The sequence below is a fragment of the Peromyscus leucopus genome, chromosome 12, assembly GCF_004664715.2.
Source record: "Peromyscus leucopus breed LL Stock chromosome 12, UCI_PerLeu_2.1, whole genome shotgun sequence".
Lineage (NCBI taxonomy): Eukaryota > Metazoa > Chordata > Mammalia > Rodentia > Cricetidae > Peromyscus > Peromyscus leucopus.
This window is the reverse complement of record NC_051073.1, coordinates 39,321,753-39,393,841: the sequence shown is the minus strand read 5'-3', so window position 1 is coordinate 39,393,841 and position 72,089 is coordinate 39,321,753.

The following is a 72,089-nucleotide window of genomic DNA, read 5'->3' as shown; positions in this document are numbered from 1 at the left end:
GGAGTTAGGGCTGAGAAAGGCTTACCACCATTGGGTAGTTTTGCCTCACGCCTCATGTAGACTTGTAGTGTGTCTTTTTGGGGTGAATACAGTGAGTGATAAAAGTGAGAAGTCCCATCAAACACTTTATAGTGCTCATCCAATGAATCAAAGAATTTTTTGAACATTCAAGTTTTTATTATTTTTTTGGATGGATAGACAGAGCTGGAAAATTTACCGCCCCCTCATGTTTGAAGAAAGTGGTCTGATGTAATAAATGTTCTGAATCTGTCTCGGAGCTGGGCGTGATGGTTCACTCAGGAGGCTGAGGCAAGAGTACCATGAGTTCAAGGTCAGTCTGGGTTACATAGCTAGATCCTATCTCTAAGATAAAATGAGCGCGTCCCCGAGTCTGAACTTGCTCTCCTGATGTGTTTCAATGTGCCATCTAACATGCAGCGAGAAGGGAGAGGGACCAGTGAAGGACAGCTGCTTTCCTTTAGCGATAATGACTTAGACAGACGACCTTGATAATTTACATCAGCTTGAGTCAAAGTAAATTCTGCAGTGTCTTTTTAAGAGCCTGGCAATTCTACCACCAAATGCAATATTTTTCTTTTCTCCACATTACTACACTACTGACAAGTCTTCACTTCAGAACTCATCATTCAGAAATGTGTGGTTGCTTCCAGAGTGTGTCTAATACTGTTGGAACACACATTTCAGAAAGAAACGAGAGGCCCCATCTCAGCAGCTCCACGGAGGGTACTGTGCGCCTCCGGTGAAGGGTTTGGCCTACAAGAGGCAATGTTCCTGTCCTTTGCCAAGTTGGCTTCCTTTATTCCCATGTGGCTATCCAGTATCCGAGCAGAGTCTAGTCTCCTGTCAGCTGGAGGCTTGGGTAGTGGTGTCCCTTTTGCCGCACAGCTACCAAAACTGGTCTGTCCCTCCACTCTCTTTAATGGTGTTTTGAGACTTAATTTTTTTTTTTCAGTTTTCAAGAACATTAATCATACTGACTCTTTTCTATTTTTTAAACATATTTTTCACAGTCTTTTGCCTGGAATGGAAATATCACCACTGGGCATCAGCAATCACAAGCTTGGCAATTTTAGCAAAGTTGGGAGAAAACAGTACTGGTGGCCAACTAAGTTGTCCCGGTCATTAAGAGTTGGAGTGAGTCCTGATCCAGTCAGGGTTCAGCTCCTGCTACTTACCACTGTTCCTGGCAATGGTGATTGTTGTGGCTGTACTGGGGGCCTCTGGGACTCTGGAATATGAATCTGTGATGGGAGAGGGAAAGTCCATGTCCTCCCAGAAGGGAGATGCCACAGCATAACCTCAGAATGCCTCATGTGGCCTGCATGTACCTGCATCCTAGGCCAGTCTGTCCTGGGCTATGGTGCCTTTAAATCTCGCAATGCCTATATGGAGTTCCTTGGCCTTGACTGGAAGGCTCCCTCTGGAAACTGGGGCTATTTATCATGTTTTCAGAGCAGACTCATCTGCCTGTTCTTCCCTTTGCTCATGAAACTCCCACAGAAGCACTCCGTTTCTGGGGAGGACACAGCAAAAGAGTGACAATTCAAAACCAGGTAAAAATGCCCCTAAAAATGCCCCTGGAAGAGAAACACAAAAGTCCATAGATTTTTAGAGATAGAACCCCCATGATTACAAAATTTCCTCATCATCTAGTGTACAAATGAAGACACAAAGAGCCTCAAACAAGTTGAGTGACTTCCAAGGTCACAGACCTAGTAATGTCAAGGTCAAGATTTTTCCCACAGGTTGAGATTTCTGTTTTATTTTTTTTTCTCATTTTCTACTTATCTACACACACACACACACACACACACACACACACGCTCCTTCAGGTTTCAGTTAATAAAATTATATTTTAAATATCTCTACTATGTACTCATACTACTGAAATTATATAATACCAAGTGACCTTTTATTCCATGCTTATTTGTTAGGTCCAAGGATTGTTTCCTCTTGGCAACAGCAAATCCATCATGCTCTAGTTTCCCCGCCTTAAAAATTAAGGAATTTTCTTTGCCTTCCTCTGCTTGCCTGGCAGCATCCTCAGTCGAAAACAAACAAGCTGTTAACTGGTAAAAAAGAAGGAGGGAGACAAAGCTCCAGAAATTGTGTTTAGCCCCATCTGGCCTTAGAAAAACACGAGAACTGGTGATCAAGTGTGTTCAGCAGGATGGCTGCCTTTCAAGGGAAACAATATCTGGATATTTCTATGTCTAGACCACAGAGGAAAAATGCTTCCTTGGTAATTAACCCATTGAAAACAGAGCAAGTGCATGTGACTCTGAGAAACCAAGGTAGAGGAGAGCTAGAGAGATGCCTTCTCCTAAGGATCCAGCCTACAGGTGGCATTGTTAGTGATGCATCTACAAAGGGTCCTTCACCCGCCTGATTTTCAGCATTTTAGGTACAAACTGGAGAAGGGCAGAGAGTGATAAGTTGCTTGCTTCATTAACTGTGTGATGATTTTTTTTTATTGTACTGTTCCTCATTCCTTCCATTTGCCTGTCATTGCTAAGGACCTTGTGAGAAAACACCTTCCGGGGATGGAATTCGAGGCTCTGTAGTTAAGACCTAAAAAGTATTTTCAATGGGAATTAGGACACGAAAAGTTGGTCAACCAAGTAGCTTATCTGAATCCTAAAGAGTGCTCATGAGAACTCATAATCCTGGTTGGATTATGATTCATAGCTTGATTTATATCAGTTTTTCAGTCCCACTTTAGCATCCAAAAAAATGCTAGATATAAGTTGGCATGTCTCATCACCTAGCTGGGTAATATGTTTTTAAAAATGCCTTGTAGGCATAGGTGAGGAAACAACACAGATTGCTAAAACTTGTGGCTAGACAAGTCCTAGATCCTAGGAGAGAATCTATTATTATTGCTCTGTTAAATGGGCACAGTATTAAACTAACTTCTAATTGAAAGGTTTTTGCACCCCATAAGCCTCTCTGCCAATGCAGCAATCCAAATCAAACCAAATCAGACCAAATTAGAAAAAGGTCTGGTTTAATGGGTAAAACATTCCTGGGTGAATCTCCAGCCCCCCAGAGAGGAGCCAGGGGTGCAAGAGATTTGAAAACCACATGTCTGTTTTCTGGGATGCAGCTTAAATACCTTGTGGGAGTGGTCTTGAATCTCTCTGAGGAGGAGCTGTGTTTGGTGGGCTTTGAAGGGGCGTTGGGAAAAGAGATGGGAGAGGGGAGTTGAGGTGGACCTTCCACCAGAACATTCCAGACTCTGGGTATATGGATGCCAGGGTGCTAGGGGCTGAAGTGGAGCTTCCACCAGAACACTAATGACTTGTTATATACATAGATTAATGCATCTTTCAACCTTCATTAGAGAACTTCTATTTGCAATAGATGGTGATTAGCCCAGAGACATTCAACTGGCCAAGGTAAAAAGAATAAGAGAGCACAGGATGCTCAGTCCTTAAAGGACCACACACACACACACACACACACACACACACACACACACACACACACACACTAACCCCTACCCCCCAACACTGAAGACTCGAGGATTGTTGCAGAAAAGGAGGAAAAAGCATGTAAGAGTCTGACGTGGTGCATGACTACAAGAAAACGCCTTTTGGACACAGCAGGGCAGTGCACATACGAAGACACAGTGGTTGCAACAGCATGGACAAAAACTTGTGCAAGCCCAGGCCAGACCAAATCCCCACGTGAAAAATGAACTGTGATACCAGTGACTGGCAGATCCTGGAGATGAGACTTGTTCTGCTGCAGCAGGACTGTGAAGCTGAGTTTTTACTTCTAGGTGAAGCAGGATTCATTTGTGAGATGATGTACGCTCTGAGAGTTTCTATAACTATTGTGGGATACCCGAGAGCCAGCTGGCCCAAACCGGTAATGAGAACATGCACATAACATACTTCTGGAAAGCCAACCTGGGTCTGCTTGAGAGCCTTGACAACGGTATCTGGTGTGGCATGAGATAACCTGGACCAATGAGAGGGACTCACCATACATCAACAGATGCTTAGCAATAGACCCCACCCCGGGTAGAGTGGAGGGTGTATAAGGCTTGCCCCTTCCAGAATAAATTGAGCTTGCTGTTCGAGACATGACTCCCATGTCTTACCCCTTCCTCTGAGGGAGCTGTTAGGACCCTTAGACAAACTATAAAAGAATATTAAAGAAATTTAAGCCACCAAAAGGGGGGTCACTGCTGATCAATGAAAAGCTCTTTAGAATGTCTCATCATAGAAGATGAGAAAAATCACGGAGCAAAAATCAGTAGTTAGAAGAAAATGGAGACTTTTATTTATGAAAGAAAGATGCTTAACAGCTTTAGTGGGAGAATTTCTCAATGGTGGAAGAGTGGTGAGTGACAAAGAGACAGTCTGTGGTGAGAATGGAGTGTGTTCTAATCATTCTAGGCCCGAGAGACTTGTACAGGTGTTTAGATTCAATTCTAAATTCAACAGGAAGCTAGGGATTTGAGAAGAATTGATCTGTACTTCACAGAATTCATGTTGATATGTATGCAAAGGACAGACCAGGAGAAAGAGAAAAAGAAAATAGCAAAGAGAATAGCAGAGAGTGTTGGAATTTGACCCAGTGGAGAAGGCTATCACTTAGAGACAGAGGTGGTGGCAGTGGCTATGGAAATAACTATGTAGAATTTGAGCAACAGTTTGAAGCCACAAATGACTGCTAGTAATATTAATTTATATCATGCATGGCAAATGGGTTTATCAGGGAGAAAAGAGGGAGATGTAGTATTAATTTATATCATGCATGGCAAATGGGTTTATCAGGGAGAAAAGAGGGAGATGTTAGGAAGGGCTCCCAGGTTTCTAATTTTAAAACTAATAGAGATTTTTGAAGTGGGAAAGGTTGTTAGATTATATAGTTTGGAACATTTTAGTCAACACCGAGGTTCTTTACACAAATCTCTAACTCAGATGTTAGAAATGTCAGTGGATCTCATGTTCTGAGCCTTTCTTTCCAAAGTTAGGTGTCAGGTAATAAGAGCTTATTGATTCAGCTGCCAGAGAGACAGGCCTCAGATGTCACTCCCTTCAAATAACCATTGTATATAATGGATACAGGTGGGCACCTCTGTTGGCTAACCATAGCCTGGTCACTTTGTTCCAATAGAGATAATCCTAGATGTGCATCTATCTCCAGAGTTGCTATTGTTTAGACCATATTACTGTTCATGATGTTTATTCCTCTTCTCATTCATTCTTCTTACAGGATGGATCCTAAGAACACTTTTTAGTAAAGAACCTGAGTTTGGAAATATGTGTTCGAGAGAGCCAGTTCAGAAAGTTGATGGCAGAATTAGCTCAGAACACATGGGACAAAATGAAGTTTTGGGGCTAGGTCATTTGCCACCATCTGGCAATGAGAACTCCATCGCTCAGGGTGGTTGGCACACAGACAGTCCTGGCACAACTATCTGGTTTTCTGAAGCTGAATTAGTGGTTCATTGAGGTAACAGGAGTCAAGAGAATTTATCAATTTGTGTGGTGGTTTGAATGTACTTGGCCCCCATAATCTCATAGGGAGTGGCAATGTTAGGAGATGCAGCTTTGTTAGAGTGGGTATGGCCTTGTTGGAGGAAGTATGTCACTGTAGGGGTGAGCTTTGAGGTTTCCTGTGCCTAGGATATTGCCCAGTATTTCAGTCCATTTCCTGTTACCTGCAAAATGTAGGACTCTCAGCTATTACTCCATCACCACATGTATTTATTTGTTGCCATGCTCCCTATCATGATGATAATGGATTGAGCCTCTGAAACTGTAAGCAAGCCATGTCAATTAAATGTTTTCCTTATAAGAGTTGCATGGTCCAACTTTCATGAGTTCCCACTAGTTTGGTTTGGTCGTCTCTGCAGGTTTCTTCATCATGATCCTGATGCACTTGCTTATAGAATTCCTCTTCTCTCTCTTTGACTGGACTTTTGGAGTTCTGCCTGGTGTTTGGCTGTTGATCTCTGTATCTGTTTCCATCAGTCCTTGGAGAAAAGCTCTGTGATGACAGTTAGGGTATCACCAATCTGAACACTGGGGTAAGCCAGTTCAGTTCAGACACCCTTCTACTATTTCTAGTAGTCCATGCTGGGGTCATCCTTGGGGATTCCTGGCAACTTCTCTAGCACCGGGTTGCTCTCTATTCTCATGATATCTCCCTCTATCATGGAATCTATTTCATTGCTTTCCCATTCCGTCCCTGTTCCAGCTCAGCCATCCCATTCCCTTATGTTCTCATCCCCTAGCCCCTACCCTCCATTGCCCACCCCTCTGGACTAGACCCTCTACATGGCAAGACAATTGTGTAGCTTGATCTGTTGGGGGGCCCTCTGGCGGTAGGATCAGAATCTATCCCTGGTGCATGGGTGCGCTTTTTGGAGCCCACTACCTAGGATGGGACACCTCGTGTAGACTTGAGGAGGGGAAAGGGCTTGGACTTTGCCTCTACTGGATGTGCCTCCCCATGGAGGCCTTGCTTTCTTTTTCAGGGGTGTGTCGGGTGGGTTGGGAGGTAGAGGATGGGGGGGCAGGGGGAGGGCAGAGGGGGATCTTTGATTGGTGTGTAAAATTAATGAAAAAAATTCTTAATTAAAAAAAAGGGGTTGCATGGTCATGGTGTCTTTTTACAGCAATAGAAACTTTAACTAAGAGAATTGATGCCTTGTATCAGGCATTCAAAAATGGAAGAAACTAAAGTGAATTAAGTGAAAGAACTGAGTTGTGATCTACAATTGCTCAAGGCCCAGTTGCATGCATGATCTAAGACACAAGATCAACAAAAAGCCTTCAAGGACATTTAGAGTACTTCCTTGTGGAGACCAGGAGGAAATAAATGGAAAAAAACTGTTTTAGGCTTAATTGTGTGAACCACTGAAGAATTAAATTCCAATCAAGTCAAAGCTTCTCTGCTGATCACTACTCTTATAAGAAGAGAATAAGATGGATAAAAAGGAAACTGGAGAAAGTACATCATTGGAACCAGTACAAGGATTTCACAAAATGAAAAAAAAAGGAAGCAATAAAGTATGGTATATTGTGAAAAGGTAGGTGAGTAAAAAATACACCAAAGTTAAAAAACGCAACACATTCTCAATAGGCTAATTGCTATTTGATTCCATTGATATGACATTCTTGCTGAGATTTAGGGATAGGGAACTGATTAGTGTTTGCCAGAGGCTGAGCATAAGGGCAAATTCATTAAGTGGAATGTGAGATTTTTAAGGTAGTGGTAATAGAATTGATCAATTGCTCTATATCCCATTGCTTTGGGTGTACTCATGTCTCAGCAATTACTGAGCTCCAAGCTAAAACTATACATATTATGCTTTTATTTTCAGCTGTGTGATATTCTATTGTGTGGCTATATAATAGTTTACCCATTCCTAACCAGTGGATATTTGAGTTGTTTCATGTCATTAGAGATTATTAGTAGCGGGCGTGGTGTGCAGCTTTAATAGCATGGGAGGCAGAGTCAGGCGGATCTCTGTGAGTTGAGCAGCTGGCTACAAGTGAGCTCCAAGAAAGGCGCAAAGCTACACAGAGAAACCCTGTCTCGAAAAACAAAAGAAAAAAAGAGATTATTAGTAAAATTATTGAATAAATATGAGGTTGTTGTGTTATACATTTAACTTCATGATAACTACTAAAAACTGTTTTTCAAAGTGACTACGCTATTTCATACTTTATTTATAGTGTGCTTGCTAGCATTTAGGAGTTCCAAGTGTGAAAAAAATGGGTGTTAAGTGGTATCTCATTGTGGTCTTTATTTTTCAAATAACCGTGGGGGTAATTTCATGCACTTATTTTCCAAAATATACCTTCTTTGCATATGTTTGTTTTGTTCATTTTTGGAATTAAAAATATTGAGATTGTATACTTTGTGTAATATAGGCACAAATCCTTTGCTCATTTATATTTGTTTTGTTTGTTTATATATATATTTCGAGAAAGGGTTTCAGCGTAGTCTTGGCTGTCCTAGAACTCATTCTGTAGACCAGGCTGGCCTCGAACTCAGAGATCCACCTACTTCTGCCTCCTGAGTGCTGGGATTAAAGGCATGTGCCACTACTGCCGGGCCTTGGTAATTTTTATTGACTGATGGTCAAGATTACCAATTCTTTCTCCTGTGTATCAAGTTGATGGACGAAGCTTTTTTGGCGATATGTTTATGGCTATGATAGAGACTACATTGACAGTAAGACTGTCTTTACTGATACATTAAAGATGAGATTACTATAGAACTTTCTTCCTTGTGTTGTTTCACTGGGGCCTTGTTGTTAAGATTTTTCTAGCTTTGTGAAATAAACTGACAGTGTTTCCTTCTCATTTAATGAAGCAGTTTACAATTCTTTGGTTACTCCATCAAGTTTTTATAAACCTGGTAAAATTAGTGTCTGTGAGGAAGAGTTTTCTTTTACTTTTGAGGTTGAAAACAAAAGATAACATGCAATCAATTGTATTAAACTTAGTGAATTTAGTGGCACTTAAGATACAATTCAGGGTTATCTAGTGTATTCAAAATGCTGGGTAAATAGTAGTACCATTTGTTCCCCAAACACTTTCATTGCTTGATACAACTCTCCCTCTATGTCCTAAGTAGTCACTCCTCACGCGTTTTCCTTTCCCTGCATCCTATCGGAATCATCGAAGCCATTTGCTGGCTCTCATTGTGGATTTGCCCATTCTGAAGCTGTGTATGAAAAGAACCATATAATGTGTGCCCTGGTTTCTTTGCAAAATATTCTCTTTTAGACATTGTTGGACAGCAGTTTCTTCCGAACTGAAAATGTTCCACCAGTAGGGCAGGGTTACTTTCTTTTGAGACTTCAAAAGAAAGCAAAGTTCACTTGTCTGGGAGGAGGTAAAACTTGTAAGTTTCAAGAGCGCCCCCTACAGAGATATAGAAGCAGTATAACTTCCGGGAATAGGGAGACTGGATCGCTGACCAGAGAAGAGATTTCTGGGATTGGTTGAGCAGGCCTGCAAAGTCTATAACCGTTTCAGGTGTGCAGCTGTTGTGAACTGTCATCAATGCTGGCATGATGGGCTTCAGGTGATGCAGCTGTTTTTGAGTTATCCCTTCTCATTAAATAACCCTTCACACATATTCCTGTTCGTAACCCCGGTAACTCATTGGCTCATTGGTTGATCAAGTTGGGCTTTGGTGCAATCATTACTTTAGTCTGTCATAGGTTCCCTTTGGTGTGTGTGTGTGTGTGTGTGTGTGTGTGTGTGTGTGTGTGTGTGTGTGTGTGTGTGTTCCATCTCTATAGGGAAAATTTTCCATACAGGAGTTTATCCAAGTTGAGATATGTATCCATACCTCATTCCTTTTTTTTTTTGGTTGTTAATTTATTTTTGAGATTATAATATCAGAAAAATTTCTCCTTCCCTTTCTTACCTCCATGCCCTCTCATATACCTCTCCCCATTCTCCTTCAAACTTATGCACTCTTTTTTTCACTAGTTTTTGTTGAATGCATATATGTATATGCATATAGATATATTCCTAAATATAACCTGTTCAGTTTGTGTGATGTTACTCACATAAATGTTTTCAGGGCTGCCTGATTGGCACTATGCTACCGATTGGTGTGTTCCTCCCTGGTGAAAGCCACTTCTGCTTCTCCCAACTTTCCTCAATTGCCTATAGTTCTTTGTGTAGGATTGAGGCCTGGTGGGTTTTTCCAAGTCCAATTTGACATGTCCATTGGTATAACGCTTGTTCAACTCATCTTTAGTCAGTCATTCTGGTAAGACTTTATTGTTGTAGCTTCTAATATTACTAGGCCAACAAGAGCGAAACTATTTCTGGTACTGGAAACATAGCTAACTGCTATGTGATTGCTAGTGAAATCATGGTTATTGGATGAGAATCTAAAAATCTCTAATTTACTAAACCAGCATAATCCCTAACAACACTATAAATATTTGCATTAAACACATAGGTAAATTTAGTCTTTACTTCTCACGAAGAAAACTTCTCTTTGCAAATCATATAAAAATCACAACCATTCAAAAGGTAGGGTCATGAAGCCCCAGTCTCAATGGATACATCTGTAAAACACTCTAGCATCTAAGGCTCAGGGAACTTTTTGGAAGAGGGGGCAGAAAGATTGTAAGAGCCAGAGGATCAGTGTCTTCTTACTTCATTCCTTTAAATGGTTGGATCCTATCCCATTGTTTGTATGTACTATAATGCACAAACTATTTATATATGATAGAAATTTGTTTTTTAATCTCCTAGATGTTATATATAATGGCATTATAAGAATAATGTACACATTTTTTGTGTGAACATGTACTCTCATTTCTCTTGGGTGTACAGGTAAGGGTAGATTTGCTTGGAGGTTTTATGGTAATTTGGTTTATCTTTTTAAAGAACAAATTATTTTTCATAGCAACACCACCTTATACGTCCCCATAAAGATATTTGAAGGTTTCTGTTTCTCCATTTCCTTACTGTTACTTGTTTTCCATCCCCAAGCCATTTTGTTGGTTTGAAAGTGACATCATAGTCTTGGTTTTGGTTTCCATTTCTTTAATGATGGATAACATCATGCACTTTTTCAAATGTTTGTTGTTTATTTGTAATCTTCTTCAGAGGAATATTAGATGAAACTTCAGCCTATGTTAAAAATTAGTTGTTCATCTTTTTTTAAGTTGTATGAAAGATCTTTACATATTCTGGATATTAAAACATTATTTGAAATACTATTTTCAAATATTTCCTTTCATTCTGTAGGTTGTGTGGAAGACATTTGATTAGTAATTAAGCATTAATCTTGTTTAGTCTGTGTATTAGATACTTTTCTCATTGATGTGATAAAATACCTGTCAGAAGGAACTTATGGAAGGATGGCTTTATTTTGGCTTGTAGTTCAATGGGATACATACATATACTTCCCCTGGAGTTGAGGTGAAGATGTGGTGGCAATGGGTAGAGACATCGATCATATTGTAGCAGCAGCTGAGAAGCAGGACAAACCTGATGCTCATCCTGCTTCCTCCCTTTAGTCAGTCTGAGACCCAGTCCCTGGGATTGCGCTGTTCATAATTAGGGTGAGTCTTTCTACCTGAGTTAACCTAAACTAGACCCTCTCTCATGTCTCAAAGGTCCTAGAGCCTGTCAAATTGACCATCAATAATCAAATCATCACATTTAAGCCATAACCTTTAATCTCCCATCCCCATAAGCTAGTGGGCTTTTCATAATGTAGATGTATGCAAGCTAACTTTTAAAAATCTTTATACTTCAATAATTCCAACATCATTCAAAAGTCGAAGTGCATTTTCTCTTTTAAAGCCCAGGCAATCTTAACTGTGAACAACTATAACATCAAAAAGTATTATATAGTCTCAGGATATAATGGCATAGAATAAACATTCCAATTTTAAAAGGAAGGAATGGGGCATAGCAAGGAAAGATCAGGCAGAACAAAGACAAACCCAGCTGGACAAACATAAAATTCTGTAGTCCATGCCTGGCATCTGGAGTTCATGATAGAAGAAGCTGGCCTCAAAAGGTTTGGATATCCCCATACACCTCGGCATCCCTGTTAACTTCATCATATAGCTTCTTTCTTGGGAAGCTCCATTTCAAACCTGGGTTTTCCTTGGCAGATGTCTCAATGGTCCCAGCAACTCCAACATCCTAGGGTCTCCATTGAAACTTAAACTTCATCCTTACGACTTTACACAGTGGCCTTTTAAGGACTCCTTGTAAGAACTCTGATCTCACCTCACCACCCAGACATGGTAAGTCTCTGAAACTTTGGAGCAAGATTTCCATGACCTCTTCAATCTTACAAGTGCTATGCCTGTGAAAACATTACCACATCGATGATGCTCCCTCCCAAATTCTACTGTCAGCTTGAGATGGAGCTTTCCCTCACTGGAGTAAACCTGTAGTGTTGTCTGTGTTCCTTGGTTGCTGAATCTGTAAAAACATTTTTCAAGGTGGTTATTTTTGAGCAGAAAATCCCAACTGGAAGACTCTCAGTCTAGACTCTTTCCTTTCAAATAATTAAAAATAAATGAATTTGGATTTTTACAGCATAGATCTTTAGATAAATTGTGTCTTGCTCCCGGACATCTTTTCTATTTCCTAACGAAGAGCATAAGTTTGCCCTTTTATGGTGTTAATCTTTAACATCTATAGCTGTTATCTCGGCACCAACACTGTCTGCAACTTTGAATTCCTTCCTTTCCCAACCAAACAAAACATTTTCGTATTTTATTTTTGCTCCTCTTATTGTTCTCACCACTATAGACTTGGATAGGAGCCAGCAGCAGTAACGATAACACAACTTAAATGCTCTCCTGTCTTTAATGTTCCTCTGACTGTTAATAGTATACATTACTTGTGCATTCAGTCTCGTTCAAGTTCTCAGGATATGGATGAATATGCGCAGATTCTTTGCTGCATTGTAAATGAATGGCCTCTAGCCCACTTCCCAGAGTTGGGCCTCCACTGTCTGTGTTTCTTTCAACACTTTCTTGAAATTTTGGTTTTCCAAACTCCCATCAGGATGGCCCATTAAGCTCTGCTTATAGCACTTGAGGGCTTTTCTAGCCACAAATTACAAATTTCCACATTCCTTTTCCATGCAGGTTCTAAAGAGTGCAGAGCCACATGGCCAGGTTTATCACAGAAATAACCCCGCTTCCTTGTGCCAGTTTTCTGTTTAGGTTATTTTTCTCATTGTGCAATAGAATACCCGACTGAAGAATGAGGGTTTTGTATGGGTGCTTACAGTTTTAGAGGATATAGTCCACGATGGTAAAGAGGGCTTGGTTGCAGAGGTGCATCTGGTCACATTGCATCTCCAGACAGGAAGAACAGAGAGATGAATGCTGATGCTTAGTTTTCTTTCTCCATACTGGGCCAGCTCGTGGGATTGTGCTGCCTAGAGTTAGGGCAGGTCTTTCTACCTCTATTGACTTGACAGACATGCCCTGAGATTTTTTTCTCCAAAGTGATTTTTTTTCTCCTGTCAAGTTGACAAACCAAAACATCATTGTCTATGAAGATTTTTGAGTTTTATGTAAACTTCTTGAGTCATTTTTGTATTTATATTGTAGTATCAAATTGACTTAAAAATTCATTTTCATAAGGTTCATATCGGTTTCTGCTGATTGATTTGTTGTCTGCTAGGTGACTTGTTATCATCCTTAATATTCTTATGTTTATAGTTTTTCTTAGTAACACATCTCTTATGGAGATTTACTTTCTATTTCATAGAACGTAACCCATATTTTCAAACACTAATTACATAGTAAACATATTAAAGTTCATATGTGTTTATTATTTCAGCAATATCCCTGGATTTTATGTCATGATCTTATCACTAGTCTTTATATTTGTCTCTTCATTGTGATTGTCTCTTTTTTAATTCAATTTACATGTTTTCATTTATTTTACACACTGACTAGTTTCCCCTCCCTCCTCTCCTCCTGTTCTTTCCCCTTCTGATCCCCATCTATCCCCCTCCCTAGTCACACCTCCTTTCCATTCAGAAAGCCTCCCATGGGCTTGAACAAAGCATGACACATCAAGTTGAGGTAGGGCTGAGCCCCTCCCCCTGCATCAAGGCTTGGGGGAGGTAGTTCAGCCTGGGGAACAGGTTCCCAAAAGCCAGCTAAGCCCCAGGGATAGATCCTGATCTCAACTGCTAGGAGCCTTACAAACAGACCAAGCTACACAACTCTAACACTCATGCAGAGGGCCTAGGTCAGTTCCGTGCAGGATCCAGAGTCCATGTGCTCCCAGGAGCTCAGGTCAGCTGTCTCTGTGGGTTCCTCAGTCATGACCTTGACCCCCCGGCTTGTACAATCCTCATGAAATTTGCAGGCAAATGGATGGAACTAGAAAAAAATCATTCTGAGTAAGGTAACCCAGACCCAGAAAGACAAACATGGTATGTACTCATAAATGGATATTAGTTGTAAAGTATAGGATAAATAACCTACAATACACATTCCCAGAGAGGCTAGATAACAAAATGGCCCTAAGAGAGATGCATGGATTTCCCTGGGAAGGGAAAATAGGAGAGATCTCCTGGGTAAACTGGGGGGGGGGGGGGTGGAGGTGGGAGAGTGGGAGGATGGAAACTTGAGGGAGTAGATTGGGAGGGCTGGGAGGGCTGGGCAGGAGGTGGGTTGGGGTGTGGACATGGACCTGGACAGAAGGGGAGAGTAAGGAAAGAGACTCTTGATGGGGACTGGGCATAGTTCCGGGTTAGGGAGAAACCTGGTACCAGGGAAACTCCCAGGAATCCATAATGATGATATTAAAGACTTTTCTTTCTTCTGTTCTCTTTGCCATCAGAAAATACAAAAAAAAAAAAAAATACATTTTTGTATTTTTGAAATTAGCTTTACATTTTAAACATCCATATTTAATCAATAATATTTTTTTCATTGCCAGGGATTGAACTGCAGGCCTCACATACACCAGTCAGGTGCTCTACCACTGATCTCAACCACAATCTAGGAAGTTTTAAATTATGTGTAGTTATTTAACATTTATATCCAGACCATGACAACTTTTGTTATTTATCTATTATTGACTTCCCCTCCAGATCCTGCTGTGGATATTGTTCTATATAAATAAAACACTGATGGCCAGTGACCAGGCAGGAAGTAGGTTGCCAGGCAGGAAGTAGGTGGGACAAGGAGAGAGGAGAATTCTGGGAAGCGGAAGGCTGAGGGGAGAGACACTGCAGCCACTGCCAGGACAAGCAGCATGTAAAGATGCCAGTAAGCCACCAGCCACGTGGCAAGGTATAGCTTTATAAAAATGGGTTAATTTAAGATAAAAGAACAGTTAGCAAGAAGCCTGCCACGGCCATACAGTTTATAAGTGATATAAGCGTCTGAGTGATTATTTTATAAGTGGATTGTGAGACTGTGGGGCTTGGGGAACCTGGAGAGAAGCCCTCCAGCAACAAGAGCCTTTAATTTTTCTTTAGGTTTTTAACTTATTTCCAAACCAAATATCTTAATTTTAGTAATGATTAGTTTATTACATTTGTCCATCTATTTCACCAACGCTTATGCTCTCTAATAATTGTAACTTTTGCTTTCCAATGACTTTACCTTTCTTATTGCTTTGTTTTCATTGTGCAACCATACCGTAATATAATATCTTAATTCAGTTATGGTTAGGAATGAGATGGAAATAATTGTTCTTTCTTTTTAACTATCTGAGAATTTCATACACAAATACAATGTATTTTGTTCATATCCACCTCTCACTCCCTACTCTATGTCTTCCTTCCTATGTTCTCCCTTGAACTTTATGTCCTCTTCTATTTGTTTTATGAATAATTTACTAAGTCCAGTTAGTGTTTTCCATGTGCACGTAGGTATAGGGCTGACCACTGTAGCACAGGCCATCTGCTGAGGACCACATTCCTATAGAAAATTTGCTCTCTGTCCGACTGCAGTGGTCCACTGACTAGCTTTTTGAAACAAGTGGGGGCCTTGTGAGCTCTTCCTCCATGCTGGGATGCTGACTGGTTCAATCTTGTGCAGGTCTTATGTAGCCTGCCACAGGTGTTGAAAGTTCATGGTGGGACATCCTTGTCATGTTCAGAAGAATCCTTTTTTTTTTTTTCTGAAGTTGTCTTTATTTTGCCTTTGTTCTTGAAAGTTCACTTTGAGCCTATTGTCAATTGACAGCCATTTATCTGTAAAGTGAATTGGAAATTCATACATACTTTCCAATCTTTTTCTTTTATATTTAAATAACTCTGTCATATTTAAATAACTCTTTCATATTTCTTAAACCTTTTTATCTTTCTGTTGTGGATTTTGGAATAGTTTCTCCACATACATTACCACTTTACTAATCTCTCTTTGATTGTGTTCCATATAGAAACTGTTTAGCTTATTGAGATTAAGAAAAAAAAAACACCTTTTCTCATTTAAAGTTGTTTAAATTAACATTTTCCACAACCATCCATTTTAGTGAGATTGATTTATAACATTATTTTGCACTGAGTGAATTTATGTTGACTTTTTTGTCTTTCTTTAAATTGAAAAATCTTTAAAGTGTTTGGTAAATTTGTTTTCCAGGCTCTTTTTAAATGAGCCTTTCCTTTTCTCTTTTTCTAATAGGATGCAATTTTCTCTACCTGGCTTCTTGGACATTTTATTCAGAACTAGGTCTTGCCATGGCATTTTGGCATTTATTTTTGTGGTTAAGATAGCAATATAATTTGTAATTTTGTTGTTGTGTCTATGACTGTAGCATTCCACAGACGTGCAACTCCACTTAAGCTGTAGCCCTAGGCTGCCTTTGAACAATGTTATTTTCAGCCTCCTTTTACAAATAGAGCAGCCCTTCCCTAGCTCTTGGCCTCAAGTAGGAAACCTGGCTCAGGTCGTCTATAATTTTGTGGGGAACACATTTTGTTCCTGTACCTTGCCGGGCCAATTGCCTTGTTCTCAGTGCTTGCTTCCAATCACAGAATCCGGCCTGCCTTTGGCTGGAACCCTCTCTCTCAGTGCTTTGCAGGTAGATTCTGTTTGTGATCAGCAGATATGTTGTTTTTGTTTTGTGTGTATATGTATATACAGACATTTAAAAATATGCACATACACATTATAGTATATGCATATGTGGGTGCTCATACATGAGCATGTATTTAAATGAGTAAAGACATACTTGAAAAATTTTTTCTTTAGTGTATTTCTAATGAAAGGATTTTGCAGAGCATAAGCTTACATTATATATTGTTTGATTTATTATTCATTATTAAAAATAAAAAATTCATTATAAAAATTAATTTATCATGACTTAACCCTACATACTATCATACTTCTGTTACAATCTTTAAAAGTGAGAATTATGGCTAAAGGTACCATTTACTTATAGTATAACCTACAGGTTGGTTTATTTTTCCTCTTTCTAAAGACAACTTTTATCATGGAGTTATTATGTTTAGGTTCGGTACATTCATATATTTATTCATAGTGAAATGTATTATTATCATAGTGTGTATGTGTACAAATATGTGTAGAGGTGTGTGTGTGTGTGTGTGTGTGTGTGTGTGTGTGTGTGTGTGTATGTGTGTATGAAGGCCAGAGATGTACATCAAAGGTCTTTCTCAGTTGCTCCTGAACATTGAACTCACTGATTTGTCCAGATTGGCTGGCCAGCATGCCCGAGGGGTTCTCTTGGCTCCTCTTCCCCAGTGCTGGCGTTCAAGGTGCAAACTGTGATAACTGTTTTTTTTTTTTTTTTTTTTTTTGTTTCTTCAAGGCAACTGAGCTAAGTTCCTCAGGTTTGCATGAGGCACCTTACTAAATTCTATTCCTAGCCCATTTTTTTTAAAGTGTACTGAAATGACACTATATTAATCAACATGCTTTTGCATAGTAATTTTATGTCTTTGAGAATCATTTTTATAAAACTTCATCAGCATAATCACTTTTAAATTCTTTTAAAATTATTAAACTATTTAGATGTATCAATAAGCCATGCTGTTTAGTTTTAATTTATACTGTCTTGAATGTTTTGTATCATTAAAATATAGCTACAATTAATAGTTTTATGACTGTTTTTAGTGCAAGTATTTGTAGTTTCTTTCTTTCTTTTTTTTTTTTTTTTTTTTTTTTTTTGGTTTTTCGAGACAGGGTTTCTCTGTGTAGCTTTGCTCCTTTCCTGGAACTCACTTGGTGGCCAGGCTGGTCTCGAACTCACAGAGATCCTCCTGCCTCTGCCTCCCGAGTGCTGGGATTAAAGGCGTGCACCACCACCGCCTGGCCAATATTTGTAGTTTCTATGGGGTATACATCTAGAAGTAGAATATGTAGATTGTCAAATATTCACATATATTTTTCTGATGAACCATTTTCTATAAAATTGTAAAAGATTTTACCCTCCTATCAAAGTGTTATATTCATAACATTTTCCCAGAATATATTTTCAGACTTAAATTTTCCTTGATACTATTATGAAAAAACACATTCTTACTTAATTTTCATTTTCCTAATTACACTTGAAATTAGCATAATTCAAATGTTTATTATCTGTAGGAGAAAATGCAGGCATGACCTGGTGGCCAGCCTACATGACACATCGCACTTCTAAACAAGAAGCATGGCACACCATGCTCCTGAAGGCAGAACACTGAATTCTGAAGTAGCCTGAATAGCCATAGCTGGCCTGAAGACACACTCTGCACTCTCCAAGTCTCCTTTAATATGCTTCTTCTGCATAGAGACCCTGATGGTGTGAGTGCTCACTATCCAATCCGAGGTTGTGTGCTAACCAATCACGGTCATAGGTTTTCCACTATATAAGTGGCTGCTCACCTGCAGTAAAGCAGATGCTGTTCCCAGAAATTGCCACAGAGCAGTTTATCTCTGCTTCCTTTATCAACCCTTGGGTATTTCTGTCTGGCCAGGGTGATGCCCCAGTAATGATGGCAGTTATCTACTTGGATTTCCTCTTCTATGAAATATACAACACAAAGATACTTTTTTTGTCCAAATTCCTGCTCAATTACTTCTGTTTCTCTATCCACTTGTATGTTTTACACATCTACATATGTACACACATTTGTATATCTACAAATCTTTAAAACTAATACCATTATATTACTTTTTAAATTAATAAAGATGGATGTATGTTCTTGATAGTAAGAGGTGGATTCCAAGCTTGAATGAAAAGAAGGCAGACAAGAAAGAACCCAGAAATAGGTTGCCCATTAAGTAGGCATGGATCAATAAAGCTGTGGATGTGAGTAGTGTAATGGGTGGGAAGGGGTTAAATTTCAAAACATTGTTGAGAAGGAATTATCAACCCTTGAAAGATAATATTTTCAAAACTTTGTTTTTGACATAGTATCAGACTGCCTTCTTTGTATTTATATTCATGATAGACCGCTCTTACTCTCAGCCTCTCTCGAAGAAGCCTCTCTTTGCCGTGAATGGTAAGTCAGTGCAGACATGAAGCTGCACAAGGTTCTGTGCATAAGAGATGGGTGAGTGCTCGGCCTTGAACATGAATGACATCTGTATCATCCCCTCTAAGGCTAATGGAACATTGCAGAATAACAGGCAGGAAAAAAAAAGTGTAAGAGGTGGGGAGAATGTAAGATGATGGAACACAGGTGTGAAATGTCATCTTCTGGGTATGACAAAGCCATTGCAGTCACATACTTACAGCAGCTACAGGTGCCTGCATTAGATCTGCACAAGAATGGGTCCCTCAACAGTCAGCCATGGATGGAGGGGGGACTCAGAAAACCTTACCCCTCACCACTGAACTATTTATTGCTGATAGATTAATGAAGAAGAGGAGTCATTGTCTGTACATTGTATACCACTGGTGACCTCAGTGAGCTTCACTGGATAGTTCTAGTTGAATGGTCATATAGATGGCCCTGGTGAAACTAAACATGTAACAAAATAAAACTGATAGTAATGAATCTGGGAAAAGGACTTGCAGGGGGAGGGATGGAAGAGAAATAAAAAAGAGTTAGGGAGAGAGTCATCAAAATGAATAACGTATATATGAAATTGTGAAAGAACAAAATTAATTTGAACATTTACATTTTGAGGGTCTTGCACAGGTGGTTGGTGATAGAAGGAGGTGACTGGTGACAATTTATACATCTGTATTATGGAATATTTACATGAAAATTTCATGCCCAAACTGAAATTCAAAGCTTAAAGAAACATTAAAATCAAACTGGCAAATGCTAGCTGCTGGGTGAGAGAGGGACAGTTTCATGTAACAGTATAGCTTCTGGTAAGTTGGCCACTCTCCCACTGTGGAAGACCACACATCTAAGAATGTTTGAGCAGCACAAACTGGTCCCTTTTCTTTTCTTTTCTTTTCTTTTCTTTTCTTTTCTTTTCTTTTCTTTTCTTTTCTTTTCTTTTCTTTTCTTTCTTCTCTTCTCTTCTCTTCTCTTCTCTTCTCTTCTCTTCTCTTCTCTCTCCCTCCCTCCCTCTCTCTCTTTCTTTTTTCTGTCTCTGTCTCTCTGTCTCCCTTTGTCTTTCTTTCTTTGTTTTTTTTTTTTTTTTTCTGAGACAGGGTTTCTCTGTGTAGCTCTGGCTGTCCTGGAACTCATTCTGTAGACCAGGCTGGCCTTGAACTCAGAGATCTGCCTGCCTCTGCCTCCCTGAGTGCTGGGATTAAAGGCGTGCGCCGCCGCCGCCGCCGCCGCCGCCGCCGCCGCCGCCGCCGCCGCCATCGCCGCCACTACCACCCAGCACAAACTGATCTTGAAGGGTGGAAAATAATAGGCACAAAGTAGGGAATAGGGCTGTGCCTGGGAAGAGTTGGGGGACACATATTATCAAAACACATTGTATTAAACTCTCAAAGAACTAATTTTAAAAAATTCTTAAAAAGATTGTTGCACATGTGCACAGATTTAGTGAATGATGGAAAAAATGTGATACTAGTAAGAAAAAAAAGAAAGGAACTTCTAGCATTAGGAAAGAGATAGATATAGGACATCAGCTAAGACAATAGGGTATACGTAAGTTCCTTTGCTCATCTCTGTTTCTAGGTCTCAGTTTTCACTCTGTCATCGTGCTTAGCTTCTGCTATACTCTACTTACGAGACACTAGTGAAGATATAATTATTTTTTTGACCATAAAATAAACCTCCTAGCCCATGGTTCAATACTGTGCCTGGAACATATTGTTTAATTGACAGATGTTGGTCAAACAGAGGCAAAACTTAATGAAAGAGTAGATGAAAAAGAAACAGGCTGGCAGGGGTCAGTGGGTAAAGGTGCTTGCCATTAAGCCTGATGATCTGAGTTTGATTCCTGGAGCCCTCATGGTGGAAGAAGATAATCCACTCTAGCAAGTTGCTCACAGACAGACAGACAGACAAACAGGAGCACATGCGCGCCTGTGCACACGCGCGCGCGCACGCACGCGCGCACACACACACACACACACATATACACACACCACTAAATAAATAAATAGATATAGGACAAACAAGATTTTAAAAAGCCAACGTAATTAGTGACTAGAAAGCTTCCTGGAGACACTAACACACTGCTGTTTATTTTTCTCAGTTGCTTTTCTGTTTCTCTCTCCTGATACTTTCTTCCTCTTTAGCTCCTGTTTGCAGTGGCATTTCTTGAAGATACCTTTATTTTCAATGTCTCCGATGTCTCCCATTCTCCGCTTCCCATTCCCTCTCAAACTCATTTCCAAACCCACTGTCACTGTTCACAATTCTTCTATATCTCTCTTCTCAGGGCCCACATAATCTCCACCCTCCTAAGTGTAAGCCTCACCATATGTGACCTGTCATGGTTATTATGCCATCATTCTTGGTATGCTTCACTTAGCTTTCAGCTCCAAGTCATTTCAGGCTTTTCTGCCCAGGCTAGAACCCCTCATTAGTTTCCTCTCTTCTCTAATCTCTTTATGCTGGAGTATGTAAACAGAGGCTTTTCTGTCCCACCCCATCCTGCAGTTGCTTCCAAATAATCACTCAGAGGCTTATATTAATTATGATATTAATTATGAATGCTTGGATCAGGCTTATTACTAGCTAGCTCTTACATTTAAATTAATCCTTATCTATGCTTTGCCACATGGTTTGTGGCTTGTTACCTCATTTTCTACATAGCTGGCTGGCATCTGCCCCAACTCGCCCTTCCTCTTTCCAGAATTCGCCTAGTCTGGCTCTCCCACTCAATCTCTTCCTGCTCAGCTATCAGCCAATCAGCTTTATTATTAACAATGAGTGTAATTCGCACCAGGAGTATTTCACTCTTACTCTTGGTCTTCTCTTCTCCACTTACTTTAAGCCCTAAGTAATGTCATTGAGCCTCACAATATAGAATATCATCTACATGACAAAAATCTCCTGAATTTCTATTGATGGACCAGACTTAACTCTAGAGCCTTGGTTCCTATATACACCTGCTTATTTGCCAGGTATAGCTGGATATCTAATGGGCACCTTAAAGTTAAATATTAAAGCCAACATTTCTACTGCTGATTGTAGGAGTTTTCCTTCTCTGTTTTGTACTATTCGCAGCTTTCATTATGGTTGATAGCATCTTTCAAGTTGCTTAGATTATACCTTAGTTTCACTCTTAGCCTTCCCTCTCACATACTATAGCTATCTCTCATGAAATCCTACTGGTATAAGCTTGAAATCATGCATGGTATTGAGACTGGGTAGGCATGAATTAGGTGTGACAGAACTGAAGAAAACCTCAACGGTGTCTCAGTAGCTGTGTAACTGTGTCTCCTGGTAAGGCATAGAGTTGGAAGTGAGGGAGCTTAAGAACTGATAGCTGTATCTCTTGGTGTTTAGAACACTTCTTTGTGGTTAAACAAACTGATGCTACAGCTAGCTTCTTCCCACTACACCAGAAGCTGAGGAAGTAGGGCACTTTCCCACGCAGACATACTAACAGGTCCTACACCCTCAAGAGACTCCAGCTTCATTATATCATTTTCATTGTGGTTTTGATCCCATTCCCAAGCTTCTTAAGAGGATTCTGGGAAGAAATACTCTAAAAGGGAGATCCAGCCTGCTATGGTTTGGGAGAAAAAGATGGGTCACATTAGCTCCATGAATATGCCACTCACCTCATAAATATTCATAAGAGCTTCTTTAAAATGTACAAAACAGAACCCAATGGGATTGTTACCCCTTGTCCTTTGGATAGCTGCAATAGTTTCTCCTTGAGGTGTACTGCCACTTTGCTGTCCTTTACTTCTGCTTAAAGTGTTTGTCTCTTGGATGAATTCTTTCTTTCTGTCCTTCAAGAAAACAAGAACTGAGAGGAAAATTTCACCTTGTAATAACTATGTAACTAGACAGGCTCTCACTATGTAGATCAGGCTAGCCTCAAACTACAGAGAACCATCAGCCTTTACCTCCTGTGAGACACCATGTGTAATGACTTTTTTCTGTCCCATATTTTTATATTTTAATTATTTTTTGAGATTATAATGTAATTACACATTTCCCCCTTTCCCTTTCCTCCCTTCATACCTTCTCATGTATCTTCCCTTGCTGTCTTTCAAATGTATGCCCTGTTTTTCATTAACTGTTGTTACATGTGTGTGTGTGTGTGTGTGCGTGTGTGCACATGTATATTCCTAAATACATAAATACAAACTCCTCACTCTGTATAATGTTACTTGTATGCATATGTTTTCAGGGTTAACCATTTAGTATTAGGTAGCCAACTGGTGTGCATGTGCTTTTGCCTGGCAAAGTCATTTCTTCTCCTCTCAGCACTCTTCATTTGCTTGTGGTCCTTTGTGTAGGGCTGAGGCCAATGGCTATCCTCCATCTGCTTAGCATGTCTTACTGGCATTGCGCTTGTTCTAGCCATATTTAGGCAGAGAAAACCACAACCAATCAAAACTGCAGAGTTTTAGTACTCCTCATCTCCATGCTCCTGACACTGCCTAAATTAGTTGTCTTTTCTTTTCTGAGGAGTATTTATCAACCTGTAATATGTATCAATTGCTCACTGTCCTTTAACATGCTACCTCAATTACACATCATGGATTAGTTATGCTCTGTTTCCCTTTTCTCCCACTAGAAGATAATTGAGTGCCTGGTCACAATAAGCATCTGATAATACCTGCTGACTAAATGATGCACTAAGTAATGTATGTGATGATTTCTAAAGCCTAGATATTTGAGACAAAGGAGAACTTAATAACGACTTCAAGATATGGGAATTTGTCAAAATTATCTGACATTTATTAGTCACAATGTTTTACATCTTTTCACTTATAATACTAAGTTTTTCATTGTGTAAATACGATATACTGTACCCTCTCGGTATGTTAATTGTTCATATTATTGAATTATCCTTAGCATTATTTGGTAGATTGATTTTCATTACATATAGAGTATTCGGGGCCTAAAGATGAAAATGTTAACATTTAAGACATTTTTTTTTGTTGAACTTAAGCCTGTAACTCCAGCATCTAGAAGATAAAGGCAGGAGGAACAGGAGCCATAGGCCACTCTCAGCTACATGGTGAGCTCCAGGCCTCTGACTGGCCTGAGACCCAGTCTCAAAAATAAGAAAAAGCTTACAAAAAATAAAATTACTTTCTTCAAGTCCTTTCCACAAAGCACCTATTACTCTTTGAAAGGCAAATAATAAATAAATAAATAAAATTAACTTTAAATTTCCAATGCTGTATTTTATAAAATCTTAAAACTGGGTAATTTAAAGCTGGAGTCTCATAAACTTGAGAGTTCTCATTTGGGCACACACATGTACACTCATGTGTGTGATCACAAGCTGTGTCAGTGTGAAGAGTCAATGGCTCATACATTTTTGCACGAATGGCTTAGAGGAAAGATAAAACCCGAATCTGGAGGTGGAGAGGGAGAAGGGAGAGGGGGAGGAGCAGCAGGTTAAGACTGGAAGTTGGGATTGAATGAATGATGCAGTATTGAATCAGGGAGCCGCCGTAAGGACAAATTTGGACACTGGATCTCAACTGTACTTTTGAGGAAGAGAAGATGCAGAATGACGGGTGAGAGCTTCTCCCTAACATAGGTGGAGTGATGTGTGTACCACGTACATGATCCCAAAGAGAGAAAGGTGCAGCCACTCCGTAAAGGATTAACTACTAGACTCACTTAGCTTCTTTGTTTTTAAAACAAAATTTGACATCAACGCAGATGTCAGTCCACAGGGAACAATCCATGACAGAGTCAGGACTCAATAATTTCAAGCTGGTAGACAACCTCCTCATTTCCATCTATTATAGTTTTGTGGCTTTGTTCTGATGAAAAGCTTGGCTCCAATATATTTTAACACTTAAGTTGGACTTAGTGTGGCAGAAAAATCAAACTATGGCCAAACAAGTTAAACTATCCAAATACATTGGTTTATACATCTGACCTCAAAGAGCAAGCTAAAGACAGAAACTGTAGCCAGTCAGCACAGACAAGCTCTTGCAAAAGTACCTTCCTTTCTTATCACTCCAGAAGCAATTATTTCTAGTGGAAAACTTGCCACTTTCTTCCCTGGGGAGGGTTTCATAAAACTAGTGTATTACCTCACTTCACATTCCCTAGAAAACAAAGGGGCTTTTGTTCCCTGAAGAGGCTGCTTCTGTCATGAATCAAATGTCAGAAGAGCAAGGACTGAGACAATGGGCAGGGCAGATGCAGATGGCCTTGTTTTGAGGATCTCATATATTCAGCTTCAACAGAATATCTGTGCAAAAGTGTGGGGCTTGGGACAGGGTGGGGTTGGTGGATTGTTATTGTAAATGTTGATCCTTTTCTTCCTGTTATATGGCTTTTAGGAAAAGGTTTTGAAGATGAATGTATTAGTTACTGTGCTGTTGATGTGATAAAACACCATGACCAATAGCAACTTAAGGAAGAAAGAATAATTTTGGCCAATGGCTCTTTCCAGAGGAAGGGTCCTTGGTGTGTGTGTGGGGCGTGGCGGGGAGCATCACAGCAGGTAGCCAGAGAAGAAAGCTGAGAGATCACATCTGCACCCAAGGCAGGAAGCAGAAAGTGAACTGGAGGTGGGGTGAGGATATAAACCCCCAAAGCCCATCTCCAGTGACATACTCCTTACAGCAAGCCTGCATCTCCTAAACTTCCCCAAACAACTCCACCAACCCGGAACCAAGTGTTCAAATGCATTAACAAGTGGGGAAGGGGCTTCTCATTAGAATCACCACAAGATACCACTCCTAACACTCTCCAGACCCCTCCCTTCCTCCTGAAGGAGATTCAGACAAACTTAGCCTCATCTGAGCGGCAGTGACTGGTTGCTTTAAGTGAGGCTGCTTGCCTAGGATTGCTTCCTTCCTCTAGGACTTCACAACCAGTGTAAAGTCTCAATAGGCAGCTGGAAGGAAAGAGCATGCCAAGGGAGGATATTAGAGTTGGACCAATAAGAAGAAGTTGAGGAGCTCATCTCCCCAGTATCTTACAGTTTTCCTTCAAGGTTTAGTTGTTTGGTTTTTATTTTCTCCTTCTTTTCTGACATATTTCTTTGTTCCAAAGTTACATCTTCCCGAGTATCAAGATAAATGACTCATGTAAATAGTTTTCCTCTAAGTCTCTGTTCCCTCCGGGCCTTTCACTAGCCTGTTACCTTTGCTTTATCCCTCCTCTTCCGTCCTGGAGATTTTCCTTGAACGTGTGGTATATTTGTTACTTTTCTGTTGCTCTGACAAAATAGCCATGGCAAAAAGTGAGTTATAAAAGGCTCTGTTTGGACTCATGTTTCCAGAGGGAAGATCCATTAAACCAGGGAGGCATAACTGCAGGAGTAGGAAGCTGAGTGATTACGCCTTCATCCACACACAGGAAACAGAGAACTGGAACTAGAAGTAGTGTTACAGGGAGCCCACCAGAGATGACCACTGAAACACAGTTCATAGATAATTCAAAGTCTTTGTTGCAGCCTACTGAGACTGCACTCAGGTATTTGGGACCTAAGTGTAGCTAGCCCCAAGCACTTAGACCAAGGGACTTTTAAAGGCAAATACCACATCTTGCTATCTACTAAGCAGACTGGAATTCTCTGCCCATATCCTACAAGTGCTGATGTGTATGGGTTAATTCTGTGGCTCCTGTAGCTTTTGTTCTGGAGGCTGTTACAATCTCTCCTACGAGATTTCATTAGGACCTCTCTCCCAAATCCAGGTGGATCACAGTTTTGCATCACAGTAACAATCGTATATTCTCAAAAAAAAAAAAAAAAAAAAAAAAAAAGCATTCCAATTTCAGAGGGTGTAGACTGATTGGTTAATTTTAATTTTTCATTTAGAAAGAACATTCTGGTGTTGTCATTAGCTTCTATTATTCTTTCAAAAGAAAAATAAAGTAACCAGGTAAGCACTCACAAGAGAGGATCTTGGGTCAACAGACTTAGATTCAGTTAGACTGTATTTGGGGTCACCACCCAAAGACCAGGACTAATTTAAATAGTATGTAGGGCTGGAAATGTAAACATAAACTCTAAAGCACCACACCACTTCCACTTGTTTTAACATTTGTTCTTTCTAGAACAGGGTGGGCAGACAAACAGGGTAGCAGCTGGAAGTACAAAACTGTGGGCGCCACGAGCCCAGAGCACTCTAATTGGCAGAATTCTTCGACGTTTCTATTTTTGAAAGATCACAAGTGTTCAAGTGGTTCTCAGGACATGGTAAGATGGAAAGAAAATGGGGTGGAAGATAGTGACTGAGCAGACAATAACTCAGAAGACTAGCTGTAAAATATTTTTAAGGTGGAAAAACCTTGCTAGCATGTCCCAAACAGGCCAAATTCATGTTAGCTGATGCAGTTGTTTCCAACTGAGTCAATGCACTATAGAAGGCAAGACATCCAACACTTCTGTAATAGGTCAAGGGAAAGAATGTGTGACTGCAGGGGAGTGCAGTAGCTTGGTAGAGCATGGCAGGGTTTCTCTAAGCACCACTGTACATAGAGATCTAAAAGGTGCCTGCTTTTCCTTTTATCTCCAATGGAGGAAAAGTTAGCATTACTATGAACAATTTCAATGAACATAGGTGACGGTTCATTGAAGCAGGTATGCATTTGTCTTCTATCTGAATGTTCATGGATGTTTTAGTTGGGTATTTAGGATTGTAGATACAGTTTAAAAATCAGCAAAAATCCTTATTTTGATTTGTCTGAGGTTCCCTTGAAAGTTTCCATGGGAATGAAGATGTGGGAACCTAGGCAGAAAGTCTAGCTTGCTAATGCAGTGTGAGGAGAGACTGAAATCTATAATGGAAAATCTATAATTTCAATCTCTTTTATTTAGGAGTATCTTTGGGTCTTTTTTATGCAGCCTGTTTTAAACCATCATAGACAATTCAAGGGAGCCAGAGGAGCAATGGTCAATGCTCCAACTAGACTTACTTCTTTGGTTATTTGATTTGTGGAAGAAAAGTTCAAAGGTATGACCTCTTGTTGAGAGTTGACCCATGCCAAGGAAAAGAAAATATCCATATTAGGAAAGGGAGAATTGTTGCAAAGTCCAAGTTAAATATGACTCTTTTTAGATTTCTTCAGGTTCCCATGTGTGGCTATGCATGCTTGATTAAAAAGAAGACATCCTGGTTTCATCTGACTTAATTTGTTGCACGTAAGTATCATTTTCCTTCTCCATGTGATTGCACTCTGGCCAGATGCCAGTGACTTCACAGTGGAAAGTTTCAGTCTTAAACTTTGTCTTTGTGAAATAGTTCAGAGATTTTTGAAATGCTTTTGTATATTTTAGGAAAAAGTCAACATAAAATAAAACAAAAGAAAAATCTATTAATAACTCAAATTGAAATGCAATGTAGAAAATATAGTATTCCAGGAAATATAGCATCTATACCAAAGTTGGTACTCAACTTCTCTTTGTATGTGTATTATGGTATTTACTTCTAAGAGCAGATATTTTGCATAGGACATTCATAGAAATATTAATTGCATATGCAAATAAACTGAGTACTGGGTTGGATTATTGTCAACTTGACATGAGCTAGAGTCCAACAGTAAGAGGAACCTCATTAAGAAAATGCCTCCATCAGACTAGCCTATAGGCAAGTCTATGAGGGCATTTTCTTGATTAATGATTAATGTTGGAGGGCCCTGTCCATCTGGAGTGGTGCCACTGGGTAGTATGGTGGTGGTGGGTGGTCCTGGGTAGTGTAAAAAAAGCAGAATGACCAAGCCATTGGAAAGCAAGCCATTAATCAACACCCCTCCATGCCTTCTTTGTTTCTTAGTTTCTAGTTCCTGTCTTGAGTTCCTGCCCAATTTTCCTCAATGATGGACTATAGTCTGAGAGTTGTAAGATAAAATAAACCCTTTCTTCTCTAAATCACTTTAAGTCATGGTCTTTATCACAACCATAGAAACTAAGACAGAAATTGGTCACTAGGATGTAGACTACTGCTGTGAAGATGCTTGCCTCATTGGCTTTTGGAGGAGTCATTGAAGGCTTTGGAACTTTGGACTAGAAACGGAGTTAAATGTTTCAAGTGGAGCTTAATGGGTCACCCTATTAGGAGCTTGAAAGACATGCTGAAAGGCATGTGGACTATTGTAGTCCAGCACAACAAGTTTCAGAGGGGAGCAAAATTAGCAACTGGACTAGAGATCCTTCTTGCCATATTTTGTCAAAGAATGTAGCTGTTTTCTGCCCTTGTCCTAAGAATCTGCCTGAGGCTAGATTTAAAAATGATAGGCTAATTTATTTGGAGGAGTAGATTTCAAGACAGCCTACTAGTGACTCTGTCAGATAGTTATTAGTAATCACTTGTATGGAGATCAACAATAAAAAAAGATCAAATGACACAGGAAAAAATACAAAATGTACATTTTGAAGAGAAGAAAAGCATGAGGAAACTTGATGCTCTAGCCAAGCCTTGTTCTAAAACATAAAAGGAGTTTAAGGAGAAGCCTGAGCTGTGATGGAAGGGTTAGAGCCTTGTGAAATTCCCCACATTCATGTTGGCTTGCGGACTACAATGTTTTTTGTGCAGGTCTTAATTCAGACAGCCATATTGTTTATGGTTGCAGCATCCCTTTCCTGTTCAGAAGATACTATTTCAAAGCGAGTATCCTGTTCCTCTGATTCTTATAGTCTTTCTGGCCCCTCTTCCACAGTGTTCCTTGAGCCTTAGGAATAGGAATTGTATTGTAGATGTACCAATTGAAGCTGGACATCCCATGGCCATTTATTTGCTCCATTTTGACCAGTTGTGTATCTCTTTAGTAACCTTTGTCTGCTACAAAAATAAGCTACTTGATAGCATGGGAGAGCTAACTTAACCTTTGTGTATAAGGCTAAACATTGAGAACACAGCTAGAAGTGATATTCATTTAGAAAATAGCAGTAGTATGTCCTCCTCTAGGGTCTACCACTTCTGCAAACCCAGGCAGTTTGTACAGTGACATGCAGAAGCTTCCACCTGTTGAGTCATCCTTCTATCCAATTAGATAGATGTGGGTTAACACCCCAAAAGGCAGCAGGGCACTGTTGATATCTAAGGGGAAAAAAAACAAAATGGAGGAAACAATTAACTGGAGAGGGGGCAGTGGAGTAATACAGAGGGAGAGAGAGGAAAGAGAGATGAATAATACTAAGGATTTTTTTAAAAAAGCTTTAGAGAAACATTATTTTATAAGATTCCTTAAAATTATACTATATTACACACACACACACACACACACACACACACACACACATATATATATATATAAAGTCACTCTGTAATATATGTATAATATATAATATGTATTATGTATATAATATTACACAGAGTGATAATTCTCTTCTCAGAGCCATAGACTGTATAACAAAACTCTCATGCCAGGCAAGGGAAACCTTCCTTCAACTTCTTCAACTTTTTGGACAGATAGATCCAAGATATAACCAAAACAATATAGGCTATTACTGTCTCCCTTTGTGGTTGCAGGACTCAAAGAAATTAACTTGGAACTTATTGGTGTATGTTCTCCTATTGGCTAGCTTTCATAGTTGGTACATACTATACAGACTAGTGGGAGACAAAAGACATCAATGGTATGGTCTTACCCAGTGTTGGACTCTGCATGCTACAATACTGACCTGCCAGGCAAGATGCCCACTGGTGTGGTAGTGGTATGGCTGCTCCGGGGGTAACCAACTGCATAGGAGGGGCTTCATGTTTAGGACTATAAACCTGCTCAAAAGACCACAAGTCCTAGTGGGGAAGCATTATTCTGAATGATTATGTTGTCAAATTGTATTCTAAGTAGTTATGTTTATACTCATAAACCTGTATGGCTCTCAACTTTGGTTAGAGAAACTCTGTTACAGTGGGTTGTAAATGGACATTTTCCTGCCCTGACCCATCTCCTCTCCCAGTCCTGGTAGCTGCTTCCAAATCACCACACAGAGACTTATTATTTATAAATGATCAGCTGATAGTTCAGGCTTATTACTAACTAGCTCTTACACTTAAATTAACCCATAATTCTTCTCTATGTTTATCCACGTGGCTTGCTACCTTTTCTTAGTACGGCATTCTCATCTTGCTTCTATGCATTTGCCATTGACTCTCTGACTCTGCCCTTCCTCTTCCCGTCATCCTTAGTTTGGTTGCCCCACCTATACTTCCTGCCTGGCTACTGGCCAATCGGCATTTTATTAAACCAATTCAAGTGACAAATCTTTACAGTGTACAAAAGGATTATTCCACAGCAGTGGGTAGTGATTAATATGGAGACTCATAACTGATCTAAGTGCTGAGAATAAACGGCTGTGAGTACTTGGCCTTAAATAGGATATGTATTACCAACACCCACATCCAAGGCTCAGAACATCATAGAAGATGAGGCAGAAAGGATGTAAGAGCTGGAGGATAGGAAGGAATGTTTTGTTATGCTGTCCTCTGGACATTGCATGGTGGCCACATCCATGAATTCACAGAAGCTGTGGTTACTTGCATAAGATTAAGCCAGAAAGATTATAGGAGGGATATATGGCTGGGTAGGTGCCTTATGAGAAGTCACTGGCAACTGATGGCTGCTGAAGGAAAGTAGAATCATTTTTACTGGAGTGTGCCCACTGGTAGGTTACTTTTGCTTTTGTGGTTGGCCCCATTTGCACTGGCCATGTGCACATATGGGCAGCACTAAAGATATTGAGTGAGATAGATATGAATAAAGAAGAGGACATGAATTGGGAGGGGGATGTGTTAGAAGTGGATGTGTGTGTGTGTGTGTGTGTGTGTGTGTGTGTGTGTGAATACTGAGAGGATATAACATAACATTGTATACATTTATAAAATTCTCAAAGAATAAATAAAATATTACAAAGAGAAAGGGCATATCTTCTCAATAAGAAGAAAACATATATGTGTGTATGGTAGGGAGGGAGGAAGTGGGGGAAAAAGGAAGAAAGCTTAAGCTTGAAGAACTGTTTGATACTATCAGAAACACTCCAAGTTTCTCATTAAATAACTTCTTTACAAACAACAAGGTAGATTTATGATGCCGCCTTCATTCTTCCATGGTGGAGAATGCTTTCCCAGTCAGAAGTAAACTCAGTGCCAGGGCTCTCAGCAGTCTGACCTACTTAGCTCTTTTAAAAATTTTTATGGAGTTCATAGTTTAATTTTGCTAAGGTGGTGTTGTGTTGATAGTTTTGAGGTCAACAGACTTTATAGTACCCCGTGTTAGTGGAAAATATGCCACTCAATAAATTTTAATTCCTGTTTTGTTTTAACCATTGCCATTATTATAATTCTTGAGCGTAATACAGTGTGAAAAATGTTTTATGTTTTTAGTGTCTCTTTAAAACCATCAGTTGAAGTTTATATTATGGTAGTACACAGTAAACGTTTCTTTCTAAAGGTGACTGCCTGTAGCTAGCAGACAATGAGTAGATGGCCTTGTACAAAAACCAACACACAGGAAGAGTAAACAGAGTGATCAGACACTAAATCTAAAAGCCCTATACAGACATGAGAATAGCAAACACTGCCCACCATGTCTCATAATAAAATTAAGCTGTGGTCATTAATAACCCCAATTAATCATCACATTAGACACACTAAATTCCCTACCCATTAGAAGTAACATTTTATAGTAAGATAATCTTTCACAATTCAGTGAGTGTGAAATTCTCTTTCTCATTGCTGTTCAGAACAAATGGGACCTTAGATAAATTATCTACAAAATGTGTAGTGCTCCCTCAAGCTTATTGCTAATATACAGAAGATGCTTCCTGGTCTGAATGAATTTCAAAATGAATAAAATAACAGGAGGCTTACAGAAATCCTAAATGCACTTATATGAACTGTGATTAAAGGGAGTCAGAGATAGAGGAGCAAACTGATATTCAGAGATGTCATGGATGTCCATTAGACAGAAGAAGCCTCTCTGAAGACAGATTTCAGACTTCAGTCTGAAAGAATTATGAAAGATAGGTAGAAGTTATTCATCTTCTAAAGCACCACAGTTTGAAAACTCACCAGTGTTGTTTGCCTTTTTGTGTAGTAATAACATAATCTTAATGGAACTGCCCTTACTGTAAAATGTTTAAGTAAATTAGTGACTGAAGATTGAGGAGAACGTGGATGGCAATTATGTGATGACCATCTGCCTCCAGAGGAGCACAAATATGGACTCAGAACTGTAAGGAAAAAGTGACAAGTAACCAGAATCTTGGCTGTGATTTCCATATTTGGGTTGGGAGCCAGCTTCCTCAAAAATCAGCTTGGTAGTTCCCTCTCTCTTCGTGTCCTTGGCATGCAGAACAGCTGCTTGTGTCCAGAGACCATCTGTGAAGAATTTAAGGGAGCCCTCTCCAGGGGTGCCAGCCCAAGGAATGTTCTCCATGTAGATTTCTCCCAGAAACTCAAAATGGCAAAGCTCATATGACCATATTTCTACTTAGACTTTTGAACAAAAGTTAAAATATTTGGCTAGTTCTTTCTACCTTTGCAACTATTTATTTAGTCTTTGCTTTTAGAATGCATTGCCAAGAAGAAAGTTTCCTGTATTTATTTCTAGTATGTCATCTTGCTTGGGAATCTTTGAATTTGTGTATAGACAAAAAAGAAAAATAAGGTGGGGGGTACTTCCTTCTTTGCATTAATACATAGATGAGATTAATTATGGGTAAGTGAGAAATATGATGACCTCAGAAGATCTTAAGATATGCATTCACATGCTTACTCATTTCCATGTACTTTCAACAATATTTTGATAAGCAACTTCTTTCTGTGAGAGTGTGAGAGCCTTAGTAGATCATTAGAGACAATCACATAAAAATGTAGTTTGAGTTCTTTATTCAGAACTTTGAAAGAAAAATCTAAATTTGTAAACATTTTTATTTCATTATTTTCTTTCATTATTATTCCTTGGGACAACAAATAGTAAAGTGTCGGAGACTTATTTTGTTAAACTTTGATACCTAGGAAGGTACCAAACTCAATTGAGGGAACAAAAGACATCATTAGATTTAAGGTTAGACAAATGTTTGGGAATGAAGGACCCAAATATATTTGACTGTTTAAAGGGAGGATACAGTTATGAGGTGACTTATCCTTGAGTTTTGACATAGGAAGTAAGACAGAAAGTGATGATAAATATAAACTTGGTGAGAAAAAGGCAGTGACAAACTCTGCAAACAACTCTTAACATTACTTCATGTTGACAAAGAATTTCAGCTAAAAGAAATTCCATGTATGGTTTTACTAGTTATAAAACCTACACTTTCAGAACACTGGTGGATTTTAGTGAAGAGAAACTCATAGCTTAAGAATGTGAAAATCATGATAAGGCTCTGAGAAGTCAATTTCCCCAAGGCACTGAGCATGGACTCTATAATGAACTAAATACTGGGAAATTTAATTTGAATTTTCCAAGCCATGAGCCCAGATATGTATGACTGAAACATGAAACATATTTTCACCTAGCTGTAAAGCAGCTATATTTCTTTTTGTCAAAACTAATAATGTGCTTACACAAAGCCCTCCCTCCTGCTTTTTAAATGGGAGGACTAGAGAGGAAAAGTAGAGTCAATTATCCTGCCACCAATGACAATTAGAGAGAACACATTGGTGCTGTGATTAGGAATGATGAATGCAAAAGTTATACCAAGTCATGGCTCTTGGTTTTTCCATTTTAAATCTAAGATTACTGTATTTTTCTTTTCTTTTTTTTTTGTTTGAAAAATTGAATTGCTTTGATAATATCTCTAAAAGCAATTTCCCATTGCTTAAGATTGATGTTTTATTTCAAATCATCAAAATATTTCTAAGTTTTACTACTTTTTGAAAAATGCTTCAAGCAGTAAATTCTAAGACAGCCAATTGTCTTCACTTATATTAGACATCAAGGCTGGGATCCATTACTACTGGAAGACCACATGAGTAGAATAAAGAAAGACCCAAAAATAACCTCAGAGATCTGATTGGTTAATTGGGTAGAACCTGAAATTTTAAGGAAAATTTAGGCATCAGATGGGCTAGTTCAAATAGTGGTGTCCCAAACTTTATGGACATGAAGGCTAATTTTGGAAAAATCACAAAAAGTTTTCCATTTTTAAAAAATTTGTCTAAGACCAAAGTTCGTGTTGAGAATATGTGTGAACATACAAGAAGCTGTAACAAGCTGAACACCACAGCCTTCATGATCCAGATGATCACTCCATTAAAAAAAAATTCCAAGGAAAGGCAGCATTACTCACCCTTCCTCCATGGCTTAAGCCCATGGCCAACCTCATGTCCTGAGCCCTTACCACTGTCAAGCATGGCAACAGACCCTGAGAACAGTCTACACTGAATACTACTTTAAGAGGTAGCCAAGAGTATCTACCCACCTTGCTTGTTTTCCTTTATAACTGAATTGCCTATCATTGGTGAGGATTTAAGTTTAATTCCCAGCACAACAATAGAAAGCTAAAGGAGATGTTCAGAAGTTAAATGACTTCAATCTAAAACATAGAATAACATTACAACTGGGGTATCACTTAATCGTCAGCCCAGAGGCCCATGTATTATTCCAGGGTCTTGAGGTGCAGGAAATAGCTCAGATACTTCAGGTTGTTTGGTCTCAGGCTCTGCACCCAGCCCAGGACAGTTTCTCTGCTGGATTAGAAACTGAAAGAAAATTCCTGGGACTTTAGTGGAAGTCCTGTTTTTAAGTCCCTCCTCTCTCCAGATTCTGAGCTGCAAATATCATATTTCTGTTCAAAATGGAGACAGCAGTGCTGGGGTGGCATTTTTGCTTATTAAGTATTTTTTAAATCAACCTCCTGAAATTCTCCAGGGCATAAATAGTTTATAAATGACACAAATTGAAACAATGTTTGCTGCAAAATGTGTCTCAGTGCAGTAGTATGTTTTACCACAGATAGACAAGAGAGTTAATTCTTTACTCCTCATGCTTCTCCCACTGTCTGTGCATACACTGATTAACCATTCCCTGGGGCCTTGGAACACTCTTCAGCAGAGGAGGTGAGGTGGAAAGATAAAAACCTCACTCAGGCATGCCACAAAGGGCTCTGGCACTTGGCAGAATTCAACATGACCTTTATGCTGGCTTTCCCATAATTTTAATCACTTTGTCAACACTTTCAGAAGAGGTGACTTTAAAAGTGTCCTATTTAGGAGACGCTTCAGAGCCAAGACTTCGTGTATGTGCTCATTATTTCACATGTTGTCAGAGTAACCAGTACAGCGAAGTGACAGTATTTAAAGAAAATGGGCTTCTACAAAGTGGAAGATGTTTTACCGCATTTGCCTATAATTTGTGTTAATTATTTAGTTGGAATTTTCATAGTTTGGCAACAAATATTTTATAGATGAGTTTCTTTGATCTAAAACTTTACTTTTAATTTCTTACCATGATATTCAAAACTCCTTATATATTCTGTGTTTTTGAGAGTCTTTTGTCTACGTACCTTTGTTCTTTTTGTTAGTTTATTATTCTGCTATAGATTTGCTATCATTTGCTAACATTTAATTCAAAATAATATAGTGACTGGTTTTTCAATGTGTTAATTGATGAAGGGCAAGATTAGCTGTCAGGATCCTGTACATGTGCAGCTCGGGGTCTTGCGTCTTACATCATCAGGGAGTACTGGCAACTATGTGGTCACTCAATCTGTGTCTTAAAAGAGCGTCCCACCCTCTCTCTCTGCTCTTTGCTCTCTCTCTGTTCCCACCATCTTTTTCTCTCTCCAGGCCTCTCTCTCCTACCTCCTATCCCCTCCTTTCTTCTACTAAATCTCTTTGTAACTCTGGTAGTCATGTCCGTGGCACGTGACTTTTCTGCCAGTAACCAGCACCGCCACCAGCACCATTTACCTTTCATTAGCTGTTACTTTGTGTGATATATTGCACTGGTTCAGCAGGGATTTTTATTATGAGTATTCAGTATATTTACTTTTACTTTGAAAAGATCAAGCCCATAGAAAAGTAAATACAGGTCATTTAATTAGTCTCATCAATTGTTGATCTCCTGCTGTTTAAGAGTTAATTGCAAAGACATTCAATGCAAAATATTTTATTTCTCTCCCCAAATGAGGACACTCTTCTACAAACAGCTAATAAAAACTTAGCAGTGACAATGATGCTATTATTTAAAAACAACTCACATTTGAGCATCAAAAGTAATGAAGTAAAATCCTTTCTCCTCCCAGGATCCAGTGAAGATTCTGTGCATCATTTAGGTGTAGAGTCCTTTTACTTTCTTTTAATCTTAAAAGAATTCCTAGCCTTTTTTCCCTCTAATCACATAAAATAAAATTGATAATTCAAATCATTGTTTTATACAATTTCCATTAAATGAACATTGTTTTAGAACCAGCTTTAGAGAAAACATTTTGGGGCATGATCATTAAAAATAGTGCCATTTCCTACCTGAGCCCCACATCAGGTGCATGGAATCAGTGACCCATGCTTTGGGGAGCCAACTCACATCATTTGCTTGTAACATGTCCATCACTTTTTTTTTTTATTGTGAACATATTTTGAATGTTCTTTTTCTTTTGTGATTAAGAAGCAACCTGTTTGATACAGTGAGACTGTACAGTTATCTTGTTCTCCAATGACCCTAGTCCTGTTGCTGTTCACTATCCTGCAATGAAATATCCACACAGCTTGGAGCAATCATTACTATGATATTGGTAAATGCTGGTACTTGGATTTCATTATTTCTTCTGCATTTATTAGCTAGTACTACTAGTCACCTTCCTACCCCTGCAATCAACTAAAAGAACAAATGATTTGTCTTGGCTGGTGGTTTAAGTGGATTGAGTTCCTGATTATCTGTCTGCATTGCTTGGAGATTATAAAAAAAAAAAATAGAATGTCATGGCAGAAAGTGCAAAGTGAAGCAAAGTGTCTTCCTTTATGGCAACAAGGAAGGAAAAAAGGAGGAAGTAAGAAAGGAGAGAGGAAGAGAGAGAGATTTCAAAGTCATGCACCTTGTCTTACCAATAAACTCTTTAACTTTGAGCTTATCAATGGATTCACCCCTTAGTGAGATTAATGTCCTTATAAATCTAACCACTTTTCATTAACACCACAAACTGGGAGCCAAGTTGTCAATACATGATTCTTTGGTGACATCTTATATTCAAACCATCACACACACACACACACACACACACACACACACACACACAACTTTCTCATTCTTCCTTGCTCTAACACTTATAAATATAATTTGTGGTTATCTAATCAATTGGATCCATGCTAGGTTCTGTTATCTATCTCAATTGTCTTATTCACTGAATTTGTCATTAAGAATAACAAGCTTTAGTCGGGCGGTTGCGGCGCACGCCTTTAATCCCAGCACTCGGAGCAGAGCAGCGGATCTCTGTGAGTTCGAGCCAGCCTGGGCTACAAGTGAGTTCCAGGAAAGGCGCAAAGCTACACAGAGAAACCTGTCTCGAAAAACAAAAAAAAAAAAAAAAAAAAAAAAGAATAACAAGCTTTGAAGACAATGTAAACTTATCTTGACTGTTAAAATCATATATTATAATATGTGAACTTGCAAGTTATTTCTGTTATTATAATATAGATTCTGAGTAAACTAAAATTTCATTAGAGTTCAGATATCCAGTAGGGACTGAGTTTAAAGGTCAAACTACTACCCTTACATTAGACCAGAGTTTAAGCTCACGAGACAATGACATCTATTCAATTCTAGCATTTCCAAATGAGTTGTGTGATCTAAGCATGGAGTCAAGGTAAGAAATATTCATTAGAGTCACATCCCAGTGAGCTCAGCCTATGATACGATATAAGACTTAGTGACAAGATTATAAAACTCCATCCTCACCCTTGCCTCAATACCTTACCATCACATACACAAAACATCAGAGAATTAGGACTAAAGATCCAAAAAGACAACAATTCTTAGGGAAGCCTCAGAGTAGCAGAGGAAAAAAATCAAAGGCAGCAGAGGTATTTGCAATCTCTGGTTATGTTGCTATAGAAAACATTAATCATAGCCCAACTCCTAGTCAATTAGCATAAAGCCTCACCCTACATGCATATTTACCTAAATTCCTATTACCTAATATATCATGTCTAACTTTCAACAAAAAAACATTTAGGCATGCTAAATGGCAAGAAAAGAAAACACAGAATGAAAGAGTCTTCTCTATATGAAGACATTTTTCACTCCCAGATGAAATGAGATGAGATCGCACAGAACTGCCCTCTGTTATTCTTATGCTATGAAATTCCATATATAATACCTGACTTCTAACTATAAAAATTAACTCAGTGGCTCATAAAAATGATGGAAAACTTTGTTATTAATTTAGTACCAGGAATAAAAAAAAAGATACAATGAAAGAAGTACAATTTCAAAGATTCACTAATGAAACGAAAAGTTGAGTATTTTTCTCAAAGAACAAAGAAACTGAAGTTAAACACTTGCATTAAGGGACCTGCTGGTTTTATGCTCTCATTTGCTAACCAGCCTGCATACTTGGCTAACAGAGATCCCCATGACTATTGAAAAACAGTGATTCTTTTAGAAATATTTCCCCTTCACATAGCCTAGCATATTTCAGCTATGTTCCCAAAACTCAAACTCTTCCTGAGAAGATCAGCCCAAAGGTGATTCAGTAACACAGGAAGCTTGCTACCCAGACACAAATATGAATCATGGGTCAGAAAGGACATGGGCGTAAAGAAGACAGCATCTCATCAGGTTGAGTGGCTAAGTCAATCCTATTATTCTTTAACAGAATGTTCCTTGGCATTGGGAGAAGCCAACAACAAGCTAGGTGCTGTAGAGAACACAGAATCAGACAAAGCTCTTGCCTAGAGAGTTCCTAATCAAATCAGACAAACCAGACGCTAACACTGTCCAACAGTCTGGAGTAGAGAGAGCTAGGTTTTACATGGGGAACCTAAGGTCACTTTGGACAATGAAGATACTCAATTTTACCTCAACAAGCCTGCTCTCTGTGTTAAGTAAGAAGTTGGGGGGAAGAAAATCCCCAACATACTTTCTTATGATTTCTATTTATACATCACTCAGGAAGCTGATTTTTACAAGGGAATACAGTTTTTTTTTCTGCAACACTGTTCAGGATAAATTTGTAAATTAAATAAATCCACTGGTCTGGTTAATTGGTGAAGGAAAGAAAACCTCAGAAAACTAGAATAATAGGTAGAGATTTGATGTTCTAAATCTGAACATCTCACAGAGTGGCCCATGGTCTCCAATTTCTGCTAAACTAGTGGTACAGGTGATGGTACATCCACTCTTGCCACTACTCTATCAAGAACAATGAAGGTTGTACAAGCAATTTTCATGAGTGAACTGTTCTATTTGGCGGTAGGCTGTCTTGATCTGGATTACCAGGTTTTTACAGAAGATTTACTGGCATACCAATAAGCCAGCAAAGGAGAACTCTGTAATAGTCACAATATAGGGAAGTTGATGTCCCTGCTTATATGGGATTTGGAGTTTAAAACACAGTATCATGTATGTGAAAGCCTTCTCACAGTTGGGTTATATAATTCCTAATGTCCTTCTACAGTACTTACCTTCATTGTAGAGCTCGACACTATGTGTTAAGCTCATTTTCTATTAGTCTGTATCTCTCCTCACACTAGCCATGACATAACTAATGGTGGATTCCAATAAAAATTTGTGATGAATAAACACCATAAGTAGGAATGGTCAACACATGGACTGCTGGCTGAATGTGGCCAAATGTAGCAGAGGACAGCAATGAATGGATAAGATCCTAAATTTACTTAATTAAAACATTGTGAATCTTTTTTGTAACTTGTTTTTGAGTTTCTTAAGAGTAAACTTTGTAGATGACAATATTATGTTGCAATATCAAAAGGTAGGATATATGCCAGCTTGAACTACACATATACTTTGCATTCCAAGGTAGAACTCAAACATAAAAATTTCAAAAATTTTCACAACAACCCTCCAATTTCTTAATTTTTTAAAGGGCAGAGTATAGATCCCAACATTATGTTTAAATATTCAGGTTGTTTCCATAGGTAAATAATAAGATTAAGAGAATAGCTACTTCAAAACTCCCATCTATTCCATAGCTTCATCTATATTATAAAATATGACCTATATACACAGAATCATGTCATTCTGTTATTTTAAGGAATCCATCAATACTTCTGTAATTTGAACTCAGAAGAATGTTTAAAGAACAATCCGAGCAAACTTGAACGTCATGTGGTATTTAAATAACAGTTTTGTTTCTTTAACATTCCTTTAAGTTTCTGTAGATTTTTAGCAGAGGAAATAACTTTAAAGAAACATTGTATGAATGTAGTAAAACAGACTAATTCCCAGTATTAGATTCCTATCCAGACAGGGTTGGTGTCTATCAGTTGGTGAAAGACAGAAGACCAGAAGAAACGTGCCCCAAATGTCGTGTAAACATGTTAGTCCCAGCAACTCTGCCAAGCCTAACATTCCTGAAGCTGAAGTGAACTAAAGGCCCCGCCACACACGTGTGGGTTATTCCCCCACCCTGTGAAACTGGGGCATGGGAAAAGTTTGGATTTCTGGAAATCTCAGAAACAGCTAGAAAGGAAATATTTCTTTTATAGACTGAGAAAAATTATAATTCATTCTCAAGTGAGCTCCTTAAAACTAATATTTAAGGGAAATGCAAAATGCTGCCTTGAATTGAGCTGATGAATCCTTTTAAGAGAAGTACCCTGTAGTGAGCCAACATTGACATTGCCCACTTGCAAGATCTCCAGTCCAAGCTTAAGTATAAATATTTCCCCAGATTTCGAATAGGCCTTATGCATTTAATTTCATCAGTAAAGAGAAAGATATATTCCATGGAGAGAGCCCTTACAGGGAACAGAAGTTCATAGAGGAATTACAGAGTTAGAAAATGACTTTGGAAATCAATGCTTTCTCATCAGACTATTTCTCAAATTAGAAAACTCGGGTTTTGAAAGTTGATTGGACTTATCCAAGACCCTATGGCAACTGATGGTGATGATAGACAAGAACTCCAGCCTAAAATCCAATACTATGCTCTTTCCTTTTAAAATGTGTATTATTACAATGTGATGATTTATCAAGGCAACTCCACATAGTTAAAAAGGAGGTTTATTTTGGGGTAACTTACAGCCAATAAAGGGATTGGTTACAGGATCTGGGAGAGGTGAGGTACAGTACAGCAGGGTTTTCTGGAGAACTCTGACTCGGTCTGTCTTTCAGCATCCAGCATCACCAGGAACCAAAAGGGCTGGCACATCTGGATCTTGGGTCTTAAGAGCTCCCATCTCAGCACCACCCCAGAGGTGCATCATAGGTAGGCATGGCAATTACCAGAAGCCTCACTGAGGATAGTACTTCCAGGTCAAAGCTGGAACAGCTACCTACCACATCTTCCCCTTTTGTCTAAATAAGTAAGTTCTAACCTAATACAAAACTATATACAATAGGAATGATTATCAAATATTGTCCAGGAGGAATAAGGGATAATGACCTAGACAAGATGGAACTACAACCAACATGAACAATATCGAATAAGAGACACATACTAAAATACTAAAATCCAGAGAAGTCTGGAGCATAGGTAAATGGCATGTTACAGAGATTATTCCAAAAGGTGTCCTATCCTAAAGAACTTGAATCTAATACTTAATGTGTTCTAGTTAAGATACAAGAAGATGGTAACTATAACTGTTAGTCTTCAATCCCATCAAAGATCCGAGAAGGAATGTAATAATACCTAAGAAATGGGAGAAGGATGCAAGCAACTTTCAGAAGTTTGGTGAGAGTAGACAGAGACAGCTGGCAGCCTAGAAAGTCACCTAAAGTTTCTCAGCATTGTTGGGGCATTCAAATTGGCTGCAGATATAGAGTATCTGTCAGACCATTTTACTGTCAGCAGTCGAGGCAAGGGCAGTTCTTTGCCCAGTAGACCATTTTGTGCCAAGGTGAAGACAAAATTCCAAATGGAAATGTTTCAGAAGCTCAACATTCTCTTGGGATCAAATTGGTGCTGCCAGAAGCAATCGTGTCCCATGTCAACAGAATTCCAAGTTATCAAAACATTTAAATGCCATATTCTCCAGGTCTATGAAGTGTTTGAAGATTAATTATCCATCTAACATATGTCTGTAAGTCTGGAGAACCTAACTAACATGACTATAGAGATGACAAGCATAGGTGACTATAAATCAGTAAGTCTTATCTACCTAGATAATCTAAGGATTAAGGCTTTATGTAAACAGGGTAAACAGTCTGTAAGAAAATGTACAGTAAAAGGACAATGACCTCAAAATTGTGACAATACATAAAATATCTTTAACAGAGGTAGGAATATATAGAGCAATATGGAATATGACAATAATCCTAAATATATCAATATACAAATATCCTAAACAGAGATAGAACATACATACAGTATGACAAATATAATTTTACATTTGTATCAATATACAAATATTTCAAAGAAGAGTAGAAATATATGTACATTACAACAAATATGGTTCTGTATTTCTATCAATATACAAATTATCTGGAATAAGAATATAAAAATAGTTTACATTTGTATCAATATTAAAGAATCCATAACAGTGTAATTTATATAAGGCTGATATTTTACTAAATTAGTTTACTAGTATATACAATTATCTACCTTAATATCCTATACCTATCCATTCCCCTTTTTTCTTTTCTTAGGGTGAATACCGAATCCAATGTTTTCTTCCACCCCCAACCCTATAACCATTATCCACAACCCTCAGAAATATGAGACCTTTGGGAAAAAGGGGCGTCATTTTCTTAGAATTGCTTTCTGCTGTTCAGGAGGTGATGGTATCTCTGTGGGGTTCTGTAAGAAAGCTCAGATAGTTAGGTCTCAGCTGGACTAACTGTAGATTCTGCAGCCAGTCTCAGAGTAATGGGTAAGGTTGTCTGAGATTCTGGCTAGATGTGTAGTATTTTATAATGGAATTATCTTGAAGAGTTTTCAGGCCAGAGTTGATCATTGAGTAATGTTTATGAGTACCATGACATCATTCTGGACTAGGTAGAGTTGTTTTTGTGGGGCCCCATCTTCCTTCTGAAGACTTCAGAGATTGCTATTGGAAAAGACTTATTTTTTTCTGTAAAAATCTTGAGCATTATTAATATCAAAATGGAAAGTTTTGGATTTAAAGATGACATGACATGTAAGAAAGGATTCTGAGAAATTAAGAATAAGCATGGAGAGATTTAGATTCTTGAAGACAATGGTCCCTTTTTATTGGTTTTCTTCTGTCCCATACCAGATGGCTCTTCTGATATGAGAAAGAATCTCTCTACCTTTTCTTTTAGCAATATGTTTAGAGAAGGAGTGAGCCGATTCCAACTCCAAAGCCAGCTTGGTATATAATTGAATCTGAACTTTTCTAGAGTTAAAAAGATATAGATGCTAGGTTGTGAGATATTACCCTGTGTAGATTGGTACCAACAGATTCTTTCTGCTGTAGACGTATGAATATCCAAGGCCTTATGATTTCTGGAGAATGGGTATTTCTATTGTTCTGTAAAGAAAAAAAACAGAACCCTATCACAACCCTTGTCTGTTAAATTTTCTTTTACAACTTGTAGGGATGTCACATTGGTGAATGAGCTTTTGCTTTTCTTCTTCAAGAGGTTTCTTCTATTCTAATTGATTTTTTACTAATTTTGTTGGTATCCATAGCATTTCTTCTCCTGCAGAAACAAAAGCAAAACCCCTTCTGCAACATAAGATATATCATGGTTTCCATTCTGAGGTCAATACATCTTTGAAATAAACTGGTTGGTTTATATCAGGAGTTTTGTCTGTCGTCCAATGTCTCTCTGCAGTTGTTGTTCATTTCTCATCAGCATTGAGAAAATTCAAGGTTAGTAAAGCACCGTGCAATTTATTTCTAGGATTCATTGTTTCCTGTTGCTGTTTATTTAGCATCTCCTTTAAAGTTCAATTGGATCTTTCTATGAATGATTGTCCTGTGGAATTGTGTGGTATACTTGTAATATGCTTTATATTGTAATAAGCAAAAAACTGTTTCATTTTATCAGAGACATATGCTGGGGCATTGTCTGTCTTAATTTGTACAGGTATTCCCATGATGGCCATAACTTCTAATAGGTGTGTAATCACAGTATCAGCCTTTTCAGAACTCATAGGAGTTGCCCACTGAAATCCTAAATAGGTGTCAATGGTATGGTGTACATACTTTAATCTTCCAAATTCTGCGAAATGAAACACATCCACCTGCCAAATTTCATTTCTTTGTATACCTTTTGGATTGCTCCCTACAGGTAATGGAGTTTGGTTATAGAAGGAACAAGTAGGACATTTTTTTTACAATATCCTTGGCTTGTTGCCAAGTGATGGAGAACTCCTTTAAATCTTTGCTATTTACATGGTGTTTCTTATGAAATTCTGAGGCTTCTAGCATATTACCTATTTGAAACTGATCAATCTCATCATTACCTTGTGCTAGAGGTCCTGGCAGACCCATATTGGTTCTGATATGTTAAGAAATATATATATATATATATATATATATATATATATATATATATATATATAATTTCCCTATTTCTGATGATTTCCTGCAATTGTATGAATAATGAAGTTAATTCTGTATTATCAGGAAAAAACTAAGCAGTTTCAATATGTAAAACAATTCTCTCTGCATATTGAGAGTCAGTGACTATATTGACAGGTTCTGTGATGTCCATCGGTACCATAAGAATGGCATACAGTTCTGCTTTTTGTACAGAGTTGTATGGACTTTGAACCACTTTACTTAAGTCTCCTGGTTTGAATCTTGCTTTCCCTGATTTATTTGCATCAGTATAGAAGGTGAGGACTCCAGAAATTGGCTTTTGTGATACAACATGAAGAAGGACCTATTCAGTCATCTTTATTAATTCTATTCTCTTGCATTTGGGATAATGGTTGTCAATCTCTCCAAAAAAGTTACTGCAGGCTCTCTGCCAGTATTCGTTATCTTTCCATGGTGAGGAAATTTCCTCATTAGTTAAAGGTACTACAATTTCTGCTGGGTCAATTTCTATCAACTGGTGAAATGTTAATTTTCCTTTTTGAATCAAATCAGAGATATACATTAACATATTAGAACCCATACAGGTCTGCCAGGAGCTCTAGAACAAGGTAATGATGAGATTGAACAGTTACTAATAGGTAATATGCTATATAAGTCTTTAACTTCTTACTTGGTTTATGTGGTAGAAATATAAATTCCAATATAATATCTTGCCTCTGCATCAAAAATACCTATGGGGGAATGTCTGCAGGGGAATATGATCATAATGTGTTTAAGTTCTGGTTTCACATAATCCACATGTGCTTGTATTGTATTTTCTACTAGAGCCAATTTCTTCTCAGCTTCAGCTGATAATTCTTTTGGACTATTATTTAATTCTTTGTCCCCTTTTAGAGTATTAGCCAAATTTTATAGTCCATCTTTGGGTATTTCCATGATACCCAGTAAGTTGGAAATGTTTCCTAACAATTTTTGAAATCATTAAGAGTCTGCAATCTATTGCTCCTTAGTTGTACCTTTAGGGGTCTAATTTTTGTGGCCCTATCTTGTATCCTACGTAATTAATAGAATCTGCTCTTTGTATTTTTTTTAGGAGCAATTTTCAGTCACCAGTGAGGCAAACCTTTTTTAACTTCTTCAAACTTACTTTCTAACGTGCCTAACTTTGCATCAGCTAATAAGATATCATCCATATAATGATAAATTATGGATTGTAGAAACTTCACATGAATTATTTCCAGTGGTTTTTGCAAAAAAATATTGGAACAGGGTAGGGCTGTTTAACATTCCCTGTAGGAGGACCTTCCATTGATATCTTTTGACTGGCTGGGAATTGTTATACTTAGGTACTGTGAAGGCAATTTTTTAAAAATCATTTTCTTGTAAGGATATGGTAAAGAAACAGTCTTTTAAGCCAATAACTATTATAGGCCATTTTTTGGGTAGCAAAGAAGGCAAGGGCATCCCAGCCTGTAGGGAGCCCATAGGCCAAATTACTTTAATAATGTCTCTCAGATCTGTCAGCATTCTCCAATCACCAGACTTTTTTTTTTTTTTTTTAAATAACAAATACAGGAGAATTCCAAGGGCTGGTAGATTCTTCAATGTGTTGAGCATTTAACTGCTCTTGAACCAGCTGTTCTAAAGCTTGTAGCTTCTCTTTTGTCAAAGGCCATTGTCCAACCCAGACAGGTTTATTAGTTAGTCAACTTTAAAGGTAAGGCTGTTGGTACTTCTGAGAATTTAACAGCAGTTGTGCTCTGTTTATGTAAAGCCTGAATGGTTGGTGACTGTTTTTTTTTATAGCATGTTATGATATTATTCCTAGACACATTCATTCGTCTGTATTCCTTTTCTGAGAGTATAGGAATTTTAATCTTGGTATTCCACTGTTGTAAAATATCTTGACCCCAAAGATTCACTGCTACATTTGTCACATATGGCTTCAACCTTCCTCTTTGTCCTTCTGGCCCTATGCATTCAACTCATCTCAAACTCTGTTTTATCTGAGATAGGATTCTAATCCCTAGAAATTGGACATCTACCTCTTGAGGAGGCCAATTCAGATGCCATGATTTTGGTGTAATTTTAGTCACATCTGCACCCATGTCTACCAGGCCCTCCAGAGCAATGCCATTAACTCAAATTTTAAGCTTTGGTCTTTGTTCATTTATGGAAGTCTGCCAAAATATTGTTGTGTTCTTTGGAACTTTTTATTCATTTATCAGAGCTGTTCTATCATCTAGTGGAGTATTGTTCTTTACATTAGGCATTTGTTTATTTAATTGTCCTGGAGAGGAATTTCCTCCACAGTAGCTGGAAATATTTGGACCATGTTCAATTTGGGGGCCCCCTGAGGTGTTTCCCACTGGTAAAGGGTTGCCTTGTATATCTATTATTAATCTGCACTCATTGGTTCAGTGTTGGCCTTTGCCACATCTTCTACATAATCCAGAAGGTTGGGAGTCTCCTATTTGGGATTTTTCTAGGAGTATTACTTCTAGAAGCACTCCATGTACAGTTTTTACTTATATGACCAGTGTACCACATTTAAACATTTGGTACCCTTGGGCCTTCTTCCACCTCTGGGATTTGCCTCTTCTATCCAAGCCTCATTACTATAGTTAAGAGACTCAACACCATTAGTATACTGAATCCATTCTTCTAAAGGAGCTTATCTGACCTTTAATGGCATAAGTATTCTTTTGCATTTTGTATTAGCATTGTTGAATGCCAAGGACTCAGTTTAATCCTTTATCTGACACAGCTTTTGTTATAGCTGTGGTCAGCCTTTGTAAAAAATTAGTTAAAGGTTCTTGCAGTCCCCAAAATATCTTTATATATACCTCAGTTGGTTTTCCTGGTTCTGGAATTTTCCCCAAGCATTTAGAGCTGCTGTATGGTATGAGAATATTGTATGCTCATCATAAGTGGGTTGTATATTCCTATCAGTAAAATGTCCTTCACCAAGTATTTTATCTCGGGAGATCTCAAAACCTCTGATTTTACCTTGTTGCTCTAAATTTCTTGCCTCTTCTCTCAACCAGCTTTTCCATTGTAACTGCTGGCTATATTCTAGAATAGCTGAAATTGACAGATTCCAGTCATCTGGAATGATTCTATGTGAGGTAGACCACAAATTTAACATCTGTCTTACATATGTTGAGTGTATGTCATACATGACTATTGCTTCCTTCATATTTTAAAAATCTCTCATCGAAATTGGTTGTAATGTATATTCTACATATGGCTCAGGGTGTCTATCATCTGCTGGCCTCTCATGGATGATGACAGGATAAGCCATTGTATGAGAGCCATCTGGAGATGTTATGACCTGTATGGTCTTTCCCTTCTGCTTATTAGGTCCCCTGTTATCTTTACTGAGAGTTTCTTCCAGGGCTTGCAAACGAGCACCTAGGTTCTGTTCTAGGGAGTGAACCTTCTCTCTTGCAAGGGATTCCAGATTTCTCAAGGAATCATGCAATCTTTTATGGTCTTCTGAAACACATGATTCCATAGACCTTATTTTATCAGTTAATGATAACCTTTCTTTCTTATAAAGTGTCTGAGTAGCAACAACTTCACCCTGGAGAGTTATTGTTCTAACCATTAAATATTCATATTTATTATAAAAAATCAAATCTGGCTATACATTTATTATTAATGGGCTGAAGTTCTTGTAATAAGTTAGCAGATTCCAAATGAAGGAGTCTGTTTTGTAAATCTTTATTACTATCTTGTAAATCCTGGTTAGTAGATTCCAGAGAAAGATTCTTTTTATGTAAGCCTTCATCGCTATCTTTCGAAACCGGTTTCAGTCCCAATAATGACTCATCTTTGTTATTATTATCAAACAAGTATTTAAATGCTATCTGAATTATTACAATAAATGCCCAAATGGTACAGGCCAGGTACACCTTAGGAAGGTCATATGTTTCCAGGAAAATATCATTCATTATACAGCAAAAAAGTTTTTCAATTCTTGTGAAGTAATGTTTTCAGCCATATTATAAAGAAGTATTCAAAATTTGTTAGTCAGCTTCAAGGTGTAAAATTATCAAGTCCTCTTACCTGAAATAAAACACTGGCTTGCTTGTCTTACCATCCTTGTGATGTTTTTTTGCATGTAGTAGTGCTTTTCAGCCAGTAGGCTTTGGCTAGTGGCAGTTGCCGCCAGAAGCAGAGTGTCCCATGTGCACATGTGGAGGAGCTTCAGGAAGCAGCAAGGAAGCAGCAAAAATTCCTGTGACCCCTTGCAGCTCATGACCTGCTTGGCCCTTCAGTGCCCTTCCCTCAGCCAAGAGGCTGGCATGTAGGGTTGAGTAGCCTGAGCTCAGGGTGCAGAGAGCTCCAGGTGGCAAGGATGATGGCCAGCAGCCAGAGCTCCAAGCCCCTCTCAGTGCCTCTGCAACTGTGGGAGCAGTACCGCCTGGGGAGCCAGATGGGGGATGCTGTTGGTGTCTATTTTAACCAAGAAGCCTCTGAGCAGCTTCCAGGTGAGATGGTAGAAGCTGTGGACTCTCGGGTCAGCACCTCTCACTGGTCTAGGGGCTAAGGTTGCCAGGGGAACCAGGGCTCAACTCAGCTGAACCAGGATTGGACTCAGCTGCTCCCTTGCATCAGGAATGGAACCAGATTCACCACAGGGCGCTCCCTGGCTATACAGAACTCAGCAGGCGAGTGCATGTGCCATTGAGCCATGGAGGAGGAAGGAAGGGAAGGGAAGGAGCAGTACTGTGTGATTATGGGCTGAATGGGTAAGCACTTGATCCCCAGGGGGAGCTGGAATTTTAAAAGGGACGGGAAAGAAGAGACAGGGAAGCGTGGGAAGTGTGGAAAGAGTGCCACAGCAGCCAATAGAGGAGGCTGAGGGTGGAGGCCACCCAGGTGTTTGGAGTTTGCCCCACGTGAGCGCTAGATAATGTGGGGATTTATCAAGGCAACTCCACATAGTTAAAAAGGAGGTTTATTTTGGGGGTAACTTACAACTAATAAAGGGGTTGATTAAAAGATCTGGGAGTGGTGAGGTGCAGTCCAGCAGGGTTCTCTGGAGAACTCTGACTTGGTCTGTCTTCCAGCATGCAGGATCACCAGGAACCAAGAGGGCTGGCACATCTGGATCTTGGGTCTTAAGGGCTCCCATCTCAGCCCCATGCCAGAGGTACATCATAGGTAGGCATGGCAGTTATCAGAAGCCTTACTAGGGGTAGTACTTCCAGGTCAAAGCTAGAACACCTACCTACTACATTATTCTTTTAAACTTTTAATTTTATCATAACTATTTTTATACAGTTCAAAAAAATAGTACATAGATCTCTTGTGCTCTTTACCCAGATTTTTTTTCATTTATCAGATCCTACGAAACTGAAGATAACATCACAGCTAGAATCCTGAAAATGATGCAACAGACACAAAACATTCGCAACACAGCAGCGATTCCTCACATAGTTCTTAGTGTAGTCACAGTTATCTTTGACCTCATCTGTTCTAGTTCCATTCTGTTGTGGCGAGTATCATGGCCACAAACAACGTGGCAAGTCAAGGGTTTATTTCTTTAAACTTCCAGGTCACACAGTCCACCATTGAGGGTTGTTAGGGCAGGAATTCAAACAAGAACTTGAAGGGGAATCCAGGGCAGACCACTGCTTTGCTGGCACACTACCAGGCATAGCTTGTCTTGTTATAATGCCCCAAACCACCTGCCCAGGGTGGGTACATCCCACAGTGGGCTAGAATTTCCTACATCAATTAATAGCCAAGAAATTTTTTCCACAGGCATGTCTATAGGACAATCTGATCTGGACAATTCTACAATTGAGACTCCCTTCTTGGGTGACTCTAGGTTTTTCTTTGTTTTGACAGTTAAAGGTGTGCTGGTTAGTTTTTTTTTTTTTTTTTTTTATCAACTTGACATAATATAGAGTCATCTTAGAACAGAGAACCTCAAATGAGACAATACCTCCATCAAATTGGTCTGCAGTCAGGTCTGTGGGAGCATTTTCTTGAATGATTGATGTGGGATTATCTAGATCACTGCGTACTGTGGATAGTATCACCCCCCGGCTGATAGTCCTGGGTTGTCTAGAAAGCAAGCTGAATGAGCTATAGAGAGCAAGCCTGTAAGCAGCTCTCCTCCTGTTTCTGCTTCAGCTCCTGACCCCAGGTTCCTTCCATGAGCTTCTGCTATGGCTTCTGTCAGTGATGGACTATGATGTGGAAATGTAAGTCAAACAAACCCTTTCCTGCCCAAGTTGCTTTTGGTCTTGGTATTTATTATAGCAATTGAAAGCAAACTAAAATACTTGGATAGCATCGTTTTCTTAATCCTTTACAAGTAATTTGTTTTTCATTTGTACTGTTAAGTCATTTCAAAACTATTACATGAATGGAATCACAGAGTATATAAACTTTGGGTGCCTTTTTCCCACATAGTGTAGTTCTCTGGGGATTTATCACTTTTGTGTTTATCGACAGTGTGTTCTCATTTTTTCCTTCTGAGAATACATGCTATAATTATACTACAGTTGGTTAAACAATTCACTTCTTAGAAAACATCTAGATAGGTCATTTTCAGTTTTCACATAATTCAAAGAAATTTGCCACAAGTGTTCATGGAGAAACCTTTATGTAAAATTAAGTTTTCATTATCTCTAGGGTAAATGCCTAGAAGTGTAATTGTTTGGCCCTATGGTGAGTGCATTTTCACAAATTCTCATGTTACATTTGTACTAGTCATATATGAGTGTCCTATTTTATCCACAGTCTTTGAAGAATTTGGTATTGTCATTGTTATTTTATTCTCACAACTCTAATAGTCATATAGTGATATCTCACCAATGGCTTTAACATATATTTTATTAATTGCTGATAATATTGACTTTTTTATCTTGATTATTTTCCATCTATACTTTTTCAGTGAATGTCTTCATGTTCTATTCCCATGTTCCTCTGTGTTCATGGGATTTTGGTTCTTTTACACCCTACAGACATGAAAATTCACAGATATTCCAGTCCCTTATATAAAATGATATAGGGCAGCCTTTGTGTGTATAATCTATGCATACTCCTGTATACTTTAAATTACCTTTACATTATGCATGGTGACTTATCTGACACAAATGGTATGGTCGTAGTTGTTGTAGTGTATAATTCAGAAAGCAATGAGGAAAATGTTCAGCACAGATGTACCTTATTTTCCCCTCATTTTTCATAAGTGACTGTTTGAATCTGTGGACACCAAGCTCTTTTATTTTAGATATTAATCAAATATATGATTTAGAAATGTTTTCTCTCAGTCTGCACGTGGTCTTTTCAAATTCTTCTTAATATCTTACACACAATGCAAAATGACAACTTTAGTTAGGTACAAGTTAGCAATCTATCCTTTTATGGTTGTGATTTTTAAGTCCAAGAAGTCTTTGTCGGGGTCTGAACACAGGGATTTATAACCACGTTCTATTTTCAGTTAATTTTTTATGAGATGTGATATTTAGATTGAGATTAAACAGTTTTGTCTATGAATTTATGTAGTCAGAAGTTTTCCTCTGTCCCACCCAGCCCCACATGGTCCAGACAAACCTCTCTCATCCGTGGTTCTGCAGCTGCTTATAAAATAATCACTCAGAAGCTTATATTAATTATAACTGCTTGGCCATTAGCTCAGGTTTATCACTGACTAGCTCTTACACTTAAATTAACCCATAATTCTTATCTATGTTTAACCATGTGGCTTGGTACCTTTTCTCAGCTCTGCCTTGACATCTGGCTTCTTCTGTGTCTGGCTTGTGACTCCTGACTCTGCCCTTCTTCTTCCTGTCTCTCTCCTGGATTTCCTGCCTGGTTATAACCTAACTTGCCATAGGCCAGGGCAGCTTCTTTATTAACTAATTGAAGCAACACATATTCACAGCATACAGAAAGATACCCCACAGCAAATGTACAACTGACACATTGTTATATTTTTTTCTTTTGAGACAGGATCTCTCTATGTATCTCTGGATGACCTGAAACTCATGACTTAGAGCAGGCTGGCCTTGAACTCACAGATACCGACCTGCCCCTGTCTCCCAGATGCTAATATTAAAGGCATGCACCACCATGGCCAGTATCATCAACAGATTAAAATAAAACAAAACCCAGTATCTTTCCTCCATTGAAATTACTTTTCACTTTAACTATAAATCAATTTGGCATGCTCTGTGGGTTTGCTTTTGTTTCTGTATTCTGTTCCTTTAATAATTTTTTATCTACTTTTCACAAATATTAAGCAGTCCTGATTACTGTAGAGAGAGAATATGTCATGAAATTGGGTAAACTAATGCCTTTCATTTTCTTTTCCTTTTTCAACATAGCTATTTTAATTCTTTGACATTCCATAAGCATATAATAATAGCCTTATATTTATCTCTATAAAGCCTTTAAGGAGTTTTAAGCTTAAATGACATAAAATGCTATATTAGACTGAGAGATTTGCCAGTACTATGTTGAATCTTCCAGTTCATGAATATAGTATGTTTCATTATTCATACCTTCAATTTATTTCATTTTCAGCTGTAATTCTTATTACATTTTATTACTTGTATATTTAAGTTTATCACTGTCACTAGAGTGAAATGATTTTTATCTAATATAAACACAATTTATTTAATTTCAATTTCCATCGACATTATGTAGGAATACTTTAAATTCTTGTGTTTTATCCTTTGTTGGAATCACTTATTAGCACAATGAGTTTGTTTTGGAAGTATTCCTTGAGATTTTCTATGATTAGCCCCCTGATTTCAAGAATACAAAACATTCAGGCTTCTCCCAAAGTCGGTCACACAATAGGGTCTCAGCTCAACCGCTCTAAGTAGTTGCTTTGCTACCAGGGTGAAATTTCACAGAGACCTTTCTTTGCCATCACTTATGGTTCACTGGGTATATGCGGCTGGTGTAGGAGGAGGAGTGTAGTGATTCAAAGGTAAGATTGCAGGAAACTGAATTCTGGCTTATTCATACACTAGACTATAACCTTTTTTAAGTTTCCTAACATCTAAAATTTCTTATCTGTAAACACAGACAAATATGGCATCTTGCCAATCAGAATAGATAGGATTTAACTGGACAAAAATCTTTAACAAATCCTGACATAGGGTAAGTACATAGCACAAATTAGCTTGTTACTAAAATGCATTCAATCCTAACATATTGTATATTATTAGCTTGGAGGTGTCATATATACTATTCACTGATTTTTTTAACTTTGCCTTGGAATAAATTTTAAGATTTTTTGGTATTTCCTTCAACTAAAAGAGAACTCATATAATCTGTGGTGGTAAAAATTCTTCCACTGTATGTCAATATAGTCTCCAATTGTTGCTTTGGTCAACACATTCCACACAGATGTTGGACAGTGAAAACAAATTCAGTTGTTTCCTGAAACACAAAGCCTGTCAGAAAGGAAATTACTTTTATGTAAGAATGAACAATTTCTGATAAATCAGGTAATTCTAGATGGACAAGGCAGCCCCTTTCACTTAGAAGTTTCCAAAGGAGCTGTCTGTGCTCCTCACATTTATACAACTCCTTGCCTCGCTTTGGCAGTATGGGCTTGATTCTAAACATACCATGAAATAAGCTGTATATTTGGCTCCGAAATTATTCTATTGGTCCAAATGGCATCAAAATCATTAACTAAATACACATTGACTTGGAAGGAGGGAGAAAAGGAACTCGGGTGAAAAAATGATTTTAATGCCAAAATCTGAGCTCTGTTTCAGTGTGCTGCAACCACAGTGACACACCCAAGGCAGGCAAGGGGTGAGTGTCTTCTGTGCTCTAGGTGTGGGGACACCAGTTGTAGTGGCAAACAATACAGTGCTTTCCCTGAGTCCTGCTTTGTTAAAAGAAGATGTGGAGTCTCAGTATTGAGTTTATGCTCTTTTCTTAAAATTCCTCCTATTACTTCTTGGTCCCCATGTTTCGAATTTTGTCGCTGTAGTTACAGCAGTAGGATTCCAAAGAACCCTCACCAGCGGAATGCTTTCTCCTTGTAGGCTTCTGGTAGATTTGGCCTCTCTTTTTGCTATTTATGAGGTGACAACTGGTCCCAGAAGACTATGTGGCCTTTCTGCACAAACACACTGAAAACAAAACAAGGGAAACTATTCCAAGTCAGTCCTGAAAAGCACATTGTTCACTGTGTGATTAAGTCAAGTCATTATTCTAAGCACATGGTGATGGACCAAAAAATAATTTAGTAGTAAATTGCTGATTTTCCTAATTAGACAAAGCAAAAGGTGACTGCAGGCTTAGTTAAACAAATTCTGGTAGTATTCTAAATAGATTAAATAAAAACATTTCATTCTTTTAAGACGTGCATTTTAATAACATGTCACACACGCATGTACACTCATACACATGTAAACACACATGTATATATTTCTATGTGCTGCTATCTTGTGTCTATATATTAACCTATACATAGATCCCTGCTAAAGAACCCAGTACAATTTAGAGGTCTTGTTATAAATATTGTCTACTCCACATCTGTTATTCACTAATATTATAATATTACTATGCTATAAATACTAACTTCTAGATACTTTTAAATAAAATGCTTGTCATAATCCATTAAATGAAATATTTTAAGGCTTCTTGTTGACATAAAATTATTGAACATTTAAGAATGTTTAAAGACGTAAAAGCATAATGAAAATAAAGGTAAACCATAATTCATAACCAAATGAAACCCAAAACCTCAATTCATATTTTCTTTAACATGAGACCACTTCAGAGAAAGTAGTATGCTGTATTAGTAGCGTGTATCTATGCAGAATCTATGTAGAACTGAACTTAGTATCTTTTTTCTTTTATTGAAATAGATTTTTTCTCACATAATATATTGTAATTATGGTTTCCCCTCCCTCTACTTCTCTCAGTTCCTTCCCCACCTCTCTCCTAATCCAGATCCACTCCCTTTCTGTCTCTCATCAGAAAGCAAACAGGCTTCTAAGGGATCATAATAAAATAAAACAATAAGACGAAGCAAAACTCGCACATTAGAATTGGACAAAACAAACAAACAGAAGGAAAAGAGCCCAAGGGAAGACACAAGAAACAGAGACCTACACATTTGCACACTCAGGAATCACATAAAAACACCAAACTGGAACTCATAACTTATATACAATTTTTTGTTGGTGTAGACAATAATTTGTTTTTTTTTTTTTTTTAAATTCATCTATTTATTTTACAACCTGGCTTTTGCCTCCATGCCACCCTCCTCTTCTAGTCCCTCTCCCCTATTCCCTGCTCCTTCCCCCCAAACCCCCTCCTCTTTCATCTCCATCCAGGAAAGGGCTTGTCTCCTATGAGTATCAATAAAATATGGCATATCAAGTTGTAGTAAGACTGAGCACCTCCCCATACAAAGGCTGGGCAAAGCAGCCCAGCATGAGAAGTAGGGTCCCAAAAGCCAGTAAAAGAGTTGGAGACAACTGCTGTTCCCACTTTTAGGAGTCCCATAAGAGGACCAAGCTACACAACTGTAACATATGTGCAGAGTGCATTTTTTCTAAGTATTTTGTTGATAGATGTGAATGCTATAATTAACAAAATAAAATTACACTATAAAATTATTTTATAATTTAATTTTAAAGGAATAACCAATCATGATCACTTTAGATATATTGACTTTGGCAGTCAATAGATCTACATTTTTAGTTAGTTGATATAAAACATTTCGCATGATTTCTTTAACTAAGTTTTAGATTATATGTGTATTGTGGGTTTTAATTTTTTTCTGAGGTATAATTAAAAAAAAATCCCAAATGAGATGCATATATCTATCGTTGTGGAAATTATCTGTTATTTCCTTGGGGAAATTCCTAGAAATGGAGTTGTTGGAGCCAGTAGGAAGCATTTTAATGTGTGTAACATAGACTATTTGTCATCCAGATCCTCCGTATTCAGCTCTGCTTCTAAGAACTGTCTGTGGCAGCACCGGTTTCCTTGTACAGCATCATTTGTCAATGACATCAGTAAGCTTTAATTTATTTATTTATTTATTGATTTATTGATTTATTGATTTATTTATTTATTTATTTATTTATTTATTGCTTTGCCATACTGGTTATTGGAAAACACCACTTGTATGTTGCATTAGAATAGAATTTCTATCTTCATTTGAAACTATATTTATTCATTCACTGTTTGATAACGTGTGTGTGTGTGTGTGTGTGTGTGTGTGTGTGTGTGTGTGTTATAGCATATGGAATCCAGAGCCTTGAGCAGGCTAAGCACATGCTCTGACACTGACCTATACCACAGCAGGCCTATTGATAACTTAACTTTTTTATTACTACTCTTAATGATTAAACTCCCTAGTTCAGTCTTGATATTTGCAGAGGGATTGGACTACTAGATTTTACATATTTTAAATGTAGAACAATTTTTAAAGCTCATCATTTTTTTGTGGTTGATATATTGTGCACCCCAATAAACTTCTCTGGGGGTCAGAGAACAGAACAGCCACTATAGTAAACAGTTTTAGGCAGTGGTAGTACACGGCTTTAATCCTAGCATTCAGGAGGCAGAGATCCATCTAGATCTCTGTGAGTTCAAAGCCATGTTGGAAACAGCCAAGCATGGTGACACATGCCTTTAATCCCAGAAGTGATGGCAGAAAGCAGAAAGGTATATAAGGCATGAGGACCAGGAACTAGAGCCTGGTTAAGCTTTTAGCTTTTAGCAGCAGTTCAGCTGAGATTCATTTGGATGAGGATTCAGAGGCTTTCAGTCTGAGGAAACAAGATCAGCTGAGGAATTGGCAAGGTGAGGTTGGATGTGGCTTGTTCTGTTTTTCTACCTTTCAGCATTCACCCCAATACCTGGCTCCAGGTTTGTTTTTATTAATAAGACCTTTTAAGATTCCTGCTACAATTTTTTTTCAAAATCAAAGTATCTTTTTAATTAAATTCTTTAATTAAAAAAGACTTCTTAAGAAGAAAATGCATGTTTTTTTAGACTTTTTTTAAAGTCTCATTCTTTGAGAAAGAAAAGCATAGGTTGTACAGTAGAATAGTAATTGTGTATTTTGCATATATTTTACTACTATTTACTGAGGTCTCTACGAGGTCTTTATGGCTTGGTACTGAATGAACCACTAAAATAGCTTGTCTATTTTCTTTAAACAATATTACACAGGATAATGCAATACTCCCACTGCAAGAGATGTTATGTTCCTAGATAATAAAAACTCTAATTTGAGTCTGGGTCTCCTAGGTATCCAGAGTTTGAACTATGAATTACTAACAATATACTGATGTCTCTTCAGTGGTCTCACGCTAATGGTGATAGTTAATTCTCTCTTGATGATGGAAGATGTATCATTAATACTGTTACATGATTCAACTAGGAGTTTTATCCCCCAACCAGAAATTTAATAATGAGAAGAGAGAGAATCACTTGTTAGCTTTTTCTTCATTCAGTTCCTTTTCTTGCTTGCCAGACTTCTGCTTAAGCCAGGCATGCACTGCATGATGGTTTGTGTGAGAGCTGATAGCCTTCTTTTCCCACAGGCACTCATCCATCCCTGTTCTGTTTTTCTTCATCTTAAGGGTAATGTGTGATATGCCAGGCCCAATTCATTACTCATGTGGAGCCTGCAAATTCTCCAGAAGTCAGAGCACTGGTCTCTGTGGTTCTACGGTCCTTGCTCTCTGCCCTTTGGGACCTGAGAGTGAGACAGGCTGTCATACTGGGAAACACAGACTTTGCTGTCTCTCAAGCTACCAGTCCTGCTACAATAGTTCACAAGCTAGCCTTTCTCTCTGTTCTATGGCAGCAGCACAGCAGCCAGGGTGTGGCTTGTGCTGCTGATTGTTTACAGGCTCATGGAACCCACGGAATGGGTACATAACTGTCCACAAATCTCTCCAAGTATCCCTTAGAATTTAATCTCCATGTGCTTTTCTTCATGGCAATAAAATTTTCCATTGTGAGGGGGAACCCTTGGCTGTCTTGCAAACTTTGGAGAAAAATACACATTTTTCCTCATATCTTCCCATCCCCGAGACTAGCACAGAGTCAGGATTCTTTAGACCCACAATGACCCTGATTTATACAAAAGGACTTTGTTTGCTCATTTAACAATTATTTAATAAGAGTTGAATGTACGCCAGATACTACTGAAGGCATAGTGTGATAAACCAGATGAGAGACCCTCTTCATGGGTGGCATTAGGATTGAAGGAACAAGAAGCAAATAACCTAATAAGTGAGACTAATGATGTCTGCCATGAGTAGAGATGGGTGGGCACTGCTACTTACATATGGATGTCAGCAAAGGATGATATCAGCTGAGGTGAATGACCAGAGGCAACCAGCTCTACATGGATCTGGAGGCAAAGATCATCACTGTATCAACAGAGGCAAGATTTCTAAGAAGGGACAGGTCTTAGTCTGCTCTAAAAGGAGAAATTTAGAGAATGAAGGTGCCAATGAAAGAGAAACCATAGAAAAGACAGGGACAGGTCATATTAAACTTTGTGGACTAGGAGGATGAAGAATCAGATTTTTTTTTTCATTCTAAATGTAATAGAAGGCTATTGAAATGTTTGATACAAGGGTTAACTAGATTTCTTTTCCAGAGGCCTGATTCTAGGGGTCTTAACAGAGCAGATTTGGCCACATGCCTGCCTTGAAAGCCCAATTAACAGAGTTGAAGGAAGAAGGGAGTTTATTTCTTGGCCTCACCAGGAAGATAGTAGTCTAGAACTGTCCTCTCTCTTCAGACAATGGCTCCAGAATCTACAGGGAAGGATAAATGTAGAGGGTCAAGAGATATGCATACACATAGAACTTCTGGTTAAGCAGTGGTCTGGTTGCAGATTTGGTTCTGTGGGACCCCACCCAAAGGGGTCCTCCTAGATGAGGATCTTGAGAAGTTTCTGTTCCCCCTTCAGAATGATTATTGATAGGAAGAAATGCAGGGTATGCCTGTAAGTCTCCCTATTTTAAAGGATCCAACAATGTTTTGGAGGGAATTGAAGCAATCCTTTGTGTTTTCATGGGTTTTGCTCATGCTTTTTATGTAGATTAGAGAGAAGCAGAGCCAATGGGAAATACCAGTAGAAGACTTTTGCAATAATGAAAGCATCTGAGGGTGAGCTCAGTAGAAATGAACACATGTGGAATATAGTTTTCAGGTGCAGCCCAAAGCATTTTTGGCTGGACTGAGTACTACTCATAGTGGGGATGCAGATGGTAGTGAAAGAAAGAGATGGTGGAGTTTTCACCTGAGCGCTTGGGAGGATAGTGATCACTTGTACTGGCATGGCACAGAATCAGGAAAGAGCCACTGGCAAGCAACGGGACTTAAGACCTCTGTTAGGCATGCATCCAAGTGTGAATATCTGCTGCAAGTTTGGTTTCCATGGGACCATGGACTTAGTCAAGATCATAGTTTGAGAAGCATGTTTTGATGAGCTGAACCCCAAGTGTGGAGTGCCTTAACTGAGAACAGGCACAGTTCACATGGGTGAGCATGGAGCATCTTCTGAGCCCAGCATCTTTATTTCTTTTGGTGGTGTCATTTTTCTTACTCTGTACATTCCGTTATTCTGCTCTCTGTACACCAGTGCTTTCTCAAACATGGCTAGAGTTCATTCTCGTGGTATTTATCTGCTCCAAGATTTCTAAAGACTCCACATTTGAAAAGTTCTTAAGCCCAACGGGCTTGCTTTGTTATCTTCTCACCAGCTAGCTTTTCCCCACCCTCTCTTTTAAGCTCTTTGTTTAATCGAGCATGTCTGTCCAGCATAAGTCTCCTTATGACACGTCTCCCTTCTCATCTTGGATTTTTTTCCCACTACTCTTTGTCACATCTTACAGTGAGCTCAAGGAAAACGCCACTTCCACTGGAGAGTGCTCCTTGGCCTCCCCTGATCTACAGCTAAAAGCTCCTCTCCCTCCCTCACCTCCCTCACAGTCATTTGAGCGTCTGTTTCAGGATCACTTTAATGTAATGTGCATAGTCCTCTATAACTGTCTTAAAAACGTTTCTTTTATTATATTTACGTCTTTTCACACTTTCCTCCTCGACATGTAATATCTACTTAAACTTTTTTTTTTTTTAGGCTAGAAACTGGACATAATTCTTGGATAATTAACAGTTGCTTTATGAATGAATTACTCATACAGGTTTGCTTTGGAATATCATATAAGCAGCCTGATCTTATAAAAGTAAAATGTTTTACAAAGAACAGAATCATACAAATAAACCTTAGGTGGGTAAAAGAAAATGAAACAAAGAACACTGACTTCAGGACAGATTTATTAAACAACATGCTTAGGTTCCATATTACAAATTGTAATGATTTGACTGGTCCTTTGTTTGGGTCCCACAGGATTATGAAATATTTTCATTTCTCTCCAAATACTGGATTGTTTAAAAATCTGAAGTTAATCTCTCTTACATGAATGTTTCCTACTACCTGTTTTTATTGTTTTGCTTCCTGTCTTTGAATTAGAACAAAGATTTGTCAATGTAAACCAGTCTGTGAGCATCCAGCCCAAGCTTGAAGTCTATGTCCACAGACCTTTCAGAATCAACCCACATGATTCTCTGAACCAGTTTCTGAAATAACAACAGCAAAAACTAACAAAACAGATTGAAAGAACTGACTTCAAGTTCCCTTAGATTGTGATAATTCACACATCAGCTCGGTTTCTTTGAAAACTTCAGTTGAAACTGGAGGAAGAAAAATAAATCGTATATTGTACTTCATTGTTTATCCACGAGTAATGAGACAGTTAAGAGCATAGTTAACATATACATGCGCTATCTTGAGATTATGCAATTTATACAGTGTGAAAGCAAAATACACAGTTACTGTGTGAAGAATGTATGCTGATCCTCAGGCAATGTGGAGCCAGATGAGCTTGACAGTATGGCCCATTAAGCTGTGTGCTGTGGAAGGTCCTATCACACCTATTCCTAGTACCTTTCGTTTCCTTCACACTGCTGCTGTTTGACCCAGCTGTCTCTTAAAGTTAGTGTGCCCTCCCACAACTGCCACAGAATTTTCTGGTAGAGTACAGAATAATGTTTGAACATCATTATGATGCACACCAGTTGAATCTATTTCAGGTATTTAGTCCTGAGCTGAGGAAGAAAGGGAACTTCCAATCAAATGCAATACTAAATACAAATAAGCCACGTTTATTTACAGCATAAGTTAAGTAAAATACTTTCATGTATTTGAGGGAGAACACTGTTTCTTTATATGATTGTTCCATGCCCACCCTGCACTAGAAGAAGCAGTCCAGCTGCTGTTAGGCAAAAAGAAGAGGGTTAAGTCCTTCACTATTGGCTTATCTGGTCCCAAGTGTAAACACTGCCTTGTAATTGACACCACAAACATTCTGTTCTTAGGTGAGGGTCAGTTCAGAAACCACATGAGTTTGTATGCTTCCTGTGATTGTTCTAGATCTAAAAGAAAATAGTTATGGCAATAAATAGTTAAAGTGGAAAATTGCTTTTATAGAAGTATTTCAATAGAATATGAATACTTATTACACTGTCATTTTGGAACCTCTAGCAGATTAATAGATAAAGGCTGTATAAACTACTAGTTGGTGCATAAAAAGAAAAGAAAAACTATCTTATAGCCAAAATATCAAACCTAAATCTGCTCATATCTGTAGCATGAATTTCTAAAGGGTCTTATTAATAAAATCAAACCTGAGCCAGGTATTGAGGTGAACACTGGAAGATCAGAGAGACAGAACAAGCCACAGCTAACCTCACCTGGCCAACTTCTCAGCTGATCTTGTTTCTTCAGACTGGAAGCCTCTGAGTCCTCATCCGAATGGATCTCAGCTGAACTGCTGCTCAAAAGCCTAAAAGCTTAACCAGCCAAATGCTTCTAGTCCCTAGTCTTCACACCTTATATACCTTTCTGCTTTCTGCCTCACTCCCTGGGATTAAAGGCTCAGTTTCTGGAATTAAAGGCGTGTGTCACCATGCCTGGCTGTTTCCAGTTGGCCATGAACTCACAGGGATCCAGAGGGATTTCTGCCTCTGTAATGCTAGGATTAAAGGTGTGAGTGCCACCATTTTCTAGCCTTTGTATCTAGTGGCTGTTCTGTCTCTGACCCCAGATAAGTTTATTAGGGTGCACAATATTTTGGGGAACACAATACCACCACACATATCTCTGTACATAAATATTAATATACTAAAAATACACAAAGAAGAACATGTTTAGATAATATAATCAGCAAAATTCAAATGCAAAAGCTACATTAGAAAAAAAGCAACCTTGATTCTTCAACAAATAATCGGAGGAAAAAATAATGGAATAAGAAAGTTATGAACAAAAATGGACCTTACTTGAAAAGGTGCAACGCTACACAGAGAAACCCTGTCTCGAAAAACCAACAACAACAACAACAACAACAACAACAACAAAAAACCAAGACCTTATTTGAAGGAAACAAAAGAAAAATTGTAAAATAAACAGGCACTATGAAATGGAGATTTGAATACCTAGTAGATTTTAGTAACATTCTGAAATTATTTTTAGTTTTCACTTGCAAAAGAGGTAAAATGGATATCAATTTAAAAAATACATTTCCAACACCTGTGAAGCCTTCATGGGACTAGACTAGGCCCTCTGCATAGCGAGACAGTTGTGTAACTTAATCTGCTTAAGGGGCCCCCTGGCAGTAGGATCAGAATCCATCCCTGGTACATGAGTTGGCTTTCTAGAGCCTATGGTGGGACACATCACACAGCCTTGAGGCAGGGGGAGGGGCTTGGACCTGCCTCTACTGAATGTACCAGGCTCTGCTGACTCCCCATGGGAGGCCTTACCTTCTTGTAGGAGGAATGGGGGTGAGTTGGGGAAGGGAGGTTGGAGGGGTGGGAGGAGGGAAGAGGGGGATCTGTGATTGGTATGTAAAAGAATAAATAAATAAATAATATATTTTAAATTTGATTTTTCCCAAATTTAATACATGTATGTGGATAATGTGAATAATACCACTTCCCCCACTCCAAATCCTTTTAGACTTCTCTTCCCACCACATCCTCTTCCTAACTTCATGCCTTCCCTCATTGATTCAAGTTAATGCTGCCCATATGTACACGGGTGTAGGCCATTCGCTGGAGTTTGGGCAACCCACCAGGGCCACACCCCTGAAGAAAATTGACACACCCTTCCCCTGCATCTACCAACTGCCAATAGCTCCTCAGTTAGCTGGTGGCACTTTAGAAGTCCCTCCCTGGTCCCTGCTGCAATGTGTTAGCCTTGATTTTGTGCAGACAACCACAGTTTCTGTGCGTTCATGAGTCCACATCCCTGTTATGTCCAGAAAACACTGTTTTACTGCAGTTGTCCCCAACTTCTGGCTCTTATAATTTTTCTGGCCTCTTTTCCTTCATGTTCCCTGAGCCTTTGGGGGAAAGGGATATGATACAGACATCCCAATTAGGTCACTTATTTCCTATATCTGGACCAGTTGTGAGTCTCCATATTAACTACTGTCAGCTGCATAAAGACAATTCTCTGAGAATTCAGATTTGAGAGCTGCATCAACCTATGGGTGTAAGGATAAATATTTAGAAGGCAGTCTGATTGACACTATGATCATTTAGCAAAATAATCCTAGTAATTTTCTTCTAGGGTCTATGCCACCCCAGTCATGGGTTCTTGGCTCAATTTACAGTACCAGGCATAAGATGCATCCTGTGTAGTAGGCCTTAAATCCAACTAGAAAGAGGTTTGTTACCCCTGTAATATTAATGCCATTATCCCACACTTATGAATATCTTACCATTAGTCATTGTTGTAGTTCATAAGGTTTATAGCTGTTGGTAGCTTTTCTCCTTCAGAGGCCTATATTGCATCTTCTACAACTATAAGTGCTATGGATACAGATTTTTAAATATGTGCTGAAAGTGAGAGCACACTTTTCATTTTTAGTCTCAGGATTTCCCATATTACTAAAACTCATTAAGAACCCTTATGTTATTTTTAATGGTTGATACTAGTCAGTCTGGAGACTAGTATCTACTAGTCAATGTTTTAGAAACTTAGAACTCAAAATTAAAACAAAGCAGTTACTAATTAATGTAAAACATCACCAACCATCTAAGCATACAAATGCTATATGTTTAGATGGTCTATCCATTAAAAACTTGTTAGTGCAAAAGCCAGCAAGTAATTGTGTTTTCTCAGTAAGAAGCCTCTCTTTAACCAACAGTTATGTTTATAACTGTTATAAGCTCTGCACCGCCAAAGAACTCTAAACCCACAATCTCTTAACTCTATTCCATTCAACTCTATGATGACACTATGAGGCATTAGTACATTAATGTAATTTTGTGGTACTGAGATACTCAGGGTCTTGTGCTTGCTACACAAGAGCTCTGTCACTGATCTTTATCCTTGGTTCCTAATGTATTTTTTTTATTAAGATGACTATACTTTCTAAAGAAAAAAATAAAATCATAAATGTGGCATTGTTTTTACAGGTTTTCAAATCTTTAAAAGAAATCTTTCCTTCCTTCCTGTCTCTGCCTTTCTCTCCTCCTTCCTTCCTTCCTTCCTTCCTTCCTTCCTTCCTTCCTTCCTTCCTTCCTTCCCTTCCTTCCTTCCTTCCTTCTTTTCATTCTTTCGTTCTTTGTTCTTTCATTCTTTCAAAGAAAAGGGTTTCTTTGTGTAGCCTTGGCTGTCCTGGAACTCGCTCTGTAGACTAGGCTAACCTTAGATTCAGAGATCCTCAAAGATAGCTTTATTAATAGAAGTAGATTGTTCTACATTTACATCCAATCCTTTGTGATATCATCTAACACAGCACCTAAAAAAAATTCATAGTCTGTTTACAAAAAAAAAATGATGAAGAGAAAATGCAATAAGCATCTTAGAATTATTGTGGTAATGACTCAGTGAAAGGGCCTTGGAGACCACTAACAGCCAAGCAGACCATGCCATAAGAACCACCATTCTTGAGACAGATTCTGATATATTCTTTGGGTCTGGAAAAAAAGCAATTGAGTTTGTATTTAGCACAGTCTTTCCCTTAATTTGATAATGGTTCATAATGGAATGAGAAATACAGGAGTTCATTATACTAACCTCTTTCTGATGCTGAATTTTTCATAACAAAAGTTTAAAAAATTAATTAAAGTTCATCTAAAGGTAGCAATGTTTTGCAAATGGAGTAAATATTTCACTATAATACAACTATGATTACAGTATTGAAAATTTTGGGCAAAGGAAATATTCTTGGTCTTCTAGCATTGTCTGTAAAAAACATAAATGGATATGCCATGGGCAGTATCATATTATTACATATTATTATGCTATTATTTTATTATCATTACAGCATTCACACTTTTGCAAAGGTATACAAAATTTCATTCCTTTAACTGAAATCGCTTGATGAGTTTTGACTCATTAGTATTAATATAGACTTGAATGCGAGAGAGTTAAAATGTTGTGGGTTTAGAGTTCTTTGGCAGTGCAGAGCTTACAACAGTTATAAACAGATAATTTTTGGTTAAAGAAAGGCTTCTAACTGAGAAAAGACCATTACTTGTTTTTACAGGTGAGCTAACAAGTTTTCAATGGACATAGCATCTAAACTTAAATCGCATTTAAAAAATATCAAATAGGACCAGAAAGGTTCTCAATAAATTCTGTAAGACTGTTATAAACTTATTACCCAAGCTAGGCAGGGACAAAGGGAAGAAAAAGCATTATTGTCTAATTTCATTCCTATCTACAGGTATAAAAACAAAACCTTAACAAACCAAATCTAATAGAGTATAAAACAAAATATATATGCATGCTAATCTAGTATCTATCTGTCTGTCTGTCTGTCTGTCTCTATCTGTCTGTCTGTCTTTCACAAAGTTAAGCTTTATCCCTAGAAATCAAGGTAGACAATATAGTATCTCACTAAACTAGAACTGGGGGGAATTTCTTTCTTTCTTTTTTTCTTAACTCACTGTATCTGCTACCCATGTGCATATCATGCCACGGCAGGCCTGCCCCCAAAGAAAATAACTGTTTCTCCCCAGCAGTCATCAACTGCCAATAGCTCCTCAGTTAAGAGTGGGTCCCTCATTAGGCCCTCCCCCATTCATGTTGGAATTTTTACCCGGCTTAATCTTGTGCAGGTCTTGCGCAGGTAACCTCGGCTTCTGTGAGCTCCTGAGTGCAACAGCCAAGTCCTGTCAAGAGGGCAGGATTTCACAGCACTCCTCCCCAGGCCCTGCCTCTTAAATGCTTTCAGCCCCTACTTACTCAATATTCCCTGAGACCTTGGGGTGGGGATGTCTCATCTACACCTGACACAACCATTTATTCTTAGCACTTTGAACAGTTAGGCATCTTTGTAGTGACTACTACCCACCAAAATATGCTTTTCTGACTGTGGTTAAGAGCAGCACAAATCTTGGATATAAACATAAATACCTAGAAAATATTTGTTAATGCGAACATTTAGAAAAAAAAAAAACTTATAGGTTTCCTCTAGGGACTACAACCTCCCTGGCCATGATTTTTGACAATGTTTATTGACCAGGTTTGAATCCTGTCCTATAGAGGAAGCCTCAAAAATCAAATGAAGTTAGTCTTGCCAGTATTGCATTAGTGAGCACATCTGGCCTGGAAAGATGGTACTGTTTGACGCAGCAACTAGCACTGGGTAAAACTATTGATATCTCCCCTCTCCCACCCCACCCCCTGCAGTATGCCTAGCATTTTCCAGCACTAAGAAAGCTAGGCAGCAGAGAATTTCCTGGTCAATTTAATATTGATTTCTCTATGTCCTACAACTAAAGTGTATGGCGTCTTCACAATAGAATCCTACCACCTAATTATAGTGGACAACCAGCAACAATATAATAGCCTGTATTGTGCTGGGTGCCTCTGGAGTCTCCCCCCACTGATAACTCATTTAGGAGTAACCTGTGTCTAACATTAGGATTTCCATTTAATAATCCTTGTCTTTCTGCAACCACCATGGTTCACCTATATGCAGTACCTTTGTTCAATTCCTTTTTTTAAAGTTACATTTTTCAATTAGCTTACAAATTAGTGGGTTTTCATGAGGCTTCATATGTACTTATCTTTGATTAAGCCACTCCTTCTACCTTCTTTACCCCATTCTGTTTCTATCCCTACGTAATTGGTGGTGGTGGTGGTGGTGGCAGGGGTGGTGGCAGGGGAGGGTACTCCTATTTGGAGATAAATATCCTAAGTCCTTAACCCATTCTCCTATGCATATTTTTTTATTTCATTTTTTTCCATTATTCAAACAGTTTTCCTAAAAATATTTCTACAGTTGTCTCCTGTATGTTTTCAAAACTTATTTCAAATAATGTATATTTCAAATATATGAAAATTTGTGACTTATGCATTTATTATTATTATATTAATAATATTATATTATTATTATTATAATTTGTTCATTTACCGTAATTGGGAGTCACGTATTTGGACAGCATTGCTATAATAATTTATATTCATCTCCAATGCCAAAGAGTTGACAGATTGTGTCTGTGTCTGAGAAGTAGTTTGGCAGGTTAAAAAAAAAATCATTCAAGCCATGACTTGAATTCCATACATGAAATCTACAGTGAAAGGAGACAACTCTTGAAATGTTGTCCCCTGACCTCCCCATGTGTGCTGTGGCATCCTTGTACCCCTCATTTCCATTACATACATTAATAAGACCCTAAATTAAATACATAAAACTTTGGCTTTTTAGGCACATTGGAAACATTTCCTCAACTGTGCTAGTCTAGTTCTTCTCTTCTACCTGTTTTCTGTTGGGCTTTGTCCTTTTCCCATTGTAAACATTCTTGATGCGTGTTTGAGGGTAAGTCTTTGTACCTGCTGTGTGTCTCAACTCTCTACTACCAGTCAGCACTGCCCACTTTCTTCTTTTTTAAAGATGAACTTGCAATTTAAGTACTAATACAATCAATTTCGGTCTCTTGTGATTTGTTTGCATGGCTTCGAATGTGTGCAGCCCCTCGGATGTGGAGACTGTGTGGGCTGTAGTACAGAGACTGCCCTGGAGACTGTCAGAGAGGCTTATGAAGCTTACTAAAGAGCCTGCTACAGGGTTTTGGAAACTGTTATTGGTAACCTCACTAGGGAAATAAACAGAAAAGTCCCTTTTAGTGTTATATTTTAAATAAAAAATGTTCAAATGCCATTTAAGTTGTATCCATATAATTTTACATTATTTAATTACTCATGGAAATTTGCTTCTGAAGGAGATCTAACACTCAAGCAAGTAAGTAATGATATAAACTAGATTGAAACCGCAAACTTAGAGGCAATACTCTAATTATATATGGGCAGAAAAACAGAAAGGAAGAGCAGCAGGGGGAGGAAAAAGAGGAGTGAGGGCACATGAAAAAATATAAAAATGTTGCTGATATCTGTCAAGTCAGTATATATGAATTAGGCTTTCAATTATTAATTTCAGTCTTTTTATAAAAAAGTTCACATATTAGGTACACATTGCTTTTAAGGACAGCAAAAAAAAAAGCTGAGAAAAAATAAAACCACAAAGAGTGAATTAAATAAGCTTGAGAAACACATCTGATAGAGATGCATGTGCAATTAATTTGGTAGATAGTTAGCTGGAAAATCAAATATGCCACTAGGGTAAGGCAGAGCTTTGAAAAGAGTGGACTGGGAAAGTGAATTTTCAACACAACCATGATGGGTAATTTCATATGTCAACTTGACTTAGCTAAGAGATTCCCAAACACTGTTAAAACGTTTTGGGTGTGTCTGTCAGGGTATTCCTGGAAGAGAATTATGATTTGAATTAGACTAAGTTGAGCAGAGCAGATGGTTCCTGTCAGTGTGGGTGGGCATCATTGTTTGCTTAGAGCTGTAATAGTACAAAAAGGTGGAGGGGTGGGTATCCTACTCTTCTGCCCTGGAACATGTACACTGCTGATTCTTGAACCTTCAAATGGGGTCTGAATTTTTCCACCAGCTTCCTATTTGTTCAACTTGCACATAAAGTATTACATATCTTCTCAGTTCCCCAAATCATATGCGCCAATTCCTGTAATACATTTCTTATATGTCTCTCTATCACTGGAGAATTTTAACCCAAACAAAAATAATCCATCCAATTCCTTTTAATTGTCTGAAACATTTGTTGGTCCATTGAGAGTCATGATTCCTGTGAAGATCTGAAAATCAAATACAGATGCCCGACTGACTGGGTAACAACGAGGATCAAATAGGGGTAATCAACTTCATCTGTACGATTATATTTTTTAAAAATTTCTTCTTCTGCCTCAAATATTCATGGTTTTATTGTATTGCTAATAAAAAATGTGAACAAACATCTTTGACAAATGACTAAAGAAAAAACTTCTGAGGGCAAGCTGCTCAGTTTTGGATTATGTTTCCATTCTTATCAGCTTTGTGTCTTGGAGGAAAATAATACAACATCTCTGTGTCTAAGAGTCTTCATCTTTGAAATGAGAATAGTATTTATTCCCTTCATAATATTTTAGCAAGGGTAGCATCTTGCACTATGATCGGGAATGTGCTCCTAGAACTTGGAAAATTCTCAGTGCCCCTTCCATATAGAAAACAGACAGGAAGTTACATCCCAAAGTTGTTTTGCATCCAGAAAAGCTTAAAGCTTCTGTATAGTCTCAAATGTTTCCTAGGAATGTGGACTCCAGAAGAAAAATCTGGAGCATTGGCATAAATCAGTCCCTTAAGCTCCATCTGAAATACATTTCATCTTCTTAAATATACAGCACACACCAAAGGAAAAATTCAATGTGTATAAAACCAGTCTTCTTGAGCTGATCATTATTTATAAACAATATGAATTCACACACTTTTAACTTATTTCCTCATGTTTATCTTATATTAATTGGTTTACTTAAATAATGCTTAGATTAAAATCTCAAACAGTGCTATGAAAAGAATTTAAAGATTGATGCCAGGTAAAATGTTTAGTTCTATGCTCAATTCTGTGACAAACTCTCATGTATTAAGGACAGACAGCAATGTGTGATTGTTTTGTTCTTTCATGGGTCAAGTCACCCTACAGGTATCATCAGAAATAAAAAAGAGCAATACATGTTGGTTCCATGTAAAAAGAGCTTACTGATTCGTTTTGAAGGCTCTAAGATTTGGAGTTAAGTTAAATACATTCAGATGTTGAAGTTAGATGAAAACATTTGCTTTCAGGACCTTGCTATGTCTTTAGCTCTAGCAAGTCAGTGTGCTAATGACTCCTGACTTAAAAATGTACAGATAAAACATCACAAGATTCATATTAAATACATGAAATGTTGATGGGAGAAATTGTACATTTTACTTTGGAGAGTCATTTATATTATGAGAGATATACAATCTTACAGTTCTTTCCAAAGTTACAAAGTAGCTGAACCAATATCAGCACGTGTAGATGATGCTCTCTTTCCAGTTAACACACAGTCCTTTGTAAAATTTGTGTGTATGCAGGTTCA